This window comes from Ctenopharyngodon idella, chromosome 14 (assembly GCF_019924925.1).
Source record: "Ctenopharyngodon idella isolate HZGC_01 chromosome 14, HZGC01, whole genome shotgun sequence".
NCBI lineage: Eukaryota > Metazoa > Chordata > Actinopteri > Cypriniformes > Xenocyprididae > Ctenopharyngodon > Ctenopharyngodon idella.
The window spans coordinates 31,202,651-31,266,017 of record NC_067233.1 but is presented as its reverse complement, the minus strand read 5'-3'; the positions used below and the strand labels follow the sequence as shown (position 1 = coordinate 31,266,017).

The following is a 63,367-nucleotide window of genomic DNA, read 5'->3' as shown; positions in this document are numbered from 1 at the left end:
ATGATTCATTTGATTGGTAACAAAAGCCTGTTATTCATTCTCATGAAGTATTCAGAGAAAATCTGGTCTGTTTACATGTATTTATGAAAGTTTGGTTCATTTTGTATACTGCACAGTATCGCGATACTTCAGCTGATATAGTATTATCTAATGGTATTAGATAATTTGTTAATAGCATTTAACACTTTCAATAAAACAAAATAAAAAATAAAATAAAATAAAATAAAAATTGCAATTGGTTAGTAAAATGTTTTTACGTGCATGCTTGAACTGACTATATGGTGCATTTACACCCTTCTGACCAGTAGACGTCACCGGCGTGTGACGTTTCGAGCGAAACAGTGAATCATTTTTTCGAAGCAATTGGTTCAATTGATTCAAAGATTCGAAAGCTTCGTTTCTCCTATCACTAGGAGGAACCCTCAACTTAACAGTTTATTTTCATCAGTTATCTGAGTCTTTACATTACTTATTAGATACAGATGTCATGGAATTTATTTGAATCCATTAGTGAGAACGAATGCGTGTATGAATTTGTCCTACCAGTCTGTGCAGCGTCTCTTTAACGATAGTGAAGCTGGGTTTTGAGTTACTTCGAAACAGAAACACATAACGCTATATAATTTTCAGTTCCTAATCGATTTTGTTTATAAATCACAGGACAGCACTAATGATAAGTTCTTATTAATAATTCTGAGTGTGACTGTGCGTGCGATCTGACTGCACGTAATGTACGTGCTGTTTGTCAAGTCAAGGCCTCTGGCCAACAGTGCTTTGTTACAATTCAGGTTGCTATCATAAGTCCAATAGGATCGCAACATTAAAAGTATTTATTCCAGTTCCATCCAATTGAGGATCGTATTGAGGATCACGCCGGTATGGACGGTTGTTGAGGAACTGTGTCGTGGCTGTCGTGTCGATGAGGCCCTCACAGTGGATGATCTAGTTGACTCAATCTCTGCTGATACGTCAGGGCTGCGTTGTGGTCGTGTCAAGGTGCAGGTCCTTGGTCTCACCTGGATATGGCCCGGATCCGGTTGACTACGGTGAACCTCGGGATAAACAGAAAAACTAATATTAGCGTAGATGCCATTCTTCTTCTGATGTAACGAGTACATCAGGTGTTATAGGAAGTGTTCCCGGCTCCGGCTGACCTAATTTATGCAGCCTAATAATCCTTTAACGGATTTGAAAATATAAATTGGTAATGTGTTATGTGTATGCCAGGTTAAAGAGATGCGTTTTTAGTCTAGATTTAAACTGACAGAGTGTGTCTGCTTCCCGAACAATGCTAGGAAGATTGTTCCAGAGTTTAGGTGCCAAATAGGAGAAGGATCTACCGCCTGCGGTTGATTTTGATATTCTAGGTATTATCAGCTGGCCTGAATTCTGAGATCGCAATAGACGTGAAGGACTATAATGAATTAGGAGCTCGCTCAGGTACTGGGGAGCTAAACCGTTTAGTGCTTTGTAAGTAATTAGCAAGATTTTAAAATCTATACGATGTTTAACAGGAAGCCAATGCAGTGTTGACAGAACTGGGCTAATATGGTCATACTTCCTAGTTCTAGTAAGAACTCTAGCTGCTGCATTTTTTACGAGCTGTAGTTTATTTATCAGGCGAGCAGAACAACCACCCAGTAGAGCGTTACAGTAATCTAGCCTTGAGGTCATGAACGCATGAACTAACTGTTCTGCATTTTTCATTGAGAGCATGTCGTAGTTTAGATATATTTTTAAGATGGAAGAATGCGGTTTTACAGATGCTAGTAACATGGCCTTCAAATGAAGGATTGGTATCAAAGAGCACACCCAGGTTCCTAACTGACGACGAAGACTTAACAGAGCAGCCATCAAGTGTTAGACAGTATTCTAGGTTATTACGTGAAGAAGTTTTTGGTCCAAAAATTAGAATATCTGTTTTTTCTGAATTTAGTAGTAGGAAATTACTGGTCATCCAATTTTTTATATCAGCTATGCATTCCGTTAATTTTGTGAATTGGTAAGTTTCGTCAGGGCGCGAAGAAATATAGAGCTGAGTATCATCAGCGTAAAAGTGAAAACTAACGCCATGCTTCCTAATGATATCTCCCAAGGGTAGCATGTACAGAGTGAACAGCAACGGTCCTAGTGCTGAGCCTTGTGGTACTCCATATTGAACTTGTGATCGATATGACATGTCTTTGTTTACTACTACAAACTGATAACGGTCAGATAAGTATGATTTGAACCATGACAATGCAATTCCACTAATGCCAACATAATTTTCGAGTCTGTTTAAAATAATATTGTGATCAATAGTGTCAAATGCAGCACTAAGATCCAGTAACACTAATAGAGAGATACAACCACAATCTGATGATAAGAGCAAATAATTAGTAAATCATTAGTAACTCTAATGAGAGCAGTTTTAGTACTATGGTTTGTACACGTGCATTTAAGATAAAAGTAAGAAGCGAGTTAGATTAGAAATGGCAAATCACTTATATGAAAACGGTTCAAAACATGTTTTTCTTCTGATCGAAATTGAGTATCCAGATAGCATAAACTGTGCTCGTGATTTAACGACTGAAGTGAAGCAAAATTCAACCAGGGGCAGAAAAACGAAAAGGATTTGAGCTGTGTTCTTATGGTTTTGAGCCAGCGGAGGTGGAGAGTGGAAGCTGGCCGAAAATGAATCTGCAGCGCGGCTTGTTGAGGGCCTGCTGCTGCGGCCTGATGCTGGAGGAAGGCCCTTCCTTTGCGGGAAGAGGGCAGCATTGCCCGAGAAACAAGCTTGGCATTCGAGGGGCTTTATTGTCCATTTCTTTATGGCCGGAAAGACGGGGAAAGAGATCGCAGATGTTTTGCCCGTGGTAGGCCTCAATGTGCTGGGCCGGTTTGTTTGGGCTGACATCCGCGAGATAACGCCGAGGGATCCGCGGTGGTGCTGGGCGGAGGTTAATCTATGCCATGAACTTAACACACTTCACATACTTTTGATATGAAAATCCAGTGTTTAGTTGATCATAATGAGCTTTATTTCCAGGCAGACGAAACACGCACATCTCCCTGAAATCCTGTAGAATTCAACCAATCAGATGATGACTTCGAAACTCCTGAAGTGTTTCCAATTTCATCTGTCATTTGCATCAGACATTCAGCCAATGGCACGTGGGTGTAATGTCTGAGACTGAGACGAGATGGGTTGGAGACCAAGGTAAAGATGGAGAAATGAAGGACCAGGGTGACATCGCAGGCTTGGAGGACCAAGGCAGAATCGGAGGATCAGAAGTCCAAGGCAAAGCTGGGGGCTCGGAAGACTAAGGCAGAGCCAGTGGGAGTGAAGACAAAAGAGGAGCTGGAATGGGAAGGAGGAGCTCTGTGGAGCCGAAGGGGTGGAGGGCTGAGGTGTAGCCAGAGACCCAGATGTCCATGTTAAAGGAAACCAGGAAGCTGGGCGGGGAGGTGGAGGAGGAGGGAGCTGGATGGAACCAGTGTAGATGGAGGAGCCATTGAGCTGGATGGAACCAGCGGAGACTGGACGGAATCAGCAGATACAAAGGAGCCAGTAGACTGGGCGGAACTAGTGGAGATGAAGGAGCTTGGAGATTGGACTCAGTCAAAGGAGGAGAAAGGGCTTGGTAGCTGGAGTGGACCAGTGAGTCCAATAGGCTGGATGGGACCAGCAGAGCAGGATGTAGTTTGAGGGTGGGCACATGGGTGGAAGTCATTTGTGTAGATCAATGAGTGCTATCTCCGGGACCACCGGACTCGGGGGGATTGGGATCTTTCGCCACTTCACCCACTGTGCAAAGGTAAACTGAAAACATTCAAAGTTAGAATCTGTGACAAAGGACCAGCGAACCTGAGTGAAAGAGAAAGTCTTTAAAGATACTCAGTCAGAGAGATATATAGACTTTAATATTAATCCACATTTCCAGATAGATCAGTAGTTCTTTCATTTGTTTGACTGAGTAATCAAAACTGAAGTGTTTATTTAATAGAATGTAGATAATTTACATTAAAACAGACATGGGCACATCAGTGGGCTTAAATAGTGCACATACCTTATAAGCCCACTTAGGACTTTTCAGGTTTGAAATAAAGGAAATGTTACATTAAAGACATTTTTTTTCTTTGGGGTGAGATAGGTCTCAATGAGATGGGTATAAGTGTTTTTGGAGACGGCTCCAAATGGGTTGGGTTGAGCTCCAAGTGGGATGTACAAATCTCTAGAGGCTTTTGATTGGTTAATTTAATGGGCGTTATATCTGGTTCATGTTTACAGTTGGTGGCAGTAATGCACGAGTGTTGTTTTGCTACCTAAAACAAAGAAAATTTTCAGTGTAAATAGCATCATGTTGAACGATGAAGAGGTAAGCTTGTTATACAGTTTTTAAATTTGCACTCAAAAAAGTATTATATATAAATTATAATTTGCATATGCATTTATTAAACTTTTTTGTAAGCTTTGGTAAATTTTTAAATGTCTTAGTACAAAACTCTAAATTATGCTTAATTGTAAACTCGCTCTTATGTTTTCATTATGGTTATCAAATTTTTACTTTCCACATAAACTAATGCAATTTAAACATTTGGTTTAATTACCAAAACCAAAACACAAATAATACTTATTCAATTTAACTTAATAACAATCAGTAAATCACTTTCTTGTTTGTTCTTTTTCAAGTGTTGCATCAAGTGTTTCAATTGTCTCATTTACTTACCTCATGCCATCCCAAATATGCACATTCCTGGTCAAAAAAATGGGCCAAGCCCAAAATATCACTGGTCAGTAAATTGGCAGATATCACTGGTCAATAAATTAGTAAGAATTTCCCAAATATATAATGTACCTTAGTACGGTATAGCATTTCTCTTTGTTTTCTTTAAATGTTTAAGCCTCGTGGGTAAACTTGCAGACAGCTTTATCTAGAATGAAGAGTCAATGTTGTTCCACTTTAAACAGCTTTAAACAGTTCATGAGAGGTTGAAAAATGTCTCCCAGTTAGTTTGAGTTTAATGTGAGACCAAATATTCTCTGTAGAGTTCATGGAGTCTGGTGGACTTGTTGAAAAATAACCTCTGATTGTTCCTGTTTAGAAAATGTAGTTACTTTACTTTTAAATATGGTGATTTGTGGTTAAGAATGGCCCATTTTTTTCCCCCCAGGAGTTTTCTGCAGAATGCAAACAAAGATTTCTAAAAGAAAATGGTAACCATTCAGGTAAACGACAGTTCTGGTAACAGTTCACTTGCATGGTATGATATTCTTGCTGAGATATTCTTAAAAACTTTGTATGTGTTCAACAGGAGAAATAAAGTCATACACATCTGAGATCGCATGAGGGAAGTAAATGAAGAGACAATTTTCACTTTTTTGTTTGGTCAGCTATAAATTAATGGCAGAAGAAGACGTACACCCAAGTGCTTAATGTGGTTCCTGTGTGTCCACCAGGTTATTGTTGGGAAGGGCAAATGAGGTGAGCTCCACGGCATCTACTCAGAAGCCTTATATTAAAGATTGGACTGCAGATATGTTTCATATTTTGTGACTTGTACATATTTTGAATATTCATGTAAAAATAAAATCATTTATCCACCCTCAGATTACAAACTTGCATTCATTTGTATAACATGTTAGGAAGAATGTTAGTGTCACGGTTCTCAGGTCTGTGTGTTCATCTTGTTTGTCATATTGTGTTTTCTGTCACCTGTTAGCAGCTCGCGTTGCTGGGGCAATGCTCTCAGCTGATCAGATAATCAGCTCAGCACACCTGAAGCTCATCAGTTCTGCCTTTAAATGTGATGTGTTTGCTTTTGTCTTTTGTCAGATCGTTTGTATTTATGCCTGCTGTTTTTCCCGTCCAGTTTTGTTTCCATTTCCCTGTGCCATTTGTTTTCGTTCCTGCTCTCGTCTGGATTATCTCTGCTTCACTTCACTGGATTACTCATTGGACTATTTGTCAGCAGATGATACTCACCCCATTGCAGTCTTCTCACTGCCAAAGCCTCCCATTCACCATCTTCTACCCACCACTCTGACCATCTTGCTTGATTTTTTTCTCTAATCTAAATAAACTGACTTTGCTGCATTTGCTACTGGATCCTGAGTTATTTACTGACAGAACAATCTGACCTAAGATGGATCCAGCATATGCTTCTGAGTTAAGAGACATTTTGTTTAGCAACAATGTCAGAATGGAACGTCAAAAGAAGCAGATCTTTGTCCAGGCCTTGGTTTCCTACTGAGCAATCTAAAGTGACGTTGGTGATCACGCTTTTGTCTGGTCAGGCGGCACATTGGGGAACGGCGGTGTGGGAAAATAACCATCCATGTTGCTCCTCATTCTAGTCATTTTCTGACAAACTAAAAAAGGTGTTTGACCATGCAGTCGCCGGTTACGAAGCAGCACGCGTGCTGGCGGATTTGCGTCAAGTAAACTGATCAGTCACGGATTATTCTATCGAGTTTCACACGTTGGCTGCTGAATTTAAGTGGATTGAGGAGGCGCAGTGGTATATGTTCCTGCATGGGTTGGCTGACCATATTCAAAAGGAGATTTTTGCCTTGGATTTATCCACTGACTTGGACGGTTTGATTGAGTATCAGAGTGGATGCTCGTTTGCAATGTTGTGATCAACGAGAGTTTTGTTCCTGAGGGGAATACTTGCCAACGCTACAGTCAGCCCCGATTTCGATCCAGAACCCATGCAGGTGGGCAGAACTCAACTTTCCGAGAAGGATTGTCAAAAGACATTGGGATTATGTTTATACTGTGGAGCTGCAGGTCACATTGCAGCGAAATGTCCAGCAAAAGCCAGAGCCTGTCAGTAGTATTAAGATTACTGACGGGTGGCACTGCCTTTGAGAAATCCTCTTTATCCGGCACTCTCCTCCCGGTCAGACTGCAATGGGCTGCATCTCATCACAACTGTCATGCTCTACTGGACTCTGGAGCTGAAGGGAATTTTCTGGACATCACTCTTGCTCATCAACTCAAGGTTCCTGTTATTCCTCTCATCCATCCAATTTCTGTCATCGCCCTTAGTGGTCAAGTGCTTCCATCTGTCACTCATTCCACCGGGCCGGTGAGTCTCACCACTTCAGGCAATGAAGAAATCCATTTTATGTTAATTGACTCACCCCTCGCTCCAGTAGTTCTTTGACACCCTTGGCTTACGCTCCACAACCCACACATTAAATCAGAGCAGTGTCTTGTTTTAAAGTGATCATTGTAATGCTTCTTGTTTGGTATCTGCTTGTTCGTCTGTGTCTTGTTATGTGTTACAGGATGAACCTGCAGACCTGTCTAACATGCCCCAGGAGTACCTTGACCTGAAGGAAGTGTTCAGTAAGCCTCGAGCTGATTCTCTCCCTCCTCATCGTCCCTATGACTGTGCCATAGACTTATTACCAGGTATGTCTCCGCTTAAAGGCAGGTTATATTTGCTTTCTGCTCCTGAAAGGGACGCCATGGAGAAATATATTTCTGATTCTCTGGAAGCCAAACTCATCCACCTTTCCTCTTCTCCTGCAGGTGCAGGGTTTTTCTTTGTGGAAAAGAAAGTTGGCGCCCTTGTATTGACTATCTAGGCTTGAGCAACATCACAGTTAAGAACACTTATCCTTTGCCATTGATGTCTTCGGCCTTCGAGCGGTTGCAGGGAGCTTCCCTTTTTCACAAAGTTGGACCTTCGCAATGCCTATCATTTGGTCCATGTCATGGAGGGGGATGAGTGGAAGACTGCTTTCAATACCCCCAGGGGACATTTTGAATATTCTGTTATGCCGTTTGGGCTATCCAATGCTCCCGAAGTCTTCCAGGCGCTCGTCAATGACGTGCTGAAAGATAGGGTCAATCACTTTATTTATGTCTACCTGGATGACATATTGATATTTTCTCCTTCTCTTCAGGAACATGTTCAGCACGTCAGGCGAGTGTTTCAGAGGCTGTTAGAGAATGGGCTTTTTGTCAAGGCGGAGAAGTGTGTTTTTCATGCACAGTTTGGTCTGGTAGTCTAAATTAATAATAATAATTCCTTACATTTATATAGCGCTTTTCTGGGCACTCAAAGCGCTTTACATATTGAAGGGGGAATCTCCTCAACCACCACCAATGTGCAGCATCCACCTGGATGATGCGACGGCAGCCATATTGCACCAGAACGCCCACCACACACAAGCTTATTGGTGGAGAGGAGACAGAGTAATGAAGCCAATCAGTATATATGGGGATGATTAGGAGGCCATGATGGTCAGAGGCCAATGGGCAAATTTGGCCAGGATGTCGGGGTTACACCCCTACTCTTTTCGAAGGACATCCTGGGATTTTTAACGACCACAGAGAGTCAGGACCTCAGTTTAACATCTTATCCGAAGGATGGTGCTTTTTGACAGTATAGTGTCCCCATCATTATACTGGGGTGTTAGGACCCACACAGACCACAGGGTGAGCACCCCCTGCTGGCCTCACTAACACCTCTTCCAGCAGCAACCTAGTTTTCCCAGGAGGTCTCCCATCCAGGTACTAACCAGGCTCAGCCCTGCTTAGCTTCAGTGGGCAACCAGTCTTGGGCTACAGGGTGATATGGCTGGCTAACACGTCAGACGAGTGTTTCAGAGGCTGTTAGAGAATGGGCTTTTTGTCAAGGCAGAGAAATGTGTTTTTCATGCACAGTCTGTTACCTTTTTAGGATACATCATCTCGTCTGAGGGAGTGCGCATGGATCCCGACAAGATTCAGGCTGTGGTGGATTGGCCAACCCAAGACTCCCGCAAGACCCTGCAGAGGTTTCTGGGCTTTGCCAATTTTTTACTGGCGTTTTATTCGCAATTACAGCCAACTAGCCACCCCTCTGACCTTAACCTCCACCAAAACGACGATCAGGTAGTCTAAAGCAGCCAAGGCTGCATTTTTCAACCTCAAGAGCAGCTTATTTTCAGCTCCCATTCTCATTGCCCCGATTCCTCTCGTCAGATTGTGGTGGAGGTCAATGCGTCAGAGGTGGGGGTGTGGTTCTTTCCCAGCATTCTTCCGTGGATGACAAGATGCATTTTTTTTCTCATCGTTTGTCTCCTGCCGAACACAATTACGATACTGGTAATCAAGAGTTGCTGGCCATCAAGCTTGCGTTGGAGGAATGGCACCATTGGTTGGAAGACTCGGGGTGCCTTTTATCATCTGGACTGATCACAAAAACCTTGAGTACATCATGTCCGCCAAACGTTTAAACCCTAGGCAGGCTCGGTGGGCTCTTTTTTTCGGCTGTTTTGATTTTTCCATCTCCTACTGTCTGGGTTCCAAGAACATCAAACCTGATGCCTTGTATTGTGTTTTTGATCATTCCGAGCACCCGTCTTCTCCTGAGCCAGAGAGACAGCGACTGCTGTCATTGATCATGTCTTTCGCATTCATGGCCTCCCAAAGGATGTGGTCTCTGACAGGGGACCCCAATTTGTTTCCAAATTTTGGAGAGAGTTTTGTAAGTTTTGTGAGGCAAATGTTTCCTCTGGATTTCACCCTCAGAGCAACAGTCAGACAGAGAGGGCCAACCAAGACTTGGAGCAGGTGTTGCGATGTTTGGTCTCTCAGAATCTGTCCTCCTGGAGCCAGCAACTTTCATGGGTTGAGTACGCACATCTACATCTCTGTTTGGGTGTAGTTTAGATTACTAGCCATCAATTTTTCCTAGTCTGGAATCCGAAGTCACAGTTCCATCTGCCCACACTTTTTTTCAGAGGTGCCACCTGGAAAGCCAGACAGCCTTTCCTGGGAGAAAGCCAGACAGACTCTCCTCCAGGTGGGTGCACGCACTAAGGATCAGGCTGATCGCCACCAGTCGAGACCTCCCATCTATGTCGTTAGCCAAAAAGTGTGGCTTTTTTCCAAGAATTTTCCTCTCTGCTCCATTTGTAATTAACTTGCTTCTAAATTTATTGACCCATTCACTGCCACTAAAGTTCTTAGTCCAGTGGCAGTCCACCTCAAACTTCCTCTGGCTACAGGAGAATTCATTCTTTTTTCATGTTTCCAAATTAAAACCCATTTTTCATTCCCCCATTAATCCGTTTGCTCTGGTTCCCCCACTGCTGCCTCTCGTAGATGGGGAACCCGTCTATTCGGTCAAACGTATTCTGGACCCGAGATGGAGGGATGGCGGATTCCAGTATTTGGTGGACTGGGAGGGTTCAGGTCCAGAGGAGTGAAGTTGGGGTTCCTGCAAGGGACATATTGGATCACTCCCTTATTGATGATTACAATCGACAGGTAAGTTCCTCTGATGGGGGAGGGATACTGTCATGGTTCACAGGTCTGTGTGTTCATCTTGTTTGTCTTGTTTTGTTTTGTTTTGGTTGTCACCTGTTGGCGGCTCGCGTTGCTGGGGCAATGCTCTCAGCTGATGAGCTAATCAGCTCAGTGCACCTGAAGCTCATCAGTTCTGCCTTTAAATGTGGTGTGTTTGCTCTTGTCTTTTGTCATATTGTTGGTGTTCATGCCTGCTGTTTTTCCCGTCCAGATTTGTTTCCGGTTCCCTGTGCCATTTGTTACATTCCTGCTCTCGTCTAGATTATCTCTGCTTCACTTCACTGGATTACTCATTGGACTGTCTGTCAGCAGACAACGCTCAGCCCATTGCAGTCTCCTCACTGCCAAGGCCTGCCATTCAACATCTTCTACACACAACTCTGACCATCTTGCTTGACTATTTCTCTGTTCTAAATAAACTGACTTTGCTGCATTTGCTACTGGATCCTAAGTTATTTCCTTACAGTTAGTCTGTAATCATTCACTTTAAATAAAAATATGCAAAGTGAAAAATATGCAATAAATACGAGTGGTGAGTATATTTATTTATACATTCAACAATAAAATGTCGGCTTTAATGTAATTACACATTCACTTTATTCCGTGCAGCCATGTCTCATTTTAATGTTCATTTTCGTTTTGATGCTGTTGAATTTTAAAAGTCATTTTCAATATTATACAGCCATATGCTTGAGTATTTGCAGTTCTGCATTATACACGTATTGCAGTCTAATGGTTTTAATACAAAATCTCCTTAAGGCAAAGTATGTCAAAACTTGTTAAAATGCAACTTTGAATGACACTGGATATACACAATAAGGATAACGCTATTATAATTGATTAAATTTTAAAGTACAATGGAGAAACCTAACATTTAATTGGTGCTTTTTATTTGTGTCGCTCCCACTTGGAGGTGAGGTCCTCCCAGTTGGAGGGTTGGGGCTAGAAGGGACACAGCTACGGCCTGATTGTCCTACCAGGGCTTACTGGGCATGCGCACATCAATATTGCATCATTTTTGTAACGCTGAACAACAATTAATTACTGTATTTGGATTATTGTAAGGGTAGGTTTAGGGTTGGGGTAGGTGTAGATGTTAATAGAACACACTCTGATAAGTAGCAAATTTAATTTATTGTTATTTTATGGCAAGATTTTGCTTCACTTCGCGTAGCTGTATCCCTTCTAGCCAAAACTCAGTTGGAGGTCTCCAGGCTGCAGCGATACATACTTGGGCCCAGTTGTTGTTCTTTTAGATTAACTAATAATTTATCTGGTTTAAAATTTACATTGAATTAAAATAAAAATGAATTTAATTTTTTTTTATATATATAAATGTTCTAAGAAAGGGAACGTGGTTAATATGTTCATTATAAAGCTAGAAAAAATAGTAATTTTATCTGCAATCGAATTGCCCAGAAAAAAAGGTCGCCAGTTAGTCAGTTAACTAGGTTGAAAAGGATTTGTGAAGATGATGATTTTGAGAAAGAAAAAAAACTATGAATGAATGAATGAATGAATGAGCGAATGAATGAATGAATGAATGAGGCATTTATACAGTATGTAGTGGTTTGCTATACTATACACTGAAAGCGCTTTACAATCATCTTATATTCTCCTCAACCTTATCATAACTATACCATCACTAACACATCATAATTAAACAATCTTAATTAAAATGAAAAAAACAAACAAACAAACAAAAAAAATAAATAAAATAAAACAAAAAAATAAAAAAAAATAAAACTGCACTGGTGGAAATCATTTCTTCTTAATTCATTCAAATGATTTCTTGGGATTTCTGATGTCATAAAATATGAGGGAAAAAAATATCAAAGCCAAAAATTCACAAATACAGATAAATATTTGCTGGCAGTCAAAATTTTAAGATTGAAGTTACTTAGGACTTTTACTGCACAGGTTGAATTAGGAAAAACACTTGCTGCTTAATTAGGATGTCTTAATTTGCATCGTAAAGGAAAAAAAAGAATATCGTTTTTTTTTTTTTTTTTTTTTTTTTTGCTTACAGGATATGCAGCCTGGTATAATATGTATTTTCGCCTGACTTGTAACTTGTAATCAGCATCAGTGGTCTTTCTTTTGAAACCTCCCACCCTCACCTAACAGTGGTGGGCGGGGTTGATCGTGTCATAACGACGATTCTGCATCTCCATTGGCTCGTGTCATCTCCGACGTCACGATCATGATTAGAATTGATGATCGGACGTTTTGATTTCATTGTCTAGCCAGGGGATTCGTAAAGAAATCTGCTGAATTCGAGGGGGCTGTTGATTTCTCCACAAAAGGTATCTCTTTTAACATGCTTAACAATATTGTAAGGTTGTGGTGACATCACGGTTCTTATTCCAAATAGCCCGTGTCATACATTTATACCAGCATCGCTGTTTGAGCAATGCAAAATAATAATAATAATAAAAAAGTTTCGAGTGGAAGATTTGGCTCGCGCGTGGCCTCCTGGGCCTCTCTCGCGCACTAGCGCGCGTCAGGAATTTGTCTCTATCTTTTTTTTTTTTTTTTTTACCACTTTACTTCAGATTAGTTACGCCTTTTATTTAATTTGTTATTCCAACGGCCAACATTTTGTCCCCGAGATGAGCCGCGGCGGGGTCGTATGCCCATTTTAGCTCCGTTTGAGATGTTATTATCATGATTTCATGCACGAGCGCAAATGTATTGTGTGATATTATTTAAAACGCACAAATGAATCGGCGATTAACATACATTTTCTGAACATTACAGACATTCAAATGATAAATCAAATAAACTGTTTGTTTACCATTAACTGTCCGAGCAGCAATGACACGCTAGATGTTGATGAGTGTGTTTGTAATGGCGCGGGATGGAGAGACTTTAGCACTGCAGCTAAACCGCATCAGCACCGCCGCACATCACAACAAACAATGGTCATGATTACGCTGATGCACACACAGCATTATGGTTTTTATTAACATAGTGTTATTAAAGAAAACGGTAGTCTATTATCTTGGACTAAATTTCACTATATTCACGTTGTGATGAAAGTCACGTCTCTTTCACACAGTCTTAACAAGCTGTCATAATCTTTCTGTCATTGTATTTATTTGAATGGTTACATTAATATAGTTTTATTATCACAATATGTATAGTAACTATGATTTGGCAGGAACTATGATAGTGATTGTATTCTCTTTTTAAATACAATCAGATGAAGAACTTTCTCAGGTAATGTGGCTGGACTGAAATAGTAAACAATGTTTTTGGTCCCACTTTATATTAGGCGTCTTACGTCAAAAAAATAATTCTTAGGTACAGTGTACTTATTGTGTTGATGTTGTATTGCAAAACACCTGTGCTGCTACTGAGGTGGATACGAGTAAGATTAGGGACAGGTTTGGTGGTATGGTTAGGTTTAAGGGTGGGTTAAGGGGTAAGGAAAGGGTAAACAGTGTAATAATACATGTAATTACAGAAATTGATTACAGACATGCAGGTATTTTTAAATGTAAAAATAAAAATGTACACAATAAGTGCTTTGTATCTAATGATTAATTTAAATGTTAGTATCTAGTAATTAAAGACATTTTATACAAAGTTTTTTTTTTTTTTTTTTTCTCAGTGTTGTTTTTAATCAGAGCTCAGGCATATCTGTGAATGAGTTTGAACCTAAAAGATTGGATATAATAATAAGAGCGATAATGACTGTTTTGAAGAACAACCTTTTCATATGGTCTTTTTCAGATCTGAGGGGTCCAGACCTGGAGAGTGCAGGAGCGTGTGTGTTTATAACATCCTCCCAAATACAGCTTCCTTTGCTCGCTGAGAAGTCTCATAAGAGCAAGTAATAGTGTTGCAATGGCTGAATGCTGGTGTGAATAGATGTGCACACGACAGTGTGTCTCTGCTGTATGTTGAGATTAATTGTAGCTCAACCGGATTCCTGGGGACTCTCTGCACATCCATCAGAGGGATGGAAAAATGGCTGGAAAAGAGGAGCATTCACACTGTGAGTATCCTATAAGTACATATTCATTAGAGACGTGCTCTAAAGGGATTCACATCACACCGCATACAGCATTGTGCTGCGGAGTGCAATACATTACAGTAGACCTAACCAAAGCAATGGGTTTATTACACATATATTGGGATTTTGTATTATAATTAAAGAGGGACATAAAATTTAACTGTTTAACCATAAGTTGCACAACTACACACCTAAAGGACTGTTCAGGGTTCAACACATTAAGCTCAACGGCATCTGACGCGTTACCAGCGAATATAATTTTAACTCTTGAATCTGTGTTTCACATTTTTAAATGAATGTTTGGATAATGAGAATGCAAAACTTCACACGTTTTCATCAAGTAATGTTATGAAGCATGTCTCAATTGTGTGTCATGAGGCAGCTGAATGACCTTCTTGCTTTGGTTATTTGCTGTACTGAAGCAGTTATAAATAGTGTAATTAATTACTGCCAGAAGACTGTGGAGAGTGAGTGAAGTAGCTCACATAATGAGGACTGAAATACCTGATTTTCCCATACACAGCTGTGGGTGAAACATTCAAAAAACACATAAAAATAGTTTTGATGGAAACCCAGACACTCTTTCAAAAGTATAGCCACAAAATATTCAACATGATTTTATGTTAACATGAGACTAATGGGACAGAATTGGAGCAAACTCTACTCATGGGAAACTGTCAGTACAACATTTATCTGCCAACCCAGATATTACAATTTAAACATTAAATTAAAATAATAAGATTTGCTTTGTGACACTCGGTAGTATATTTAATGTGGCTTTTCTTATTGCAGTAGGATGTTTTTGATACTGTTGTCTTATTGCTCATACTGTGCAGTAATGTTTGGTCATTTTTTTATTATAACGTCGTTTCATCTTACAGATGAACTTGCGGTCTGTATTTACTGCCGAGCAACAGCGGATCCTGGAACGCTACTATGAAAACGGCATGACCAATCAGAGCAAGAGCTGCTTCCAGCTTATCCTACAGTGTGCTCAAGAGACTAAACTTGACTTCAGCGTGGTTAGAGTAAGCCTGTTTTTTTTTTTTTTTTAACATTTAATTTCAGACCATTTATGATATTTAGTGGTCAACCATCATGGATTTTTCAATGCAAGCTCATTGAACGACTCATATCTAAAAAGCAAGATGATAATTAAGAGTGCACTTATTTTTTAAATACATACACAGTATTTACTTAAAATTCTCTAAAACGTGAAAACAGAAAATGTGCATTATCAGTAAAGAATCTTTCGATAAAATATAATCTCAGTTGACAGCACTTGTGAGATTAATCCACCAAATTCATTTAAATTTGAGCAAAGCATTTGAGGCACTTAGAAAAGAAGTGAAAGGATCCAATCCATTAACATTAAAATACAGTTTCAAAAGTCTGGACACTATATATAAACAGTGGGTGTTAAAATGATTTTAGGTGTACTCACACTAGGCTCTCTGAACCGTGCCCAAGCGCATTTGACCCCCAAAGCCCGGTTTGTTTGACAAGTGTGATCGCTCCGTTCTGTGCCCGGGCCTGGTTTGTTTAGCCGGCCCTAGCCCGCTTGGAAGAGGTGGGCCAGAGCACGGTTTAGTTGGGCTCGAGCGCGGTTACTACTTTTGTGTGCACTTCTGTCATTATTATGACGGCAAACATCTTTATTTCTACTTTGATAGTATACTTATCAATTCATGTAATTAATTTGAGTGTATTAATTACATGATTCTCACCTTATTATTGATGAACAGGAATTGTAGTTTGCGAGTAAAGCAACAAATTCCTCCATTAACGTCAGCTGCCTTTGTAATAATCCTCTGATACGTGCTATTGAAAATCGCTGTGCGGCATAAATTATAAATAGCCTATATTAGGCAGTGCCTTAGCGAAAGTGCATTTCTTCCTGTTTTCTTCCATTCAGAAAGTTGTATCGTATATGACGTAAGCGTGCTCCGGCCTGGAACGTTAAGAGCAATATGAGTGCAGGCCAGCGGGGGAGTGAGGAGAGGGGACAATCGCGCTCGGGCTCGGGCTCGGTTCAAGGCAACCGTGCCTAGTGTAAGTACACCCTTAGTGTGAAAAATCTCTTACTTTTTCTGAGTAAAGGCAAGTCAAAATTTTAGAACTTTGTTGCCATGATAGTGTTATGCTAAAACTCTAAAATGACCTAAAAATTAGAATTTAAACAGTTTTAAAGCTCAAATAATACTTTAAGCCCTTTATGTACAAAGATTGCCAACGGCCCCAGATTATTGTTGTTCAACATTCACTGCACTTTAAAACATCTTTCTTGTTTGGGACAAACTGAGTATCATCCAGCTTGGATATCTGACCACTGTTTATGATAAAACTAGGTTGCAGTGACATTAATTTCTTAATTTATGCCAGGAGTGCAAAATCTGTAATTTTTTATATTTTGAATAGATTATCAACACGCATATGAATTCAGTCACGTCTGCTCCGATTTATTTGTGTTCACATAGCGTCCCTGAACAGCGTTGATTAGGGCTCTTAGTCCAAAAGTGTGCATATTTGGAGAATTAATGATTTATTCTCTTTAAATTAAAATGTTTATCATATAAAGCAGCCATGTCTCGTTAGTAGACTTGGATTGAACCTGCTCGCTCCGTGTAACACTTAAGGTGAAGTTTTCCAAAACATATGTTATACTAATTACACTTAAAGGTGGGGTAAGCCATATTTCAAAAACACTGTTTGGAAGTTAATCGGGCCGACACCAACAACAAATGTGTAGCCAGTCAGCATTAGGGGATGTATGATGGTCGAGGAGACAGAATGAGCAAGAGGGAGATTTGAAAAAAGACTGCAGAAAGAGAGATGAGACACAATACAAAAGAGCTCAAAAGAATATCACTGGAATGAAGGTTTATGACTGGGCAAGCACTTTAGGACTCACGTTAATATTAGAAAAGCTTTCCAGCGTTGGAGAGAGCTAAGCAGGAAGGTCTGAAAACATATGTGGAGGCTACTTTGATTCAGCTTCACACGTGAGTAACACTGGGTTTGAGTGTCATTGATTGTCTGGATCTGCTGTGCTGTTGGCGACTAACAACGAACTTTTGTTAGGGCCCGAGCACCGATGGTGTGAGGACCCTATTGTAATTGCTTGGTCAATTATTCTTCTTCTCCGAAATGAATCACATTTTTGAGGGCCTAAACCTGCTTGAAAACTCATGAAACTTTGCACGCGTGTCAGAAGTGGTGAAAATTAAGGTCTGATATGGGTTTCAGAATTAGGTGTGGCAGAATGGCTCAATAGTGCCACCTACAAAATTTCGAATTAAGCGCCCTTTGCGCTACGTTTCACGTACAAGTATGAAATTTGGTAGACGCATGTAACAGCCCAATACCTACAAAAAAGTCCCCGGGAGCAAAATCTGAAAACCCAACAGTAAGTGAGATATTTTGAATTTTCTCAGCAAAATTTTTGCAGTTTTTGCCATTTCCAGACGTTGTACTTTAGCAAACTCCTCCTAGAGATTTTATCAGATAAACATCATATTTGGTCAGTCTAATCTAAAGGCCTTTACGGCGTTAAATTGCAAAGATCTTGAGTTTTTGCTGAAGGGTGTGTCCGTAGCGGCCTGACAAAGTTTGATGTTTCGCCATGAAACAGGAAGTTGTTGGAACTCGGGCATACAATGTCTGATCTGCCCCAAATTTCATGTTTTATTAGAGTCCTGTCCTGAAGACATCTACATGCCAATATTCAGTTACAGTCATAGCACCACCTGTTGGCAACAGGAAATGGCATGCTTTACACTGTAATTCACTCCCTGAAACACATTTAAATATGCCATGAAGCACCAAACATGCTAGAAATATTTTAATCATGCAACACTTGGCTAAGTGCTAATGTATGCGATTAATGCCACGAAACATGAAGTTGTTGCCCAGTATTCAGTTATATTAATAGCCCCACCCACTGGCAACAGGAAGTGACGCGTTTAACACTGTGATGCACTACTAGCAACATACCAAAATATGCAATTGAGTACTAAACATGCTAGAAACATTCTAAAGCATGCTAGCAACACTTAGCTGAGTGTTAAAGCATGCTATTATCGTCATGAAACAGGAAGTTGTTGTAACTTGTGCATACAATGTCCAATCTGTCTCAAACTTCACATGTTTGATAAGTGGCCTGAAGACGACTACATGCCAAAATGTAGTTATAGTAATAGCGCCACCAGCTGGTAGCAGGAAGTGTGGCAAATACAAATGACTGATGTAGTCCTCTTATATTTTTATACTTAAATGCATATTGCCCACGGTGCTTTGTTTTCCTGAAGCCACCGGGTGGCGGTGGCACGACTGTGAGGGCCCTTTCATCGCTGCTTGCAGCTTTAATTTTTTTATTTACTCTTGTGTACTGTACATTAATTTTTTTGCTTTCTTGTCATTCATTCATCATCTGTGCTTTATTTTTCATGAAGCATTATTTTGTTGTGCATCAGCTGTGATAAGCAGACATCCATTCTCGCATTGCGTGTGTAACAGAGGCCAGCTAGTGAGAGTTGTGCAGGTAAACCATTGCGCACTGACGACCGCTAGAGAATGCGGTGTTTAGCGTCATTGTTATTGCACTCACCCGCATGCCAGCAGCGTTTGAGTTTCGAGACCGACTCGAGCAGGGTGGTTAGGATTGGATGGTGAGTTTTGGAGGCGGAGCAATGAAGAGAGGGGTGGGTTTGGGTTGATTTAAAATATCAACAATGTTCAACAGCATTTTTGAAATATGGCTTACCCCACCTTTAAGGTGCTTTATTTAACCGGGCATGGACATCCTTCTACTCCGGAAAACAAATGAAAGCATACAAAACTATGGAGGCATATAGCTTTTTTTAAGTGGTTGCTTAAATGCTAGGTGTATTAACTTTTGACAAAGTGGTCAAAGTATTGACAAAGTATTATCTGACTTGGCTCCTCCCTACCGCTGACGCAGGATTACTAGCCACTTTTACCTGCGTTTTGTAGTCAATTTCTTGCATTTTCCCCCTGATGAACAATATCTTTTGGTACACGATAAAAGCTCCTTGTGGTTTCTCGGTTTGATTAATTAGAGCAACAATAAACAACGCAAAACATAGGCATTTCATAGTGCTTCCCTATGTAGAAAATCACTTTCTGCCCTTAACTGATGTGCAAACAATCTATAGACTGCAAATGGGTGTTTATAGGGCAATAAAGTATTTTATTAGCATCTTATCTGCCTTCTCTAAAAACTCACTCATGCTTTACAAAATTCATAGTTTTAGAGTTATCATCCTCAGATTTGAAATGAAGCTTGACCACACTTGTGGCTTCAATTTAATTGAGGTTATAAGTTGCTATATTACATCCACATGATATTTTTATACATTTAAAAAATATGTTCATAATTTTATTTTTGTTTATATGTTTGAGCTTATATATTTCCATATTAATAACAGTCTGAGTAATTCTGGGTTTTGAACTGTAAACTCTCAAGTGTTGGCTTTCTAAATATATGTTGGTTATGTGTCTATTCAGAATGACTTAAGAGCAGCAACCTTTTTATTTTGAGTATGTCATTTATGCACCACTTGCCAAAATGGGGGATGTCTAGTAAGGGCATAAAGTAAGTGCTTGTATAAAATAAGCATCATGTATCCATTCACATTAGTTTTATAAGTGCCTCAGTGGTAGCACTTTTGATTTGAGAGCTATAGGAGGGGGGGGGGAATTTTCAGTGAATAATGACTTATAATCAAAATTAGTTAAAGGGGTGGATGATTATGATTTCACTTTTTTAAACTTTAGTTAGTATGTAATATTGCTGTTAGTGCATAAACAACCTCTGCAAGGCTATGGCGCTCAAAGTTCAATGCAAAGGGAGATATTTTCTTTTAAAGAATTCTCTGTTTAAGGACTGCAACAAACGGCTGGTAGGGACTACGATGAGCTTCTTCCCAGGTTAGTGACATCACAAACTCTAAAATTTACATAAACCCTGCCCCTGAGAACACGCAACAAACGGCGAGGCCATGTTGGGCTACTTTAGAGAAGAGTTGTTGTAGAGAAGAGTTGTTGTAGTAGAGTGTTGTTACCCTGTAATTTTATGCCAGACTGCTTTACAAATGAGAGTAATGCTACATTTGCACAAAAGATTAACATGACGGCACATGCTAGTCAAAGAGTTGAATCAACTCCACAGCAACTACATAAATTTATCCACTAACCGTTCAGAAACATCCTGATGCATTCTATAAGTTGTAACTTCTTCCTGAGTCTCTCCGTCAGTGTCCGACTCCGGTTTGAACAATGTGCCTCATTCTTGAATGAATCGTCCATTTGAACGAATCGTTTGAATGAATGACTCAATGACTGAATCATTAAGGCAGTCAAATGCCGCCACCTACTGGTGGTTTAGTTTCATGTTTAAAAGTCTTCATTTTCTCCCCGATATATCTTATTTGTATTTTCAAAAAATATTTAAAACAATCTCTTATTTAAAGCAGCTGGCATTTATAAGTTTCAATGATTTGATTTGATTGATAATAGCCCTGTGTGTCTAATTATTCTAATTGAATTTATTGATCAAATAAAAAAAAAATAAAAAAAAATTAATGATGCAGCATACATTTAATAAGGTTAGGGGGGAAATACCCTTTATAAAGGTTAAAAAAAAAAGCCTACGGGGTGAATAACACAAAAATGCAGATTTAAATGTTGAAGTTGATAGAACACTGAAATATTGCTTCAGAATAAGTTATATTTACACCACACACAAAAAACGTCCTGCATTTGTAGCATATTAATGTGCAACAAAGACTTTGAGTGTACTCACTTTTAAAATAATTGAAGGTGATGGGCCTCAAGTGATAGTCATTTATAAATATAGTCTAATTATGTTTCAAGTTCTGTTTTGTGTAATAATCCGTTAACTATGAATTTTCTGATCATAAGTGGAGGGTGAACCAACTCCAGGGTAAAGAGATGAGATTCCCATTTAAAAACACATTTAAGTAGATTTCCTTTAAATAGTTTTAAGTTACTTGCCACTGCACAACCTACATATCCCAACATAAACACTGCTGATAAATTTTTTGTTAATAAAGCATCTACGTTCACAAACCACTGTTAATTTTAACAGATTACTTACTCGGGATTTGTCAGAAAGCACTCAAAGGGTGCTCCCTAAATCTCACTAAATTAAGTTCATCTCGGATAATGTGTTATTTAAAGGTACCGTTGTAGAGATAGTGTTCCTGTGAGATACATGCTGCTGAAGACATTTCGTTATGGAATACGTGAATGGCCAAATCCACAGAAATAAGGTTTTTGCTCTAAATCGTAAATTTGCTGAACAACCATAAGATTAGGGGGGCACGTTGTGTCATCTGGGGGGGCACTGCCCCCTAATGCCCCCCTTGGCGACGGGCATGTACCTTATATATTGTATTGTTATATATTGTGTTGACATCTCATCAATTAAATATTTACCATCTTATATTCTACATAATTGGGTGTTTTTAAATAAACACTGACAAAAACTATACAAGTTTTAGGGCTGGACGATATGACGAAATATATAACATTGATATAAGTGATCACTCCGATTTAGACCTACTATATTGTGTTTATATAAAGTGTTCACAGGCAGATTTGCTTTATATATTTCCCCGGCATCGAAATCAGGCACATATAAAGGTCAGGAAACACGATTTCGAGCCCAACCTTTAGTGTATCGTTTGTTTTACTCGTGTTTTCGCAGTTTCCCCTATTAAATACAGTCATGAAGCAGGTTCTTTTGCCACTCAGTCCAGCTGAGGGAGCGTGTTGCGGTGGGAAAGTGACATCGATGCATACCCTCTATTGGCTGATTCAGAGGTTGAGGGTGGCCATTTTGAGTTGACATCATTGTAGTCCTTAGTTCATACAAAGTCTCCTACTCTTAGAAAAGTCCTACTCTTTACTAAGAATTTTTTGACACTTAAGTCAAAACTTAAGACTATTCTTAAGAGCATTTCTGAGAAGTTTTATACATACGGGCCCTGGTCTTTTCACGATCGGATAGCTATCCAATCAGAGAAAATGCATGAAGTGGCCAGGTGTAAACAGGCCCTTTGAGTGAGAAACAAGCTGCTGCATCGACAGATATGCATAAATCTGCACAATGATGACATAGACAGGAAGGGATAGAACAAACACCCCCCAAAACAAGACAGGAAGGTATAGACAAACACTCCCCAAAACAGCAGATCTATCGGCAAGACATATGTACTGCAATTTTTTTTTTTAAATGGGACCGCATGTTTTACTATCTATGTGTGCCTTAAGGCTCCCTTGCCGACCGACTTAGCACTAGTGATCTAAGACTATGTGTGCCTTGGCTACCTTGCCGACCGGCATAGCACTAGAATGCATGCTGTATGTTCTCTTGAGCAAAGATATAACGTTGCAAGTTGATAGAGATGGGAACCCAGCAACCACCTGAGCTAGTATCATTAATTAGTCATTTGATAATAATAACATAACCATTATGCTTTATATGATAATAAACCGTTGGGAACGAAAATTAATGACTGAGCTGCATCAACATGTTAGCATAGCTAAGAAAACATAACTCTTGAATAAACGATGACATTTTATGCAGATAAACATGTAAACATGTATGTGAATGCTTATTTACTATATCCTACTCACATCCATGCTTAGACAGCATACTCACAGAAATACAACAATAATCCATTTGCTGCTGCATAAACAAAACTGCATAACGATCCAGCTTATGCTTGGACTCCACCAGATTATGAACAAACATGATGCTAAGTATTAACTGTATTGATGGTTCTTTGAATGTGGCTCAGACACACGAGCATCTGAATCAACCACACACATTTAGCATTGCTAATATACATTGCTCTTGAAAATGAATGCATCACTGAGTAATACCGCTAATTATGCTTTAGTGATACACTCATGCATCTGTCGACATGATGCTAGTTTAAAACTTGTAAAGATAGCTCCATTTAGGAATAGATAACCGGACCACACAAACGTGAATAGGTGGAATAATATGTGGAATATGTGAAGATAATTTTTACTTATCTTAGATGCTGATTCAGATGCCATCTGAAAGTGCGCTGCAGACTGCTAACAGCAAACAGTGCTGAATGTTGAATGTTGAAGCAGCAAGCTCATTGGCCACTGATGCAATGGCACCAATCAGCTGTGCTGTGTAGATAATGATGTGATTGCTACCAAATGAGTTAAAGACCCATCAGCCTGCATCGCCAGAGTTTCAAGCCAGAACTAGGCAATTTGTTAATGTCACAGATTCTCTCTGTTTTTGTTTAAAGACTAAACTTTATTCCCTTTGTTTCCTGTGTTTCCTCTGTTGTCTTTGGCTGTGTTCACAGTGTCAGTCCAAATCCGATTATTTGTGTATCCAAATGGAATCTGATTTCCCTTATATTGTCATTTTCTGCTCGTCCTGCACTTTGCAGCAACACAACCTTGTTTCTGCAGTGATTTTAAGCTGATTATGTTCACCTGTGTATTGTTTGGTTTCTCATTTAGCCTAGCCTCAGTTTCAGTTGTGTTTTTTCCGTTCTTGTTGGATTATTATGTGGGTTTCCGTTTATCCAGCATTTTCTTGTGTTTAGTTTCTTTTAAAAAAAGTTAAACTGCTACAGTTAGATCCTCATCTCCTATTCTTGACCACAGCGTGACAGTTAATAGCTTAAAGGTCATCTATATATATACTAGTGAAATTCTAAATGCTGACAGAAGTCACTTTTTGAGAAGACAATTAATGGATAATGTACAGCTCTCTGCTTCACGGTTTATTGGCTGTACATTATCCTGCTTATTACATGGGTAATAATAATTGAACACAAATAGGGCTTGACATTAACACCCGCCAACCCGCCAAATGCAGGTAGATTTCAGCTGTGGCGGGTAAGACAGCCACTCCCACTAGCCACTTTGGCGAGTTGAATATAATTTCAGCCTACAGTCAAATGAAAGGTAGCTAAACTCATCGTAACACAAAATTACAATCCGATCACAATTCGTTATCGATTAACTTGCATTTAGTGAAGGCGGGATCGGCGGAATCGCGTTGAATGACACACAACAGAAGTGCTCCCTCTTTGTCGCGCGCGCGATCAGATCAGGTTGGTAAAAACTGGATATGTGTCAGTATATTACATACATGCATTCAGAAGCCCAATTAAATACCTGTGTCATTAATGTTAATCAAACAACAAAATATGTTAAATAAATGTTAAATAAACCTACTGTATCTGAAAAAAGAGTTTAGGCTATTTAATTTACTATTGTATTTGTAATTTGCTAATTTGCTTCTTTGTTCTTTTTATATAGCCAAATATAACATACAATTATAAAATTTATCATATTATGGTCATATGATATTACCCACCCCTTGCCCACCTGTACATACCAGCCGATAGTCTTAATTTTGGTGGTCAATCTGCATTTGAATTTTTGAAAGGGTTTTAAATCTAGCTAATCAAGTAAAATGACTCAAAATCAAGTAATTTTAGCATGTCAAAGACAACTTTAATCATATAGAATGTAATTTCCCAATAGCAAAATTGTGGCCAGTGAAAATGCTGAGTGGCTAGTAACTTTGGAAAACCACTAGCCACAGTGGCTGGTGAGCAAAAAAGTTAATGTCAAGCCCTGAACACAAAGTACTGATTTGATATTTTATTAGCTTTAAAAGTTCCTAGCAAGAATCTTTTAGCCAAGACAAACAAACAGGTTCAAACAAGAGCATGTTAGGGGTTGATGTAGTAATGGGTTGATGTCATCCTGTTTATCACACACGGCTACTCATGGCATGAAATGTTGACTTTAGTTTTCAGTTGTTTATATATATATATATATATATATATATGTGTGTGTGTGTTTGGAAATATCAGACTGCAGGATTGACTAATCAGAATCAAGTATTTCAAAGAGCATTTAATAAATGAATTAAAAAAAAAAAACTCTCCTCTGAGAATAGTCTCGTTTGAGAAGCACCTCACCTCACCTCGCCTGCAGTGAGGGGAGGAGTGAAAAAAGTGCAGCCAAGTTGGACAGTTCTCTCAGACACCTACGAGCGGATATTGCGAGATTCCCACTCAAGTGCTGTTTTGCTAATAAACATGATATAATTCGAAGGGTTAGTTCACCCTCAAGCCATCCTAGGTGTATATGACTATCTTCTTTCAGATGAACACAATCAGAGATATATTTAAAAAATATCCTTGCTCCTCCAAGCTTTATAATGGTTGTGAAGGGGTATAAATTAAATTAATTCACACTTAATTTATACACATAAAAACATGATATAAGAGTTTTAAAATCAAATATTTTAAAAGAATACATCACGGTTGTTTAAACCAATAAGCATTAAGCCTTGTCATCAGCAAGTCATTTTCCCATTGTTTCCCATTTTGATCAGCGCTGTCGGGGGAGAGCAAAAGTTTTGTGGTGGAATAGTTTGACTTTCTCAAACCTGATGGCAGTACATGTCTCTACTTTTGTCTTTTTAGACATGGGTAGGAAACAAGCGACGGAAGCTGGCATCTAAGGCAGACCAGAACGGTGCTGCTGCTCAAGTTCTGTCCCATCAGCACATTCCTTGTGGAGCTGCCGGGTCACTTGTGGCCGGATCGGTGTTAACAGCTGAGATGGCGGCCATGCGGAGCATTCAGCGCGGCCCCTCTGTGACCCACCTCCTCCCTCCGCAGGCCTCATCCTCCTCATCATCCTCTTCTCCATCATCTTCCTCCCCACTCAGTGGTCACAGTGATGTGATTTTGACAGGCATTTATGCCAACTGCTTCGATGCTTCTGCTCACAATAGGACAGGGACGAAATCATTGCCGTTGCACACAGAAATGGAGCAGCCCACTCACGATCGTACAGACGCGACTGCACATCGCACAGCCATTGCAGCCGGCATTCAGCGGAAAGTCCCCATCATCCCCAGTTCTAGCACACTGAAACCCTTAAGCTCTAGAGACTCTGCGGTAATCGCTTCCAGTTGGGCCAAGCAGTGCAAGACGTCCCAGCATCCGTCATGGCCTCATACCTCGCCACAGAAAACGCCAATGACACATTGCGGTCCTGAAGGTGGTAGCACTCATATTCAGCATGTTTTCACCCTGGCCGGATTAGGGGAGCTGTCACAGCGGCCTATCCCAGGAAGCACTCAAGACACGGCGGTGAGAAAAACAAGGCCAGTTGACGCATCAGAGATCTTCTCGATTGCGATGGAAACAGCTGACGCTGATGAAGAGTACTCCAGAGAAGAAGAGCTAGCAAACATGGCGGTGCAGATGCACTGTAGTAAAGCCTCTGTGGATGGTGGACGGAGCTCCAGCGCAGGTTCCTCTTCCTTAATTGACAGTCCGGGACTAACAGAGAGGAGCCATTCAAACTCTGCTTTCTTTGGAGAGAAGGGATGTCAAACCAGCAGCTCCTTACTGATCAGAACATCATCCCCTAGCACCTTCCCGTTAAAACTGCAGACATCTTCCAGAATCCCCTGTCTCAAGGTATGCCACATCGATAATTATATTTTTTTATTATTACACAGTGATTGTTTCAGAGACCCACACAATTTCTTGACAGGCTTTGTGAGCCTCACCCATGTACTGTTGCTAGCCCTAGTTTTGCTATTAATGGCTGTTAATTTTTAGAATAAAAATTAATTTGAACTTTGTTATGAGATTTAAACTAAATATCATGTTGATCAATTTTGAATATTTAACTAAATTGCACTGATTTCTGTAATTTATTGAATCTCCAAATTAACATGAAAGCACCAAAAGTTCATTTTTGATCCATTTTAAAGTTTATTTTGTGCATTCATTTTCACCATAAGTAAAAAAAAAAAAAAAATTACTAGAAGTTAAAACATTTGCTATCAGTATTTTATGTGGGGATCAATCCCCTCAATACAGCACCAGTATCACAAGTACTCTTTTGTTATTTCCACACGTACACCTGTGTGTTTAAATTACTGAGTCAACATTACTGAAATGATCAGAAACAGGCTGTATATCTTAATTACTTAAGGGCCACAAGTAAATTTGTTCATTTGTATTGCTTTAGGTAATGAGTAACATGTCTGCTCCCTGGCTTCATAGTAACTCCCGGAAAAGAACGGTGAGTCTCTCAAATATGCTGATGTTCTTCTCTAGCACATATATTGAGCAGAGATGATTTTACTGTCAGTTTCTGATGATGGCTTTTAATAAAAGGTGTAGTGTTTATTAAGCTGCAGGACAGGACGCAGTTTAGCGACAGAGACTTGTACACACTGAAGCGCTACTGGGATAACGGCATGACCAGCCTGGGATCTCTGTGCAAAGAGAAGATCTCAGCTGCAGCTAATGAACTCGGCGTGGACACTGAAATTATCAAGGTCAGGAGTCTGTACAGAAGTAATTTTCTTGTCTTTTTTTATACCTACCAAAACAATCACTGCACATATGGCGGAACAGATAAAAGAACTACATGATATGACTCCATGAGAAATACAAGTGTTACTAATCAGAGTGTTTAGTGGCGTACAGTTTGTAACATAGTCGAGAAATTCAACATGGAAAACATCCTTTCCCTTGTGATATCAAAATGATGTTTTATTATTGAACTTGGCAACTAGTAGATGTTACAATGATGAAATTTATCAACTGAGATCAAAAATCATTTTATTAAGAAAGCAAATTGTTCTTGTAATTTGATGTGAAATGTACCCCCAATTATAGAATGAGCCCAAAGTTATAGTAGCACACTGCATGTGTTATTTATAATTTAGGGGGAGGGGATGTTCTCATTCTAGAAAGCATTTGATTGGACAAAATTTCTTCAGTGCATTGTGTTTCATCACATTTTCTGGGCCCCTGCTCCCAGAAGAGAGAGAGAGTTTAAGGTCTGTGTAAAGCAATATTAAATTTAAATGAGTTTGTCACACCACAGAAAAAAAATTGTTATTAACCAACCAGCCAAGTTAATGAAATAATAAGAAAAAATAAGTAGTATTCTCTGCTCTCAAACGCTGGGGGCGTGTCCATTGACGGTGCTGATACCACAACCACTTGAAAGATGCTGTCTCTCTCAACTTACTTGTCTAATGAGTCGAACATACTGATGCATATAAACAAAAGAATCACATTAGAGGGTTGCAACATTTAGTAGAGTTACTGTGGACTACTTGCTAATTATAATATAAGCACACAAGGCAACCTACATTACCTACACCTCATTAGTGGGCACATACTGCCGACTGTGGCACCAGATGTCGATGCTGTGAGACGGGAGGATGAAGGACAGGACAGGAGATAGTCGTCCGGCCCCATATCATCGATGAAGGCCGAGGCGGGAAAGAGTCGGTTCAGCCCCATTCACCAATAACAGCGGATTATCAGTGAATCCCAGTTGTATCTGATGATGGTGTAAAATTATCACTGCAGAGGCGGGTGTTTGTGGTGATTGCCAGCTCTCCATTAAGATGGCTCTTCACAAAATTAATCCACCTCGTATTCATATCAACGTTTTTAGGAAATTTAAATGATCGCTGTTTTGTATATTATCGCAACCAGGTAATCTACATATGCGTGACAAAGGCATAGCTAATGAGCAAAATGTAAGCTGTAGTAACTAACGGTAATGACAGTAATTCGTGATTGAGCGGGCGAGCCACTGATGCTAATAGGTTGCTTGCACATGACGTCATTGCTGTGGCACGAAATGCAGCTGGAGGGCAGGAAGTGATTTTTCTATATAGGAATCGCTATCCTATGTATTTCCTATATGTATTTCAAGAGTTCTGCAATTAGTAATAATGTCCAAAGTAACTGTTTTATTACAAGGTAATTTATGAGCCAGTGGCTTTATGGATAAACAAAGTTTCACACATAGTTTAAAGATTTCAGTACTACTAAAGTGTTTGCTTGTTTGTTAAAGTACAATTTGACCAAATCTTCTAGATCCTCCTGATTCTCATTCATAGTCTATCTACAGTTCAAACCCTTTTATCACATTATATCTTTGTTTCTCGGTGATATGACTTCATTCTCATAAAAACTTTTATCTCAATATTGTTACATCAAAATTCATTGTTATATATCTGTTGTTCATATGTCCTTACCTTTTTTAAAAAAATCTGTTTTTTACAGACGTGGATTGGTAACCGCAGAAGGAAGTACCGGTTGATGGGCATTGATATTCCACCACCTAAAGGTGGGCCGGTCATGTTCCCAAATCCAATTGCTCCTCATTCACCTCACATCCTTGAAGATGACTGTCAGACTCTGGAACTAGGAGAGGCTGGCGAACACAACGATGCTGTGTCACTCTGTTTGTCTGATGGTGGGCAAGATTTTCATGCTGTTGACAAATGAGATTATATGTTATTCATTTGTTAATTACATTAACGGTACAGTAAACCATATTGGTTCAAGCCATCTTAATGTGTAGTAATTGTACATTTGCCTTTTTTCTTTTTAAAGATGGAGCCAGTGATTTTTATCTGAAAGAAAATGATGATGTGAATGATGAATCAGATAGTTCCACCCCTGCAAAACATGTGGTATGAGCACATATTAATAAACTTCTTAAGCAAAGTCTGACCCAATCTTTGCTAGTAACTCAAACATAAAACTTTCTTCTAGAAGATTGAAATCATCGAAGAAGAGGATGATGATGATGATGACGGTGACATGTTGACCACAGAGATGGAACAGATGCAAAACCTCTTAGAGTTCAAGGTAAGCAGAGAACTATGAGATAATGAAGTTCACTACAAAGACCAAGACAAATGGATTTTGCCCCGAATGCTTTTATTATGTGATTTTGTCATGTAAAGGAACAGGCCTCTGCTTTGTGTTCATCTTCCAACAGCTTAAAGGGATATTTCACCCAAAATGTTGTTCCAAACCATTTAAGCATGTCATTCTTCTGCAGAACACAGAATATTAAAATTATACGGGTTTGGTACGACATGAGAGTGAGTAAATGATGATAGAATTTTTTTATTTTTTAATGGACTCAAGGGTGTTTCTGACTGCATGCATGGCAAGAACTATAAAATGAAAATGCTTTCATTCCCACCCATCCCCACAGTTCCCACCGGTTATTCTGCTGTTACTTTGTGCAAAACGGCTTTCGGAGTGCAGTACCCATCCCCACTTTGAAGGGTATTAGGGGATAAGAGGTTGTTACTAGAGGATGCCCCACTGAGGATGGCTGGGAGCCTACTATACAATCCGTCCTTTGATTCCTCTGACACTTTAGGAAATACGTGGCCGCCATTACCACTGAGTATGCCCTTATTGATGGAGCATTATTGAGGAGACATTCGTTAGTTTACCATTTTATGTGTTTCACTCATACTCCGTTTGCAGTGCGTATGCGGTGCGTGTTGTGGTACGTATGTGATTCAGGAGCAGCACATGCTATTGTGCTTTCACATATGCCACGTTTGCAGTGTGCAACTGATCCATATATCACAAACACAGCATTTACTTATTTTTATTTCAAATCCAAAAGTTGTTACTGAACATGGCTTGTCAGCATTGCGATTCTCTTTGTATACACTCTTTCATAGATGTCATGTTTAAACCCACTACATTTAAACAACATTTTATTTAATTCATTACTTAGATTTATATAAAGTAATAATTCAGATTTGTATATTACGTTGCTCACATTTAAGAATAGGCTATATGTTAAAATCACAAACATTTTAAATTAAAACCTACAATAGACAAAAACAGCCGAATCATGTCTTTTCTTTCGCTTTTAAACCTTTATACAAGAAATCCTGCAGGTCATAAAGAACTTTTTTTCCACCTCCACGAAGAGATGAGTGCTATCCATTATGTCTCCTTGTTTATCTAAATGCGAGGTAAGATGTCGTTTTCCTTGCTTCACCTGAGACAATAAGCTATGTGTTGACTGTGAAACAGAGTAGACTTTAAATTATATGGTGAAATTACTAAATTTTCACGTCAATACATGTTTATTTTAATGCAAACAATGAACTGTAACTTCAATGCGGTGCAGCACAGCAAAAATAGACTCGGTGAGTCGCACCGCAACTGGAACGTATTGCCGGACCGCATCTGCGTGCAGTGTGAAAGCTCTAACCTGTTACCATGGATACGAAAAAAAAATGCACCGCATACGCACTGCAAACGGAATATGTGTGAAACAGGTGTGAAACCTTTCTGTCCAGAGAGAGTTCCTTCCTGGAAGGGATATCAGGCTCCCCAGTTAGCTTTGGTTGAATTTCTGACCCTTAAGGTGGTTCTTTTGTTAGTCTTGACATGTCTTAAAAGAATGGGGGATTTGCAGGCTCTGTCGATGGGCTCGTCTTGTTTGGACTTTGCCCCTGGCCTGGTTATGGTCTTATTGCACCCTAGGCCACATTACATTCTGAAGGTGCCTCTTCTTTCCCCCAACATTCCAATCTGTGGAGCATGAAAGCCTCCATTTGCTATACCTTTAAGGTTTATGTCAACTGCACTGGCAAGTTGCGTAATCTAATCAGTTGCAATGCTATGCTTTGGTGGGCTGTGGCCACAAAGTAATAAATGGATGAAGGATGCAATTTACCCATCTTATGAGCTGCACAGGTTGTCTTAGCCCCTGGGATTAGGTTTTTTTATTAGGAGTGTAGCCTCCTTTAAGGCACTGTCTAAGGCACGTCTTTACAGAATATTTGTGTTGCTGCAGATTAGGCCTCGCCGCACACATTTTTCAGATATTACAGTCTGTGGACACTGGATTCGACCCTGGGATCTTTTGTCCTTTGGGTTGACCCTGTTCTCTATTAACTCATAAAGCTCATAATACTGTTTTTTTTTTCTTCAAAGTTTTCGGTGAGCAATCATTTTGTAGTATAGTGCAGTTGGTATTGTTTCCCCATAGTGTCAGCTACTGAATCTGCGTTGAGTGACTCAAGTGGGGCATAAATGACATACCCACAATAAAAAGGCTGCTGCTTATAAGTCATTAAAAATAGACACGTAACCAATATATATTTAGAAAGCCAGACAAGCTTCAGTAGTGATGGCAGAAATAGGCAATGACTTTTGTTGCAGTTTGATGGCATGTGTCCCCTGAAACAGAGCGTTTTTTTTTCATTCCTATGGAAGTTTAAAATGCTCGCTCTTCTCCGCTCGCTCCGCGCCAGTTTTTTGACCTGAGGGAGTGGTTCTAGCAGACCAAGCACAGTGCTTGCGGTCCGCATAGAATTGACGCGTTACATTTTTGAAGAGGTGCACGTCAGGCTACGCCGTAGGCTACATGTGCTTCACACAGCCTACGCCATAACTATGGCGTACACTTGATGCAGAAGTATAAATCAGCCTTAAGCGTGTAATGTTTTAATGTGAAATGAATGTTGAACAACAATCTGGGGCCGTCAACGATCTTTGACAGTAAGGACTCTGGAGCAGCGTCCAGGAGTAAGTTCAGTCAACACAAACCCTGCATCTGAATATGTCTACTACAATACTATTAAAAAACAGTATGTTAGCCAAGAAGTATGTCCAAATTTATAGTATTCATAAAACAGTAGACAAAAAGTACCTGGATGACTTATATTTCCTGTGAGATTCTGAACTACACATCCACTGGACAATTTAATATACCATGAGGCCATGGGAGAGGAGTTGTGAATTGCATTGAAGTGACACAACTGCTGATAGGTCACATGACAGCTTTAAGTTTTAAACCCAACATTGTACCTACTATACAGTATGCCATTTTGGACACAGCTAAAGACATTCTCAACAGAGTGCCAAATCCAAGAGTTGCCATGGAAACGGACGCTAATAAGAAATGTGCCATACTTTTTCTTTTGTTTAATGGCGATTAAACTAATGGCTTTTGAATCGATGTCATATGCCGATCATTCGGCGCAGCGCCGATGCATCTCAAACAAGCCTAAGGTAAAGAAAGCACATGATACTGTCACATGTGGGGCAAGGGAATCACTTGACATAAGCAGGAACTATGACAATGAGAAATTCAAAACAAAATGACATAAAAACAAAAACAAGCACACAACCAAACACAGCATGACATCAGTTTGTTTTGGTGTGATATTTCATAATCAGGAAGAGCTTTATCACGAAGTATATTTACACACAAGGAATTTGTCTTGGTGACAGGAGCTTACAGTGCAGAAGAAAGTACAGACGATTTTCATATTCAATAAATATTTTCACATTCAGGAAAGATGAAGAGACACTAGGAAAGCCGGTGTTATAAATAAACTTGCCTTGCCTTGCCTTGCCTGCCTTGCCTTACAGACATAGTGCAGACATACATAGGAGTTCTGTCATGACAACTCTCATAGAGATTGGCATTGAAATGGATGTGGCAGTGGTAATGTAGCCATCCATTTCATTCATTTCTAGCCTTATATATTTTTCGCTGGTGGGCAAGGCGTATAGTGGGGGGCTGTTGCCAGGGGACAGCCCAGGCCATTTACATCCGGCTCCTCATACCGGCACAGAAGGAGAGTGTTGTTACTCACAACGAGCTCAGGTGTCAAAACAACACTCTTAGCTGAAGCCCCCCGGATCTGAGGACCATTATTCTCTCTAAACAGGCTTCAGGAAAGAGGTCCTGACAGTCAAGTCAGGCCTCTGAGGGTGCCCCTAGTGAACTATACCCGCTTCTCCACGGAGCCCTCAGGAAATCGATCTGTCAACCTCGCTGCCTATGGCACTTTGGGGCACAATGCTTTTCAACAAACCCAAATCCCCCCACTGTGGCCACGGGGGGTTCACTCTCCATAGAGAGGCCTGTAGAAGCACTGATTTGGTAGAACCCTGCCGTGAATTTACTTCAGGACACAGAGTCTGCTCCATCAAATATATGAGTTCAGCCTTGAGAGGCTGGTTCCTCTAATAAATTACCTGCATGACCTGGGAAGCACTACCCAATATATCTCTATGGGTTGTGCGCACATTTGCAAGGGGTATAGACTCCAGTTTGGGTTGCTCACCAAGGTTCAAAAACATTTTGACTACAGTGGTGGCCCTGAGCAGGAGCAGGTTATGGAGCAGGAAGTATCAAGAAATCTCTTCTGATGGAGTAGGCCATAGACATTATCCCTCCCCCAGAGAGAAACACTGTGAAACAATGTCAGGTTCTTCCGTTCGGCCTAGCATTATCCCCTAGGTGGTGGCACGTAGTGTTAATTTTGTCAGCTATTTTTTAATTTAGTCTTAGTCTTAGTCCTGTGTCAAATGTAACTTTTAGTTTTTTATCATATTTAGTCAACCTTGTCCTGTTTTTGTTTAGTCAAGTTTTATTCAACTTATGCCAAGTTTACACTACAGGATTTTAAGCCCGATTTGCAAGTAAACGAGCTCGCTGACAGGTCGGGCTGTGATTGGGGGAAAATCAGCGAGTGATCGGCGCTCGCCAATCTTTATGTGTGAACTACTCAACGACGCATCAAAGAGGCTCGCTGACAAATATCTAGCATGCTAAATATCTGGAGCTGTTGGCCGACTCGATATCCTATGGTGTCACGTGTTGCGACGCAACAGCCAATGAAATATACACTGATGTCTATGGAAGCAGCAATTGTCAGGAGTCAGTTGTGTGAAACACACGCAGACGATGGAGCTCCAATATAAACGTCTCTAATGACAAAACTCAGGAGAACAAATACATAGCCAAACATAGACGAGAACCAACAAAGACAGAGGGAGAACACAGGGAATATATACAGGGCAAACAAGGACCAAACAAGACTTAGTTAACAAGACCCAGGACAAATGAACTCAAATGAGGGTAACCATAGGAACTAAATAATGGTGGGAAAAACTGAAAAAAGAGGACATGTGACAAACAGAACATAACTAAACACGTGACAGCAATAACAATCCATTCAAATATAATTTGCCGACGTTTATTCATATCAAATACGCATTGTGTAAGTAACTATAAAGCTCACTCACTCTATTGTTCTCCCAGTTCACCGGTGTAATGACTTAACAAATTAGCTCAAATTATAGGTGAAATATATATATAATTAATTCATAATGCATTATGATCAATTATAATATAAATCGACAAAAAGGGAATTATGCATATATTGTTAATTAATTACAACGGATTACAATTAACTATGTATATATATGGTTTAGGATTAGTTCTAGTTTTAAAGTTAATTTTTAGAAAGACTGGTCTAGTTTTGTCCAGCAAAACTATCAGTCCGATTTTCACCTCTTAAGAAGGAAATTATTCTTCTGGCCACGAAGAATAATTTTCTATTCTAGCACTAAAGTATAAAGCATATAGTTAGCAAAATCAGAAACTTAAAAGGGACATGGTTTTCTTAACGAGCAGCAACAGAGACAATAAAGCAGGAATATAATGGATTTAATATATGAAACTTACGAATATACGTCTAAATATAACAAAGAAAACATACATAGAATAAACGAAAGTAAAGTCCAGAAAAACAGAGGTGATCAAAGCAATGGCAAATTACAGTTAAACCTATGAGAGCCAACAAGGAATCATTTCAGAAACTGTAAACCTAAAACGCAGCGGAAGAAATGGTTCTATACTTGCATAGATAACTTTGAGTGCTGTTATTCATATGCAGTTCTGCAGGAGTTTCAGTGCATCCGAGCGGGAGCGATTGGTCCTTTTCCGAGGAAGGGTCTTCGGCGGGACTTTCAAACAAGGTTTAACTTAAGAGTAAGATGGCCGGAAAATAAGAAAGAAAGAGTCCGTCTCGTAGGTAATGAAGAGTGAAGACAGCCGGTCACTGAGGTGCTCGTGTTGGTTTTATATAGAAAAACACAACTATACTCCTCCGGGGTTGGACTGGCCAATAGCCAGCGTGAATTCTGAGGTGGGAAAAAGCTTCTTTGTCTTGTTTTATGGCCTGATTTGCATAGTTTATGGAGGTGTCCGAATTGGTAAGTTTTCCTCCAAAAGACATTAAAACTGGAATAAAACATTTTACAGTAACTTAACATACAAAGTTGGGTCAGACAATTGGAGAGGAACATTTTGAATCCAAGAAGTATGTTTGGAAAACATTAAAGCCGCGATACATTTTTAGCCACTTGAATATAAACGTTTTAGGGTAAAACTAACACAACTACAGTCATAACTTATGCTTATATAATAGGGAGAAATACATGCATACAGGGTTACATGGATACACTTCTGGAGTACATTGAATACATTTCTGGAATTTAACTTATGAGTTAAAGAGAGTCCTTCTATGTTTCTGTGTGTGTGTGTGTGTGTGTGTGTGTATTGGGTCATCTGGAATGTCAGGCCTTCGATCTGAGTTGATTTTTTATGGATATCCGAGTTATCTCACACCTCGCAACAAAGCTGTCGACTGTGCCATAAACTTCAGCCAGGCCGGAGCCTAAGATTTACATGAGAAGTTCGAAAGGCTAAAAGCTTTTCGAATTCAAAGTTGGTTTGATGATCTTGATCCTCTCTAGACACTACACCGGCCACATGTATTTCGGGACAAATGGGTGAATTCACGTTATATATTAAGATCAAGGTCATTATATAGGTTTTTAAATGACAAAACACTAACTTGCACATATTTGAAAATCAGAATATCAGATAGTTGATGGCATGGTGAGAAAAGCAATACATTTGTCATACAGTATGACCGGCTGGCTGCGGTGTGTCACATGACAAGCATGTCAAGCATTGTCATGGAAACAATAAAGGGAAACATTCTAAAATAACAGTTGCCTTAACTCTGGGAGGTCAGCCAGAATGTTTTAAACTTATGTGTGAAAGGGTTATTTTAATTATAATTAAATTTAATTTAAAATTTAATCTAATTTCCTCCCAACATCCATTTTCAAATAAAGTTGTTGGGTGACAGAGTTGTTGTCAGCTCTTGTAGTGTGTAACCTCCTGTTGCAGATCATTTACGTAGTGTCACGTAGTGTGAAAACCATATCGATCCACATCAAGTCATGTAGTCTGAACAGCACAGCGATCTGCCGACGTTTAAAGTCCTGTAGTGTAAACTTGGCTTAAATGTCTGAGTATTTTAGTCTAGTTTTAGTCAATGGAAACTTACACTGTATAGTGGTTAAAATGATAAAAAAAATATATTATTTTGCTCAATTTAAATTGCAATGATTGTTGTCGTTTGGGAAATGTATTTTTCATTTCATCAGAAGTTGCTCTTTCACCAATAAGCACAAATCAACAGAATATCGATTCGTAAGCATGATTTATTTTACCTCATCTAGTGTACAGATTTATTAAAGGCTATCAATTATAAGCTAAATAAACTAAGACTTTAGATATATACTCGCTCTGTCTACATTATGAAAACTGGTAAAACAAAAACCTACTGTCAAATATTATAACAGAGAAATTCCTAATAGTAATTCCAATAATTCCAAGTTGCATTAATGTGTCTCTATTAAAACAATGAAAAAAAAGACAGTAGATATTGCCACATAGAGGTTGCTTAAGTACAATCAGCAACCACAATCGCAAACAATACAGTCGAGATCCATGACAGAACACAGACTGATTGAATGACACTTTCATTTAGGCAAAATACCTCAAATGGAGATCGCTGAACTCCGGCTTACTTGTACAGTACCGTATGTCAGTGTTTTCATGTCATGGCACCTCTGCAAAGAGCGCGTGTGAATGGTTGCCAGATTGCATAAAGAAAAAAGCCGGGCATGTATCCATCAGAGATGTTCACAAGTCTCTGCGGTCAAGTCCAAGTCAAGTCTCAAGTCTTTGAGGTCCAAGTCAAGTCTCAAGTGTTTGAGGTCCAAGTCAAGTCAAGTCCCAAGTCTTTAGGGGTCCAAGTGAAGTCTCAAGTCAAGCCCTGGTTCTATTTTTATCAATATATTTTTTCAGCTAGTTGTTATTGTAATTAACAGTGTATTTAAATATCAAAACAGATTACTTTTACTTTAAAATTGTCTAATAAAGCACACAAAATACTATTTAAATCATTTATATTACTTTTTAACTTTATACAAAATTATACCATTTAGAACCACCGCAAGGAAAAAAGTGCTGTGTATTTTGAGCTATATGAGTTGCCGTAGTTTGCTGTAGATCTCAAGCAATGCTGGAAAATGTAGTCTTCCAGTGAGCGCCGGCGGTAACAAAACCTATGTAAGCGTTACAGTAAACAAAACAATGAACAACATTTCCATCTGTGTGTCTCGTTTGTGATAAGGCGATATAATAACGCACTGCGACTTAACAAACAGATCTGTGGAAATGAGTCGGACAGACAGGGTCATAAAATGCGCATGGAAGTGCTCGTTCAATCCAAATACAATTTAACATGGTAAATCTGGATATTATATGCATTATCAAATACTTGGCCAAAAAAAAAAAAAAAAAAATGAAAAGGACATGTACTTCTTGAAAATGGACCACAGGCAAGCATCTGCAGCTGTGCAACACCGCAGCTTCCCTTCGAATTAATTGATTGCTTTTCAAATGAAATTACAAAGTTTATCGCAAGGTAGGCTTGGCTATATTGTTATTATTTGTTGCTAATTTGTTGCTAAGTTTTCTAATGGGTGATGAATTCACGTGCCTTCAGATGCGTCACACGCTCGGTGGCTTGGTGTGTTTAGAGATGATTTGTGATATTCGCCGCTGCAGCACATATTTGGGAATGAATAGATAGTAAAATGTGGTGTTTCGTGCCATCGTGTTGGGTAGTAAATCGAGAACGTAATCGGGAATGTCACGCCAAAAGACTTGTATTTTTCACAAGTCTCTGTCTTCAAGTCCAAGTCAAGTCTCGAGTCAAGTCTCGGGTTAGTAGTTCACGAGTCCAAGTCAAGTCTCGAGTTAGTAGTTCACGAGTCCAAGTCAAGTCGCAAGTCGTTTATTTTTGCGACTTAAGTGCGACTCTAGTCCAAGTCGCAGACTCGAGTTTCCATCTCTGGCATCCATTTAACAGAAAAGCTCTGATTGGGGGATTTGAGCTCTTGATATCTGGCAACCGCAAACATGAACGCTCACCTAATAGAGTCTTGTACAGCAGAAACAATATATAATAGATTTATGAATGTATAGATAAGTTATTTACAGGTGTACAGTTCTGAGATGTTATGTACAAATGCACAGTTATGAGAGACAAAGTAGTTATGAGAGTTTTAATTGTTAAGACTGAATATAGCCTGAGGAAAAAAAAAAAAAAAAAAAACCTGTTCTTGTGCCTAGCTGTTGTGGTGCTTGATGCTCTGTAGCACCGACCAGAAGGCAACAGTCCAAAGAGAAAGTGGGCTGGGTGTGTGGGGTCCAAAGGGATTTTCTTAGCCTTTGTCTCACTCTGGAGGGGTAAAGATCTTGGAGGTTGGGCAGGGGGGCACCAGTAATCCTCTCAGCAGTCCTGACTGTCCGTTGTAGTCTTCTGGGGCCAGTTGCATAAACATAGCCATTATGTTAATACTATCTTAAGATCTAGTATGTCCCACTAGCAGTTAGTCAAGGGGCAGTCAGTCTTACTTTTCTGTATTAAATTAGACCAATCTACATTACATTAAGTAACTGACTTATAAAAGTTTTAAATAGTCTTAAAAGGCACCTATTATGCAAAATTCCCTTTTACATGGTGTTTGAACATAAATGTGTGTTGGCAACTGTCAACTAGCATGTGCGTTCTGCGCCTGTGTGTAAAGGAGACAACTGTCTATTTAATCAGATATTCTGATTCAGATAGTCTATATTCATCATTCAAAAAGGTTAAGTGAAACTGCAGGTATAAAAACCATAAACAAAGCAGCGCTTGCTTACCGTTTTGAATATCAATCATGTTGATTACGTTCTTTATTCTACTCCACTTATTATGAAAATATTGCAGTGCAGTGGAATGCTCTGGTAAGATGACGTAAAATCAGAACAGCCTTCTGTCTTTCTTTGCTCGCTTTCATCACTTTTGCTCTTATTTTTGTGCACTGACTCGTTCGATAAACTGAACAGCCAATCAGAGTTCTGTTGGAAATCTCAGAAGCGGAGACCAGGAGACTTGGTTGTATCTTCAACAGGATTCTTTTATTGAGAACTTGTGTCGCTGCATCAAGTCTATAATAAGGGAGCTGTACATTTTATTTTATAGGCATTCATTGGGCAGTCCTTAAAGTGTTGACTTTACACACAGCCTTAGAAGTGACCAGATCTTAAAACAAAGCATCTAAAAACAATACAGAATATTATCCTTGGTCCTGAAACTCCAGAAGACCTATCTCAAAAGAATTCAAACAACAGGATCAAAGGGTTTGACAACCTTATCAGGGGTTTGAGCACCATCTGATTACAAGCACTATAGACATTGTAAACATTCACACATAGTTTGACTCTCAGCGGGAAAATCAAAGACTGACAAAACCCCTTCACTGTAAACTATATTGAATCTAATCAGTAAACTGATGTCATCATGTTCACATTGAATGCCCAATATAATGTAGTTCACTTAAGTTTTCATGTGATGTTATGTCAGGAACGTAGGATCAGCAGATCTTAAACAGATTCTTAAATTTGTAATCCCACAGTTCTCTCTCACTGACAGCCCGATGCCGATTCTACATGTTAAATCAGCCAAAAAAAAACCAGACGGCATCCAATTAGAGCCAACAGTGCAGAATTCACTTAAAAAACTAAGTCAGTCTACGCTCAAAAACAGTCCGACATTGCCTTGCCTGCCAACTGTCGGCTTGGTGTGTCCCTGGCTTATGTGTTAAGTTCAGATCAGAGCGGGTGTGAGACTGGGCTTTTCAAACCTACAGTAAAACACATTCAGGTTATCAGCCAGCTGTTGATTCTCCACAGATCGTGGGGGCGGTGTCTTGTACTTGATGTTCCACAGGCTGGTCCAGACTGATGCTGGATCGTTGGCTGAAAACCGTTTTTTAGCTTTTCAGAGTAGCTTCTTTTAGCTACTCTAATCTCCTTTGTCAATGTGTTTCTGGCCTGGTTGTACTGGATTTTGTCCCCACTCCAGTAGACATCTTCTTTGGCATGATGAAGCTGTCTGAGCTTTGCTGTAAACCATGGTTTATCATTATTGAATGATGAAAATGTCTTAGTAGGGATGCACATATCCTCACAGAAACTGATATATGACACTTTCTGTGAGCTCATCCAGATTGGTGGCTGCAGCTTTAAAAACACTCCAATCAGTGCATTCGAAGCAGGCTTGTAAATCCTGCTCTACTTCACTAGTCCATCTTTTTACAGGCCGTATTTACAGGTTTAGATGATTCAAGTTTCTGCCTGTAGGTCAGTATAAGATGAACTATATAGTGATCAGAGGGCCCCAAAGCTGCACATGAAACAGAGTGATATGGTATGGGGTTATTGTGGTGCAACAGTGGCCCAGTATATTACTAGTGTCTCTAGTGGGATATGTAATGTGCTGTCTGTATTTTGGCATTCACGGGAGAGATTTGCTTTGTTAAAATCCCCAAGAATTATTGTTAGAGAGTTCATTTCAGTTATTTTTTTCAGCCAGCTGTTGCAGCGCTGCGCACACACACAAGTCTGGAGGGATGTACACATTCACAAGAATGAATGAGAAAAATGAATGAGAATGAATGAGTAGAAACTAAGGTTTACAATTAATGAAGAGTGCCTCTAAATTAGGACAGCACATCTTCTTCAGCATTGGTACGTCTGAACACCATCTTTCGTTAATGTAGAAACTAGGGGTGACACTGAATAGTCGACGATTCGATGCTTCGATAGGAGGAGCCTGATTCGACTACCAATCTCACAGTCGAATCTTTGCAGAGGTGTTATGAGACGAGATATGGGGGTGCTCAATATCTGATTTTACATAGACCTACCGGTTTTCTCCCAATAAGTTAATATACAGCCTATTATGATATTGCTATAAATAAAAATGTATGGATTAAATCTTTAACAATGTCTGGGATAAGAAAATCTAAAGTGTAGAATTGGATGCACTTAAAAATGGTAAAAGATGATCCAAAAAAAGGAAGATGCAAGTTGTGCCAACAACTCATATCCTACCACTCAACAACGACAAACATTGTGGTGCACTTCTGCCGACCAACGTTAACGAGCTGACTAGCGCACTATTTGAAAAGACTCAAACGGACACAGGCAGATCGCGTGAAAGACTGTTTTTTTTTTTTTCGATCAGGTAGGCCTACAAGTGATTTCTAAACATTTCAGCTGGTTCTAATTTGATTTTTGGATGCTGTGAACGTTTAGCTAAAAAGACTGCCACTCCAGTTTAGCATTTATTGTCTCTGCAGTTAAAAAGACAAAGTTGACAATTCTGGCTATAGGCTACTTTTGTTATTTTAATAATTTCTTTAATTTTAATTTATTTATTGATCACTCTGGGTTATCTAATTTAACTATTTGTGGCTTGTGTTTTGAATGTTCCCCTGCACTTCAGGCATTTTGCACTTGTGACTTGATTATGACTATTTCATTCTTTTTTTTTTTAAATTATTTTTATTTATTAGAATGGTATATTCTGTTCTAATTTAATTCTGTAAATTAATTAGATTGTTTTTCGGTGCATCGATGTTGCGCTAGTTAAAGCATGCTCACACTGGCCAATTTAATTTGATTTTAGCCTTTCAAAGTAGCCTATATTCCTTTGGCCTTGAGCGCGGAAGGAGTTAGTGGACTGCTGTTTTTCAAGCACCCACCCCGCTCACACATATATGATTCGACTATCAGTCAACTATAGGCAATCTGATTCGAATCTTATTCGACTATGTAAATCTGTAGTCGGGGACACCCCTAGTAGAAACACAATCCACCGCCTCTTGTTTTCCCCATTAACTCTGTGATGCGATCTGTTCTGAACAGCTGGAAGCCCAGCAGATGTAGCTTGTTTTCCATAATAGCTTAATTGAGCCATGTTTCAAAAGTCAAGAATTTGAAAAGTCCTTGCTTGTGCGGGTGAGGAGAAGAAGTTTGTCCATTTTGTTAGGAAGAGATCGGAGATTCCCGAGATGAATACTTGGGAGCACAGTTTGGAAGCCACGTTCACGGAGTTTAACCAGCGCGCCAGTGTGTTTCCCCCGTTTGTACTGAACACACGTGAGATACGGAATCTTTGACTTTGTGGGGTCCTTTACTTGGATCCCACAAGGACAAAATCTTTCATATGAGGCTAAATGTTGACTCAATATACTATCGTCCTTCCCTATTTGATTATATGTGTATATATATATATATATATATATATATATATGTGTGTGTGTGTGTGTATATATATATATATATATATATATATATACATATGAAAGGTCAATGAACAACATTTATGAATTGTGTGTGGCACAAACTTGTTCATTCAACAGAATCTTTGCTTGGAGAAAATTACCTGTTTGATTTTGGCCAAATTAAAGTCCCCCTGAAATCAAAATTTAAGTTTTTTAGCTTTTAATATGAATATGTTAGCCTTAAGGTTATGAATAAGCTGGTATGTTCCAAAACAATGACAAAATTCACATTTAGGAGATATAAGCATTCAAAACTCACTTCTGTTGAAATAGATCACAGATTTTCATGACATCACATCGCACTTCAGCTTCTTGTCAGATCTTCTGTCCAATCAAATGCTCTCTAGAATCTGAAGTCCCGCCCCCTCCTAACAGACACTGAAGCTGCGGCTGAAATCGGTCATTTGTTCACACATTTAATAGTTTCTATATGGTGAATGGCACATAGTGCACTATATAGAGAATAGGGAACGATTCAGACAAATATGCTTTCCATTGGTGCGAATGAAGTCCGTTTTCGCGTAAGTTTCAAGTGAACTGCCGCAGTGTGAGCACAGTCTGCTGCTCTGGTCCAGAGACATGAGAGCACAGAGTGGATCGTATCCGCAGACCGCGAGTCGGCTCAGACCAAAAAAGGTATTCGACCCATTCGAATTCTGCAAAGAAAGTTGTATTTTAAAGTGATATAGAGGACATTAGGAGGAGAAACGGTTAGAGATTAGAAGGAAACAGAGGTTTTACCGAGTTTAATGGCTCTGGCCGAGCTGTGGTATAAACAAAATGCTATTGGCTATTTAAAAAAGCTGTTCAATATGTCCCGCCCTGTCTTACTGTTTCAGTTGAAATTACGTCAACACATTGAATGCTGCGTGTTCCAAGACACTTCAAGGGGCCTTTAAAGATACATTGTCTAGGAATTTGCATATGTGGCGCAGACTACATTGAACAGGTCACAAACATTTTAAATACATTTGTCCTTAGGTTAAAGAAAACTGAATGTTTTGGATGGCTACCTCTCAGTTTAGTATACTTTGAAAATCAACAATTATTAAACACATTTATAGGGGAATCCAGATTTAATGGAAAAGGAAGCTGATGTGCATTCTAAAAAGCAAAATAATGTATCTAGAATTTAAAATAATATTCACTCATCTCTTTTCTTAAACAATGCCTAAAAGGGTTGAAATGTGATGTTTATCATTTTATAAAACTTTTTGTTTTGAGGATGTTACCATAGACATGGAGTATTTACAAAAACATATTTAATTAATTTGAAGGAATTTTTTTTTTTTTAAAAAATCGGTTTGAATAAATGATTCAATTACTCAATAATAAATGTCACTTGTTTCATTACTGGATAAGCAAATCTTTGAGCAAATCTTTTTAATGAATGATTCAATGACAAGTACATCTTTAACAGTCACTTTTAGCCACCTACCGGTGTAACAATGTAATTGATACAATCTTTATTTGAAGCATCAAGTTACTTTCAAAAGGTGATTTACTCTATTTTGTTCACTTCCATTTGGGATGGGGGACTGGTTGTCTCCCTCGGTTGCAAGGGCGTAGCTTGGGTTTGTTCCCTCCTGAGGTTTATTTATTTGTTTGTTGCTTTATTTTTGCAAAATAATTGCAAAATTATTTTTTTTTTTAAAAATCGGTTTGAATAAATGATTCAATTACTCAATAATAAATGTCACTTGTTTCATTACTGGATAAGCAAATCTTTGAGCAAATCTTTTTAATGAATGATTCAATGACAAGTACATCTTTAACAGTCACTTTTAGCCACCTACCGGTGTAACAATGTAATTGATACAATCTTTATTTGAAGCATCAAGTTACTTTCAAAAGGTGATTTACTCTATTTTGTTCACTTCCATTTGGGATGGGGGACTGGTTGTCTCCCTCGGTTGCAAGGGCGTAGCTTGGGTTTGTTCCCTCCTGAGGTTTATTTATTTGTTTGTTGCTTTATTTTTGCAAAATGGTCCACACATGCAAAGTTGCTTGATAACACAACTGCAATAAAGTAACAGGCTATAGTTAACAATCGCTTGTTTACAAAGTGCTATGGGAATTCAAACTATCTTTACTTAAAATTTTCTTATACTGAACATGTAAATTTCCTGTAATTTCTTGGAATACAGCCAGGTTTTTCCAAATGGGCATATCTGTCATATTAGCAGAACACATTTTACACACAAGAAAAACCAATGTTTAGTCAATAATTCAAGAAGGTCCATACAATAAAACGTGATAAATTCTAGTAAAGGTGGTCACAAGAAGTTTAAAAAGCTTGCAGGATCATCATCATGTTTTCTCCTCTTTTCATCCGTCTCTTTAGTGGCTGTTTTTAGATCATATTTGACTTTTTCTAAGCTATAGCGTTTTACCACATTCTCAATAGAATTCAAATGGGTTGCACATTTTATCATAGGAACGGCTCGCACAAATCTTATCACACTTTTGGAGTGAGCTGGTGAACACGCCTAGGGTGATTCGCATGTCACCATAATACTTATAAAAGCTCCGAACGTGCGATGTATACAATTAATTAAGCCTGATTCTCTGTTTCGTGTGGGGGTTACAGTACCAGCAACATGTGAGAAGTGCCGGTACGCAAGAAACAGCGACGGTACGTTACATGTTAAAATATAGCTAGAAGTGCCAGTGCGTACCGGCCCACTTAGAGCACTGAGTAAGATTGCGTGGGTGTTTGAATCCAGATCGCGATCTTTAATGATTAATCATGCAATTTTAGTGCGCTGTTTTGGTGCTGAATTCGTATCGTTTTTGTAGGCTATTGAGAGAATAAAGTACAGAAATCCCTTCATTTCTTTAAAAAAAATCAAACCAATTTGAACTGGAACGCCGTCCCCCCTCAAAATTTACTTCCCGGACGCCGTCCCCCCACGTTACCCCATACAATATGCATGTTATTTTTTATTTAGTACTGTCCTGAGTAAGATATTTTATATAAAAAATGTTTACATATGGTCCACAAGACAAAAAAAATAGCTGAATTTATAAAAACGACCCGCTCAAAAGTTTGTGAACCCTTGATTCTTAATACTGTGTGTGGTTACCTGGATGATCTACGAACATTTTTTTTTTTTGTTTTGTGATGGTTGTTCATGAGTCCCTTGTTTGTCCTGAGCAGTTAAACTGCCCAATATTCTTCAGAAAAATCCTCCAGGTCCCAAAAATTCTTCAGATTTCCAGCATGTTTTGCATATTTGAAGCCCTTTCCAGCAGTGACTGTATGATTCTCAGATCCATCTTTTCACGCAACGTATGGGCGTTTTTACAGGTTTTGCAAAAAAGATTAGCGTGATGGCACATGCTAGTCAATGAGTTGAATCAACTTCACAGTAACTACATAAATTTATCCACTAACCATTCAGAAATGTCCAGTTGCATTCTAAAAGTTGTAACTTCTTCCTGAGTCTCTCCATCAGTGTCCGAGTCCGGTTTGAACAATGTAAGGCTGAAAACCTTTACTGACAATAGTCATTTTGGCTGCGTGAGATTCTCCAGATTTTGTTGTTGTTGAGCAACCAAATTGCGAGCTGTTAAAGCTCCGCCCTCTTTTGGAAAGCTGCCGGGAGCAAGTAGTGCTCTCGCCGGGAGCAGTAGCTCATTTGCATTTAAAGGGACACACAAAAATGGCATGTTTTTGCTCACACCCAAATAGGGGTAAATTTGACAAGCTATTATAAATGATCTGTGGGGTATTTTTAGCTGAGGCTAATTAGCATATTCATAGATCTGCATATATTAAATGAAGCAAGGGTGTAGAGTTACATTCAAGCTATTTTAAGGCTTTAAGAATTTTTTTTTTCACTGGAAGAAACATTTAAATATGTCATTTTGGTGATCAAAGATGAGTTTTAAGACATTCATCTTTGTGTGCTATTTTACTGCAGCCACACGTGACAGAACGCGTAACCAAGCAAGATGTTCTTTGCACCGTTTTTTTCCCCCAATGGATCTGCCAGCTCTCCATCTACTCTGCTTGGAGCAGGGAGACCGTCCACTGGAGAACCACACCAGGGACTTTATTAATAAGCATGCCTGACTCATTAACCGGACCACTCATTCTGTCTTTTTCTACACCAGCCTGAGCGAGTGGTACACTGGTGAGAGGCATGCCTTCCAGTGGACGGGCCTAAAAAAGGACATTGTCGCTTATGTGGAGTGCGTGCTGGTGCATAATGACTCAGCATTCACCGTCTGTCAAGAGGAATATGACACCAGCACCACTCCTGACCCAAAATCCAGCCATCAACCATGCCCGCGTTGGAGCAGCAGCCACAGCCCACCGCTAATTTGAAGGCCAAACCCTCCACGAACATCGAGCCAAAGTAAACCTTAGTGGCTGATTTCATCCCGGAGTTCGAGTCCAACGCAGAATCAGTCAAGATGTGTGAGTCAGCAGCAACATCCATCATTGAGTGCAAGTTGGTGGAGTTTGTGGGGATGGAGTGGAGCCCTGTCCACACTCCCGCTGCTGAGGTAAAGTGGCCATTGGTCTCTGAATATATTGAGGAATGTTTGGAAGAGGTTTCCCCCAGAGTCACCTGTCCCTACTGGTTCTGTCAAGCCTAAGATCTCCTGCATCTTTTGTGTGCCCACCCAGCCTCCCTCTCCCACCTCCTCCTCAAAGGTCTATCAGTTTTCCAGTCCTGCCTTCGCTTGGTTCTGTCAGCCCCTCAGCTGGCTCCATTCTGTGCTGCTAATCCACTTTGGGTCTTCCAGGCCCCAGCTCGGTCTCGGTCAGAGGACCTTCAGCATCACCCTGGCTTTTTGGCTCCACCCTGGTTCCATTTTTCATCTTCTCCGCCTCAGTGACTTGTCCCCCTGGTTCCACCCCAGGTCTACACCATGGCTTCTCCATACATCGGCTCCACTGTGGACCTGTTTTGCTGGTCTCTGGGTCTTCTCATGCTTTTAGCTCCTCCCTGGCTCTTCCCACGCTCCACTCCCCCATGGACTGTTTTGTCTGTTTTTGCTTTGCCCCTCTCCAACTCCAGTTAACTGTCTAGTTAACTTATGAGTTTTTCGTTCGGTCCTCATTGTTTTCTGTTTGCCAGTTTCTCCTTGCCTTGTCTGTTGCCCTAGTCATTAATTGAGTTACCCAGGTGTTGTGTGTAATGTTAACTTTCTCAGTTCTGTGTTCCGTATTGTCTATATCAGTGGTTCCCAAAGTGGGGGTCGCGCCCCCCCGAGGGGTCGCAAGATGATTTCCAGAAATCAAAAAAAATTTTTTTTAAATGATTAGAAATAGCATATTTTATCAATAATTGTAACTACTAAAATACTAAAAATAGTAGTTAAATTAAAAACAAAACTATGCAAATATAAAAAGCCATCAACCTTTCAATTTTCCTTCCCCTCGACCGTGACTCCTGAGGTGATTACGACAGATTAACGAAATATTAGCAACAGCATCATTTGCAGTAGGTTTATTTACTGTACCATGTTAAACATTCCGACATGTGCACGTAGTTTTGGCTTTAAGTAGCTTTAAGTTTTGGATATATTTTGTCGAAATGAAACATTGGTTAATATCGACCAAAGACAGCACAGGGAGGCCAGCGGAGGAGAGTGGAGAAGTACCACCGTCATGCTTTTGCAGTACATATGCAGCACGCGCTATTGAGCTTTCACAGATGCCACGTTTGCAGTGCGTAACTGATCCGTGGCTGTTTATCACAAACACATTTACTTATTTTTATTTCAAATCCAAAAGTTGTTACTGAACATGGCGTGTCAGCATTGCGATTCTCTTTGTATACACTATATTTCATAGATGTCACGTTTAAACGCACCACATTTAAACGTTTTATTAAATTCATTACTTTATATTTATATAAAATAATACTTTAATACTTTATAATACATTTAAACATAAGCAGAAAAAAACAGGCAACTCTCATCTTTTCTTTCCTTTTAAATCTTTTTACAAGAAATCCCTCAGGTCATAAAGAACTTTGTTTTTCCACCTTCACGAAGAGACGAGTGCTATCCATTGTCTCTTTGTTCACCTAAATACCAAGTAAGGTGTCATTTTCCTTGCTTTACCCAAGGCAAAAAAGCCAGGTGTTGACTGTAACAGAGACTTTAAATTACATGCATCGATGGAAAAATTACTAGTTTTTCGCATCAATACATGTTTATTTTAATGCGAACAGTGCGCTATCGTTTTAATTCAGCGTGGTGCAGCACAGCGAAGCAAAAACAGACTGTATGTAAATGATTGCTGCACTGCTGCAGACGCACCGCTCCTGGAACGCACTGCCGGACTGCATCCGTGTGCAGTGTGAACGCTCTAATCCATTAATATGGGCGCACCGCATACGCACTGCAAACAGAGTAGGCCTATGTGTGAAACAGGTGTTAAGCCCTTTGCACACTGAGTCCGAAATTTTCGTATGCGTTTTTTCGTATTCGTGAAAACGTCTCTCAAAATGTATGCCACGGATGTGAAAAATGCAGAAAATCGAACCTGATCTGAATTTTTTACGGGCGAAAGTTTCGGAGGCAGTGTGCAAATGTGATTGACATAACGTGAGGTCATATTTATTTTTTAACGTGCGAAAATTTTGCATGCGAATTTCGGATTCAGTGTGCAAAGGCCTTTAGTCGTGTGCACCATTGCGTGCAACAATTGTATACTTTAACCACCTCCGAAGATAGTGGAGGTCGCAAGTCACTGGCATCGTTATTTTGGGGGTCGTGGGCTGAAAAGTTTGCGAACCCCTGGTCTATATTGAAGTGGCTGTGTCTTCCTCTTCTCCTGTGGATTATTATATTAAAGACTGTTTCCTTTTGAGTCATTCGCCTTCATGCGCTATTTTACTGCAACCACACATGACAATGTGAAGGGGGAGGAGAATTTATATAACAAGTTATAATTAATTATAAATATTTGGATCATGTAGCTGAATTAATATTCCAATCAATTAACCTGTTCGGCCAGCAAAAACTCCATATTGATCGTCTATCATCTCTTCAGAAAGGATACTTTCCGTGGCCACAGAAAAATAACGCTTAGCATGTAGCTGTGATCACAATCATTAAAATTGACATTGGTTTATAAGCAGATCAGAATCAACTCTCAAGAATGTGCACAAAAGTTTTATTTAACTAGATCACGAACACATAGCTAGACTAAACACGCATACACACAAATCACGCATACATAGGAAATGAGAGAGTGGAAGTGAATGAAACCGTAGCATAATAGAAGAATGGCACTATAAAAAGAGTCATTTAACGAGCTGAAAGAACCCCTTAGTTTCTCATTATAAAGCACCTTTGTTAACAAAGGAGTTCACAACTGTTTAGTGTTCAAATGTACGATACTTGCAAATGCCTTAGCTGTTGAAGAGCGTCTGGATATACAGTCTTGGGAGAAAATCTTGATGGTTCGGTCGGAAGGTGCTGAAGTTGTAATCAGTATCTTCTGTGTTGAATGAAGAAATGACGATGAACTTGCGCTGTTAATTTGACTCTGTTCTGGTTGCGAGAGTTGCGCATGGTTTGCTGATAAAGCTCAGGGGCCAGGTGAGGTCTCACATGAACAGCAATCAGTAGAATTAGCAAGAACAAGAGCCAGGAGGGAACTTTGTGTTGGCTTTTAAGTTCCAAAGAGGTCATACCTTTGAGTTTTGGCTTGACCAATGAGAAAGGTGCAATTCTCAAGTGGGAAGGTTCCTTTATTTGAAAGTGAACTCATTTGCATGAGGGGAGTAAGCTAGCAGTTTGTGTCCATTTATACTCTGATAAATATAACAAAAAATGTACAATGCATTCTATGAGATGGTGATGTCCACCAAAGTGAGAGTCATTAAATGACAAGTATTTTGATATGAGACACCATCTAGATGGGCTACATTATCTAGGAGTTCTATCATCAGGCATTCATAACACTATACAATATCCACACAGTAATAATACATAAAATGTACTGGGGAAATGCATGTTCATTTAATTAATTTAAGCAAATTTGTCAGTGATTTAGTGGAAAGGATTCCATTTCTATGGGCTGAATGTCTGATTCTTGTATTGAGGACAATCAATGTCCCAAGTGTCTTTGACTTAGTGGGGAAGCCAGATATTACAGAGTCTACATGAGTGAGGGCAGGGTGCGATTTGTAGGGGGGGATGGGGGGGATCTGGTCTATGTATCCCCGCCTCTGCTAAATTATTTTTATCCCCGGTGGGGATAAAAAATATTACCCCCGGGTGATGCTACTCCTCAAACCACCAACAGAGCATATAAAATACCAAAAATAAAAATATTTTTTAAAACATCGGCAAGTAAAACGCTGCATTTATATAGAACTGTCTCTTTACGACCACAACAAACGGGACATTTTTCAGACGCGCATTCCAACTTCGCCTCAGCGCCAAATATAGATACACATAGGTGAGGATGAGGGAGCTTTACTTGAACAACAGTACGAGATGTTGTCAGGCTATGTCAGTAAAACTCAGAAAAATGAATATGACTGTCCAATCAGCCGTTATACTGTGCTCGCGGCGTGCACTCTAGAATTGCATGCGCAAACGCAGCGGTGCGCACTGCACATTACTTTATTATAGCTTAAATAAAGCGCAAATGAAACTAAGAGCATGCACCGTTGTTCTTCTGTTGTAAATTAAGTCATGAAATTACCAAACATGTGATTAAAGCTGCCTCAAATCTGTGCATGCATAGGCTATTTGTTGACATTGTTTTAAAGCAATTGTTATCCAATTTGTTGGCCTTAAAACGTCTTAAAATGCACATGTCTACACCAAGGAAATCAATTTTTTTTCGGGGGAGCATGCCCCCATATCCCCCTAGACTAGTAAACTACATTTACTTCAATACTGCTAATACTAATACTTCAAAACTCAAGGTTAAATCAGAATATTTATTGTAAAAATGTTTCTGTAACAGGCAGCTGCCAAAAATTAGTATATGGCTCCACTGTGGTTTGTGATTTATTTTCAAAAGGGGAAAAAAAAAAAAAAAAAAAACTTTTCAAAACATCTCCCCCTCTGTTTTTTTCACAAATCGCACCCTGGGTGAGGGGTTCTGAAGATTAACTTTTACAATTGTGTGTTTGATCGATCAAGTCATTACACTCAGTAAGCTTTCTCCATCCTCGATCCTCCCCTCCTCACAGTAAAATTTGACAATTGATATGTCCATCATGGTGGACTTGAATTGGTTTCTGGGTCAAAGAGGATGGAGAAAATGAATATGCACAATTTAGGAAATGGGAAGCACCCATTATCTCTCTTTAAAAATTAAAGTGCCTCTGGGTGGTGCCTCTGTCTCGTTGTGTTTATTTCTAAGTTAGCCTGTAAAGTTTTTATTACCATATTATATTAAACTTTGATACACAGCTTTATTCATCTACTGAGGCTAAAATATCTAACTGATTAATTGGTGATTGTGTGAAATAATTTTTTTAATGTTTTTTCCTTAGAATGAAGAAGTGCAGTTCCTTGAGAATGAGCTGCAGAACCAGAAACTGAAGTTCTCAAAGCTGAAGAGCTTCACCAAAAGCCTGCTGATCGCTGTGAAAAACAAAGACAGAAAGAAACAGCAGGCAAGGAAACATAGTTGGGTTAAACATTTAGACAGCAATGAAAGCCATTAAAGAAACAAATCTTGATCAGTGTGTTTGTCTGTGTTGTCAGGAGCTGTTAGCCAGTCTACCTCAGAAAGTGAATGAGGACTGGGACCTGGGCCTGGAAAACCACAGCAAGTCTGGCGTAGAGAGGCCCACCATCCAGAAAGAGTCCTCTGTATCAGAGGAGGAGGGGGACACAGATCAAATGAGACTATAAATGCAGGGCAGCTTCCACCTCTTCTGTTACTCACATGTGCCACATAGTGCCTGTGGAAATAAACCAATAATTGTTGGACCCCACAAGTCATTTTCTATAGCATATCAGACTGCCTTGGCCAGGTCCAGTACTATCAAATAAATGCCACTAAGTCAACACAAGATCTGTCTTATTATTTTTATGATGACTGGAAGCATGAAATGTTCTAATTAGGATAATAAATAAGAAGGTTCAAACAAGCAAAGTGCTGTTCTGGGGTGTGTTTCCAAAAGCCAACCATGGTCGCAAGTTTTGTCGTTAGCATTACAGTTTAAGACCATAGTTGGCTAACGATGCTTTTGGTAAACGCACCCCTGAATGTTAGCATGCCTGCGCCTTTTTGTTAATTCTCAGTGATAGCAGCTCTCTCAATAGAAACCAAAGTGTCAAAATGTGCATGTCAGCAAACCTTACACAGACTGAAAGTCAGTCTGGAAATGTGATTGTGAGTGAAGAGGAGAGACTCAAAACTCGAAGTTTTCTGTAGACACTACAGGTGGTTAGAACTACCTGGCTCTAAGTGATGCAACATAAAAAGGGGAGGCCACACATGGAAGTCAATTTAACAAACAAACATTTAATCAGAAATGAATCTAAATATTAATACAAAAAAAAGGTAAACTAAAATAAAAAGCAATCCAGGGCTGAAAAGGAAAAAGTTGAACACCACCAGCAGGCTTGCTATCTAGCTGTCTCCCCTTCTTCAATCACAGCTAACATGCCACACCTGTTCCTAGCGGTTCCTCTAGAAGCGACCAGACATGGCACACCACCACCTTGTGGAAAAAGTACAAAACACAGCTTGGGCCAGAACACCTCCCCCTTAAAAGAGAGACCCTACAAAGGGAACTCTGCAAACATGTTACTCAGTGCAAAACCAAAAATAAATACTTTACACCATAATTTATCAAAAGAAAATCCTTTATTTTAATCTTGGGCTCACATACAACTGATGATACCCTTTCCTTTTTACAACCTCCACCTTAATAATAATGCCCAAGGAATAAGTCCTTTGCAACCATTGTAGAAATGTAATTGGGGTGTGATCTGACCATAGAAGCGGGTCCCGTTTGAAGTTCCAGTCTTGTCTGACAACTGAATATGCTGGAGATTGTTTCTGGATGAGAGCAGAGGATTTTTCTTGAAACCCTCCCGAACAACTTTTTTAAGGTTTTCTGAGACTCACGATTCAACTAATCTCTGCAATTCTCCAGCTCCTTGGAGAGTCTTTGGCCACTCTAACTCTCCTCCTCGCCGTACATTAGGACAATACAGACACACGTCTTCTTCCAGGCAGATTTGTAACATCTTTAGTTGATTGGAACTTCTTAATTATTGCCCTGATAGTGGAAATGGGGATTTTCAATGCTTTAGCTATTTTCTTACAGCCACTTTCTATTTTGTGAAGCTCAACAATCTTTTGCTGCACATCAGTAGTATATTCTTTGGTTTTACCCATTGTGATGAATGATTACGGGAATTTGGCCTTTGTGTTTCCTCATGTTTATACTCCTGTGGAACAGGAAGTAATGGCTGGACAATTTCATGTTCATGATCACCCTGGTGTGCTAAAAAAAAAAAAAAAAAAATGTAAATATGATTGGGAATATACTTCAGAGATATTTTACTCATAAAAAATTATTGGGGTGGCAATAACTGTGGCAAATGTGTCTTGGAGAAAAAATGTATTTCATAATGTGATTTTCCCCCCACTTTCAATTCTTTTCCTTCAATGAAAGGATAGATTTTTTGCTAATTTTATGAATTAAAGATCAATAGGATAAACAATGCTGATTTATTTTTACAGTCATCTTTGATCATATTTACCAAGGGTGCCAAAAATTCTGAGCACAACTGTATCCAACTTAATATAATAATCTTAATAATCTTCCGTTGAAGTAATCTTATCAAACGAGCTTCTCGAACACAACACGACACTGCCTTCTGTGTATGACACTCTCACACCACCACCATCTTCTCTTCTCGCTGTGCGTCCGGAACGTGTGACATCTGTTTTTGCAGTGAATGAGATGAAAACAAGAGTAGCATTGCTAAGAACCCAATATGGCAAACTTATAAAGCCTAAACCCAGTGGCAGTGGACAGAAACCTCTTACCCCAAGCAAAACTGGATCCTCTGACATCTGGACTTTTTTTAAGGCCCATGTGATACACAGACCCACCAAATTAACTTTGAGAGTAAGTGATATAAAATGTCTGCAAACAAAGTTGTGTTGTGTTCTCTTGTAGCTCTACTACATCCCTTTGCACTGTCATCCTCTGATTTCATATTGCATGCAAAGGTGGTATTTATTCTTACACTGAGTGCACTTATTACATTGTAACTTGAATATTATCTTTCATTAAGTGAAGTTCATTGTGAAGTTCCTTTTGACAAATGTGTCAGCTAAATGAATAAATGTAAAAGTGAAAGTTTCTTACCTAAACAAAACTGACAAGGTCTTCACTTTTTACCCTTTATCTTTACCTGTGCTGTATAGCTTGATTCTGAGTCAGAGGACATTGGACCGAGAGAGGATAGCCAAGGAGAAAATGATTACATGCTCAACATATGCACCATTGATAATGACCAGTGGTCTGAAATGTCTTCTGCAGCTTCCAGTCAGTCTCCAAGCAGCCCAGTCATTAGCACAATGGAAGGGGAAACCTCCAACGCATGATGAAACTGCTAAAAGGCCTCGGTTGGGCAGAACTAAGGCAAAGCCATCCGACACTAATGCTGAGAAGGCAAAACTAACAATGTTAAAGCAGGTACATTCCACACTGTCTGCAACAAGTAATGACTGTCTGGAGGTGTTTGCAAGTAGCAAACATGCTGAGAAATGTTAAAGATAAAGCACTGCATCTCAGACTCAGGAGGAATATAATGAATATGTTATACGATGTTCAAGAGACAGGGTAGGCAAGTCAGTACCAACCACCATTTGAGGGACTTCATCTCAGACAAGGCCTTACACACCTGTGCCAGTGCAATGTCAGGTATACCAGGCCCAGCAGAGCCCTCAAAGTCAACTGGACCACCAGGACCAGTCACAAAGTCAGACTCGTCATCTCCACAGTAGTGGATGCACCCATATGCACGTTTTATACAGATTACATAACCGGTGAATATTTATTTTCCAGTTGAATTGGTTCATTTAAAAGTAGACATTTCGCTTTCTAGAGATATATTTTTCATGTCTTTGAGCCAAGTTTACATGGAGTTTCAGTTCTTTTATTTTCTACGTTTTTTGGCGCGCTCAAGTTCACAGAGAGAGAAGGCAGAAAGCACACCCTGTTTGCTTTCATTATTTTACAAAAGCATGTTTTGTTGTTATTGTGAGTGCAGACAAATAAAAGTAGACTCTTCACAGATTCAAAAGATGTATTACTCTTATCTGTATGACCCAAAATGACGAAGTATTTTAAAGTGCCCCTATTATGCCTTTTTTAAGGTTCCTAATATTGTTTTGGGAGTCTCCTGCAACAGGTTTAAATGCATGCAAGGTCAAAAAACACTCGATACTTCACTCATACTGCGTATAGGTCTCCTTTTCCCCGTTACTGAAGCCTTTTTCAATAACGCATTGTAACTGCATCGTCATTGGTTCACTCATAGAAAGTTGTTGAACCAATGACGGCGCGGCATAGCTGCGCGGCCTATGGCGACAAAGCGCGCGAAGAAGCCCGCCAAAAGGGGCGGGCCTTACGGCTATATAAGCAGGGATTTCAGTTCTATCTCCTTCAGCGACGACAACGCATCTCTTTGCTGATCTCCGAGCTGAAGCCTTCGCTGCCTGGAAGAAGCTCTTGCCTAACAAGCTCTCGCAGAGGTTCCCGCAGCAGACTGAGCTAAGCTCGCCAGACGAAGACAGCGCCGGCGCCCTCGCAGACTGCCGCCTCGAGCGCCGCTCTCAAGCCGCCCGCTTTCCGCTTCCGGCCGCCTCTCAGCGCGTCTCCTGCCGCCATCCGGCACGTCTTAATAGAGCAGTTTCCCGCGGTTTTTCGACGCTCTAAAAGAGCTTTTTAGGGAGATATGGGAGATAAAAGGGCGTGGGAGATATGTTCAGTGTTGTGCTAATTGGACCCACAAATGTTGCGTCCATGCAAAACACCGTTCTCACGGCGAACACAATAAATATTTTACCTCCTCAAAGAAAGAGCAAACTTCCTCTTCCACTCTCTTTGGTGTACGGACCCCCGACCGGCGGTCCGTCATCCGATGCCATTCAACCCCTTGTCACGCGGGCCGAGGCCTGGCAGGCCATCCCCGGGGTGTCAAGATGGATCCTGGGGACCATAACTTGGTGCTACTCGCTTCAGTTCGCCCGAAGGCCCCCGCGCTTCAGCGGGGTGCTTCAGACTTCAGTAAACATGGACGACGTTCATGTCCTCCGAGCCGAAGTCACAACTCTACTGAGGAAAGGAGCTATAGAAATAGTCTCCCCCTCAGAGAGCGAGTCGGGGTTCTACAGCCGTTATTTCCTGGTCCCCAAGAAAGATGGCGGTCTCAGACCCATCCTAGATCTCAGACTCTTGAACCTCTCCCTCATGAGACAGAAGTTCAAGATGTTAACGCTGAAGCAGATCCTCGGGCAGATTTGCCCCGAGGACTGGTTCTGCTCACTGGACCTGAAAGATGCTTACTTTCACATCCAGATAGCCCCCCATCACAGGCTATTCTTGAGATTCGCTTTCAAGGGCGTGGCTTACCAATATACAGTCCTTCCCTTCGGGCTGTCCCTAGCTCCTTGCACTTTTATCAAGTGCATGAACGCGGCGCTTTCCCCACTGAGACAGATGGGAATCCGGGTTCTGAATTATCTCGACGACTGGCTCATTCTGGCCCAGTCGCGAGCCGAGCTAGAACATCACAGATCCGTGCTCCTCAGCCACTTGGAATGCCTGGGACTCAGGGTCAACTTTGCCAAGAGCTCACTGCTTCCCAGTCAACGTATCACGTTCCTGGGTGCAGTTTTCGACTCAGTCCGTATGACGGCGGTAGTCTCGCCAGAGCGTGCCCTGGCCATTCAGCAGCTCGCGGCTTCAGTCAGGAACAAAGCCTAACTCCCTCTGAAATTCTTCCAGAGGATGCTAGGGCTGATGGCTTCCGCCTTCCCGGTTTTGCAGCTCGGCCTCCTCCGGATGCGGCCTCTACAATACTGGTTGAAGTTTCGGGTCCCTCCTCACGCCTGGCGGCACGGCCGCCTGCGTCTCAGGGTCAATCAGGCCTGTTTGACAGCTCTGAAACCTTGGACGAACCCTGTATGGTTCAGTCATGGAGTACCCCTACAGGTGGTGTTCATAAGGACGGTGCTCTCGACGGATGCGTCCAACACGGGTTGGGGCGCTCTTTGCGAGGGCAGACCAGCCTTCGGCTCGTGGTCTCGCGAGGAAAGCCATCTGCACATCAACTGCCTCGAGATGCTGGCAGTGATCCGAGCCCTTCAGGCGTTTCAGGCACACCTGATGGGACGCCACGTCCTAGTCCAGTCAGACAGCATGACAGTGGTGTCATACATAAATCACCAGGGCGGCCTTTCGTTCAACCGCTTATGCGCACTGGCGAAGCGTCTTCTGGAGTGGGCATTACCGAGGTTACAGTCGCTCAAAGCGACTCACATACCCGGGAGAACGAACTTGGGAGCAGATATGCTATCTCGGAGCAACGTCACCTCAGACGAGTGGATGCTCCACCCCCAGACGGTTCTCACGATCTGGGAGTTCTTCGGGAGGGCAGAGATAGACCTCTTCACCTCAGAAGACAACTCTCACTGCCTAATTTATTTCTCGAAGGAGGAAGATGCTCTGGCCCATGACTGGCCCTGCACCCTCCTTTACGCTTTTCCCCCGATCGCCCTGATCCCTCAGGTCATCAGGCGAGTCAGGGAAGACAAACACAAAGTCCTCCTAGTGGCCCCGCTCTGGTCCTCAGAGCTGTTCAGAGCGCCTTGTGCCGCGTTTCTTGAGAGGTTCTAGATGATTGAATCCACCTCGACTTCTCACCGTTCCCACCTGGGACCTCTCTTTGGTCCTCAGAGCTCTCAAAGGGCCCCCCTTTGAGCCACTGCGTTCAGCTGTCCTCAGGCCCCTGACGCTCAAAACCGCTCTGCTACTTGCACTAGCATCGGTCAAGCGTGTTGGCGACTTGCAGGCCCTCTCTGTGAGCCCTGCATGCCTTGAGTTTGGGCCTAACAACTCCAAAGTCGTTCTGAAACCTAGGCATGGCTACATTCCTAAAGTGCTCTCGACTCCATTCAGAGCACAGGTCATTTCCCTCTCAGTGCTTCCTCCCTCGTCGGACGAGCGAGAGCTGGAATTACTCTGCCCTGTCAGGGCATTGAGGACCTATGTCGAGCGATCACAGCCTTTCCGGCAATCTGATCAACTCTTTATCTGCTTTGGCGGCCGCACCAAATGGTCTTCGGTCTCAAAGCAACGTCTTTCGCGTTGGATAGTCGACGCTATTGCTCTTTGCTACTCTTCTATGGGCCTGAACTGCCCCATAAGAGTTAGAGCCCACTCCACTAGAGGAATGGCTTTCTCTTGGGCATGGTCCAGTGGAGTTTCTATTAAAGACATCTGTGAGGCGGCCGGCTGGTCCTCGCCGTCCACTTTTGTCAGATTTTATAACTTGGATATCCCGACCTTACAAGCTCGGGTCCTCTCGGTATGACTCAGCGGCCTCTATCGAGCTCCGCCTCATGCCACTTCGGGAGTTAGCTCCCCTTTTGCAAGTGTAACACTTGGGTTCGACGGCTCCAGCCCTCTCACTTGTCCGCTGGTTCCCTCGCAGTGTCCATGACAAGTTCAGTCGTTCCCTGCCGTTCAATTCGTTCCCCATACGCAGTACGAGTGAAGTATCGAAAGGGAACAGACTCGGTTACTAACGTAACCTCGGTTCCCTGAGATACGGAACGAGTACTGCGTTACATGCCGTGCCACGAGGCTGCGGCTTCAGTGTCGTCGCTTCAGTCGTATGACCTGAAATCCTATGGCGAAACGCCTGCTTATATAGCCGTAAGCCCCGCCCCTTTTGGCGGGCTTCTTCGTGCGCTTTGTCACCATAGGCCGCACAGCTATGAACCAATGACTATACAGTTACACTGCGTTATTGAAAAAGGCTTCAGTAATGGGGAAAAAGGAGACCTTTCCCCATACGCAGTACTCGTTCCGTATCTCAGGGAACCGAGGTTACGTTAGTAACCGAGTACGTTTTCTCATAATATACATTTAATTTCACCTGAGTTTTCAATCTTTTGTAAACAACTCATTTGAAGAAGTTCAGAGAATCAGTCTCTCTAAACCCCTCCTTTCCTTGAGTCTACACTGCTCTGATTGGTCAGATGGCCCAGTCCTTTGTGATTGGTCTACTGCACACACCGCTCGCCCATTGCTATAACTGAATGACAGCTATCAATTCGCAAGACATTTTGTATACAATGTATGGACAGAAAAGATAACATCAATTTTTCCATATCAACACTTACACTTTATTTTTACACTTTGTAAAAAAAAAAAAAGTCATGCTCCATCCTTGATCATTACTCCAAGTAATAAGACAGACAAGCTGCATTAATCGACACATTTTTAGACAATATTGGACCCATATCTGAATAGCAGAACTACAGAAACGTGAGTTAGCCGGTTAGCAGGAGACATACAGACCAGGGTGTACATTACACAACATAACATACTAAACTACGAATTTTGAACGATCGCTAGAAAATATAAATATCAATTATTAATCATACTTACAGGTTGAGATTCAGAGGAGCAAGATGGTCCAAAGAAACTGGGCATTGATCCATATTTTAAGACCAAGCGTTTTGTGAATCCTGCGTTAAACTCCCCGAGGTTTGAGATGCAGTCATCAGTAAACTGACGGGAACACAACAAAAGATTGTACTGCTGTGGTATTGTTGAAAAAATTAATTTTCCCTGGCGTCTGCGCGCGCAATAAGTGGGTGGGCAATATGCTAATGTTTCGTTGTGACGACTTATTTAATGATGGCCGATTTCAAAACACTGCTTCAGGAAGCATCAGAGCACAATGAATCAGTTTATCGAATCATGATTCAGATTGCGTGTCAAACTGCCAACGGCTGAAATCACGTGACTTTGGCGCTCCGAACAGCAGATTCGATACACTGATTCATTGTGCTCAGATGCTTCCTGAAGCAGTGTTTTGCAATCGGCCATCACTAAATAAGTCGTTATTTTGGTTTTTTTGGCGCACCAAAAATATTCTCGTCTCTTTATACTATTAATATTGAACCACTGTACTCACATGAACTGATTTAAATATGTTTTTAGTACCTTTATGGATCTTGAGAGAGGAAATTTCATTGCTCCCTATGAAGGCCTCACGGAGCCATCGGATTTCAACTAAAATATCTTAATTTGTGTTCTGAAGATTAACAAAGGTCTTACACCATCCAACTTTGTGAGAATTAGTAATTGTAATGACTGATACAAATCAGACACAATTATTTGTAATATTTAACAAATAATCTTTAAAACTCACTCTGGGGCCTGCGGGACCCTTCCCCATGGACCAGCCTGTGCAAGGGCCTCAGTTACCATGGACACTATCAGATAAAACTTAGTTTATTGCCCTGGAGTATGTGGCCACATGGAAAAGCAGAGGCAAAAAGACCCATAGCCCTCAAAACAGACTTTCCTGCATTAATTTATAGTTGAACTGATCTATAAATGAACATGCATCCCAGGACATTGTGTTTATGATTATGACTGTTTTGTGTAGTGTCTTTTGCATGGTATTTTTCTTTTATGCATATTTTATGATAAGAACCAATGGTTAACGTATCCTCACCTACACCAAGTTTGGTGTCTACAAGTTTGTATTTTGAAGATTTAAATTATCGTGTATATGATATATTGATACCTGTGCAACATAGCAGTATTACAATAATCTTTAATAGTTTCTTCAAAACAACTCAGCCAGTTTCATATCCAGATGCCCTGCTAGAAACACAAAGGCTCGTAAAAGCCCCCATAGAGGAGTTTTGCCGCTCGGAAATCCTACCCATCCCATTGGTCAGGTCAACTTTCAGGGGTGTGACTTCTCCAGGACCTTAATAGCCAGCGCACAATGCTCCTCCCTCTCTCTCTTGCCTACTCTGACGACACTGCAGCTGCGGGCTGCTGCCTGTGGACCTGTAGGCCTAAACCTGCCCCCACCATGTGCTTAACCCAGAGGGAAACAACTCTTTCCTACTACAAGAGTCAAATTAACTGTTGTTTCATATTTCTTCATCCAACGCAGAAAATATTGATTACAACTTCGGACCGAACCATCAAGGATTTCTCCTCAGCCTGCAGATCCGATACTCCTCAACAGCTAAAGGCAATTTGCAAGTATCGTACATTTGAACACTAAACAGCGATTTAGTATTAATTTTTTTCAGTAATAAAGCACCTTTGCTAACAAAGGGGGTAACAAAGGGGGTTCAGTTTTTACTGAAAAAACTGATGGTCCTTCCAGCTTGTTTAATTGACTTTTCTCATCGCTCCATTCCCGTTATGATACGGTTCCAATTCATTTCCACTCTCTCATTTCCTATGTATGTGTGAATTTTATGTATGTGTTTGTTAATTTAGTTATGTGTTTTTGATTTAGTTAATAAAACTTTTGCACTATACATATTTGGTTCTGACTCCCTGTCTTCAATAGATTGTCTCTTCCGTTATCTAGATCTTATTACCAGCTCTAAGCACTATAAATGCTAAGAAAGATTTATTTTTCTGTGGCCATGAAAAATACCATTCTCTTAGAATCCATGGTAACACTTTCTATGAAGACCATGCTTATAATGATTTATAAACCCATTTATACTTATTTATAAGTATTACTATTCT

At 40.2% G+C, this 63,367-nt stretch overlaps 1 protein-coding gene across 6 annotated transcripts; it reads left to right on the top strand.

The window, feature by feature from the left end:
• Positions 1-12,418: 12,418 nt before the first annotated feature.
• On the top strand, positions 12,419-53,608 carry hdx (highly divergent homeobox). 6 transcript variants are annotated; one of them, XM_051860358.1, is made up of 11 exons: positions 12,419-12,598; positions 14,031-14,295; positions 15,195-15,341; positions 25,860-26,867; positions 27,427-27,480; positions 27,593-27,739; positions 29,493-29,685; positions 29,826-29,905; positions 29,991-30,083; positions 53,084-53,206; positions 53,298-53,608. In XM_051860358.1, the coding sequence occupies exons 2-11, from the start codon at positions 14,260-14,262 to the stop codon at positions 53,445-53,447; spliced, it is 2,031 nt and encodes a 676-aa protein (XP_051716318.1). In that variant the 5' UTR covers positions 12,419-12,598; positions 14,031-14,259; the 3' UTR covers positions 53,448-53,608. The 6 variants fall into 6 exon arrangements, with proteins under 6 accessions (XP_051716318.1, XP_051716319.1, XP_051716316.1 ...); XM_051860359.1 differs by having other exon boundaries at positions 12,422-12,598; positions 27,599-27,739; positions 29,988-30,083; XM_051860356.1 differs by having other exon boundaries at positions 12,427-12,598; positions 29,988-30,083.
• The last annotated feature ends 9,759 nt before the right edge of the window (positions 53,609-63,367 follow it).

What these genes read in the sequence shown, in the direction of transcription:
- hdx (XM_051860356.1), top strand. Translation starts at nt 14,260, where the DNA reads ATGGAAAAATGGCTGGAAAAGAGGAGCATTCACACT. An exon ending in GTCACTCTGTTTGTCTGATG is followed by an intron (nt 29,686 to 29,825) that starts GTGGGCAAGATT and finishes TTCTTTTTAAAG; the next exon opens with ATGGAGCCAGTGATTTTTAT. An exon ending in AAGACAGAAAGAAACAGCAG is followed by an intron (nt 53,207 to 53,297) that starts GCAAGGAAACAT and finishes CTGTGTTGTCAG; the next exon opens with GAGCTGTTAGCCAGTCTACC.